General features: G+C 45.6%; 4 protein-coding genes and 1 long non-coding RNA gene across 57 annotated transcripts; 1 reads left to right on the top strand and 4 right to left on the bottom strand.

Annotated features, from left to right (window-relative positions):
* Nucleotides 1-31,997: 31,997 nt before the first annotated feature.
* LOC109749282 (aspartic proteinase oryzasin-1-like) lies at nt 31,998-56,403 on the top strand. 4 transcript variants are annotated; one of them, XR_012205005.1, is made up of 14 exons: nt 31,998-32,420; nt 32,521-32,581; nt 38,826-38,920; nt 39,018-39,130; nt 39,334-39,502; nt 39,591-39,630; nt 39,728-39,792; nt 40,299-40,412; nt 40,498-40,562; nt 48,512-48,656; nt 48,736-48,855; nt 49,480-49,568; nt 55,133-55,192; nt 56,185-56,403. XR_012205005.1 is itself a non-coding variant. In XM_020308251.3 (13 exons), the coding sequence occupies exons 1-13, from the start codon at nt 32,109-32,111 to the stop codon at nt 49,843-49,845; spliced, it is 1,440 nt and encodes a 479-aa protein (XP_020163840.1). In that variant the 5' UTR covers nt 31,998-32,108; the 3' UTR covers nt 49,846-50,035. The 4 variants fall into 4 exon arrangements, 3 of the variants coding, with proteins under 3 accessions (XP_020163840.1, XP_040259948.1, XP_040259947.1); XM_020308251.3 differs by lacking the exons at nt 55,133-55,192; nt 56,185-56,403 and adding an exon at nt 49,794-50,035; XM_040404014.3 differs by lacking the exons at nt 55,133-55,192; nt 56,185-56,403 and adding an exon at nt 49,759-50,035.
* LOC141042404 (uncharacterized) lies at nt 33,498-38,805 on the bottom strand. Its single transcript, XR_012205017.1, has 2 exons — nt 34,676-38,805; nt 33,498-34,318 (listed from the first exon to the last, which is right to left on the bottom strand). It is a non-coding gene; the product is annotated as an uncharacterized lncRNA (long non-coding RNA).
* LOC109749283 (shaggy-related protein kinase epsilon-like) lies at nt 41,026-47,645 on the bottom strand. 50 transcript variants are annotated; one of them, XM_073510533.1, is made up of 11 exons: nt 45,982-47,605; nt 45,647-45,898; nt 45,490-45,555; nt 45,241-45,335; nt 44,279-44,463; nt 44,088-44,147; nt 43,460-43,716; nt 43,023-43,159; nt 42,757-42,825; nt 42,473-42,622; nt 41,026-41,432 (listed from the first exon to the last, which is right to left on the bottom strand). In XM_073510533.1, the coding sequence occupies exons 2-5, from the start codon at nt 45,743-45,745 to the stop codon at nt 44,388-44,390; spliced, it is 336 nt and encodes a 111-aa protein (XP_073366634.1). In that variant the 5' UTR covers nt 45,746-45,898; nt 45,982-47,605; the 3' UTR covers nt 41,026-41,432; nt 42,473-42,622; nt 42,757-42,825; nt 43,023-43,159; nt 43,460-43,716; nt 44,088-44,147; nt 44,279-44,387. The 50 variants fall into 50 exon arrangements, 39 of the variants coding, with proteins under 39 accessions (XP_073366634.1, XP_073366618.1, XP_073366640.1 ...); XM_073510517.1 differs by lacking the exon at nt 42,757-42,825 and having other exon boundaries at nt 42,473-42,756; nt 45,982-46,288; nt 46,514-47,605; XM_073510539.1 differs by lacking the exons at nt 42,757-42,825; nt 43,023-43,159 and adding an exon at nt 42,725-42,756 and having other exon boundaries at nt 45,982-46,288; nt 46,514-47,605.
* On the bottom strand, nt 50,143-52,594 carry LOC109749290 (mannan endo-1,4-beta-mannosidase 1). The gene is made up of 3 exons (XM_020308258.3): nt 52,184-52,594; nt 51,825-52,019; nt 50,143-51,191 (listed from the first exon to the last, which is right to left on the bottom strand). The coding sequence occupies exons 1-3, from the start codon at nt 52,514-52,516 to the stop codon at nt 50,442-50,444; spliced, it is 1,278 nt and encodes a 425-aa protein (XP_020163847.1). The 5' UTR covers nt 52,517-52,594; the 3' UTR covers nt 50,143-50,441.
* A 2,183-nt stretch (nt 56,404-58,586) lies between the features above and the next one.
* LOC109749285 (ethylene-responsive transcription factor 3-like) lies at nt 58,587-58,916 on the bottom strand. Its single transcript, XM_020308252.1, has one exon. The coding sequence runs from the start codon at nt 58,914-58,916 to the stop codon at nt 58,587-58,589; it is 330 nt and encodes a 109-aa protein (XP_020163841.1).
* Between the last annotated feature and the right edge of the window lie 11,632 nt (nt 58,917-70,548).

The raw sequence follows: 70,548 nt of genomic DNA, 5'->3' as shown, positions 1-70,548 counted from the left end.
AGGCTGTCAACTACAAGTTGTCAGTACATGGTCAAGTCATAAACCGGAGACTATCAGCCCGGTCTGGTTTTGACTCATAGTCACCAGTATGGAATAAACCAGTGTTTATCACAACCCGGAACGGTTTTATTGTAAACCGGCATCATATAACAGGAGTTACTTTTACTCCGGATTAGGGTTATTACCCTCATTACAAGGTTGGTCAGCCAACACTATGCCTAAAGGTCACAGGTATCATATATTTCCATATTTGGTTATCTTTTACAACCTTGGTCATATATATATTTGGGTATCATGACCCGCCTGGTGGTAAACCGCCAGGGCGCTTTAAGCTTCTTATCTGCAGGAACAACTTGGATAAATAGCTATGGATGATGAACATCATATCTTAAGCATGGCGGATTAACACGCATCAGTTGCAGATAAATATGCACGAAGGCATAACAGACCAAGTGTTTTAACTAGCCTATTACAAGGCGTTTCAGTGCCAAAGGGATAATTGTTTCTCAATAAGCATTGCAGCGTGGAAGGTTAAACCGGCCCCCGGATTATGATCGCTGAACAGCTTGACCTGACGGCTGCGGATCATCTTGCACCGGTTCATCTTCTTCATCTCTACCCAGCGGCTAGAAGTCAACAGTTGTCCAGTCGATCCCAGTTAAAGCTTGGAACACAGCTTCGTCGCTTATAAGGGTGGACGGTTCAATGTCAGGGGCATAAGTGTGCTTACGGATTGGAGGGATCAGGTTTTGAGCCTCAGGAGTTGGTGCAGCAACCCGCTTGTTATTGGTATCATAGCTCGCCTGGTAAAATGAAAGATTAGCCTCTTCAGCAAGTTGACAAGCCAGTGGACGTACTTCCCGGTTTATGGCGCAGAGATCTTCAGTGCCAAACTCTGATCCGTCTTCTTTTAAGCTTGGGTAGCCTTTAGCCATGTCCGTCGGATCAAGATCAGGCACCCATGCTTTTGCCCGGGTTAGTGCGGTCAGAGCGCCAGCCCTTGCAGCAGACCTCTTCAGCTCTTCTATCCGGGCAGGCAACATAGATAGCCTGGCTAAGGTATCCTTGATCAACGTCGAGGGCGGCTTATTGTGAGAAGCGGTGCAGATAATTCGTTGAGCGTCGGTATACAGTTGTTCTATCAGCGTGTAGGCAGCCTTCAGCTTCTTCTGAACATCAGAGCCCAGATGACTAATGCGAGTTCCCGCATCATTGCAAACATCAGTAAACCGGCAACGCATGGGAAGATATGTTGAAAGTATTAAGGAAAGATGCTTACCAAACACAGCAGCGGTCATCGGATTTACTTGCCGCTTTACACCAGTCAGCTCGTCTACCACCGATTTGAGAGCTGCTTCTGCGTCTTCAGCTCTTTGCCGCAAAGCGGATTTCTCTGTGTTCCAATCCGCCCGCTCCTTGGCAAAGCTCTCCTTTAGCTTTTTCATAGCGGCTAAGGCGCTCGTTAGCTCATCTTTTGCTTTGGAAGTTTCGGCCTGTTGGGACTTGATGTTCTCTTGCAGATCAGTGGTTTGGCTTTCCTTCTTGCTCAGTTCAGCCTATAAAGAGACAGATACATAATGAGTTGACAGTACATATTTGAAGTACCAAGCACATAACAAGTTATCTCCTTGATACTTCGGGGCTAATGCATATTTGCTCCTTATCAGAAATTTCTACAAGTCCCAAGCACAATACAAGTATTAACCTTGGCACTTGGGGGCTAATGTGTGTTTGCTCAAAAAATGTTGGTATGGGAATTCTTCTACAGTCCCGGTTCATCTTTATAAAGTTAAACCGGCCCTTGGGGGTTATACCGGTGAAAGAGCAGTATGGCAAAATTTTAAGGAACCGGTTCCCCTTAAAAAGGTAATCCGGTCCCTGGAGGCTAAATATGCAAAGTTAAGTTATGACAGAAGTCCCGGTTTATAAACTGCAATTGGACAAAAGAGAAAAATAGTAGTTACCTCATATCGCTCCTTCATCAAGTTTACCAAACTAGCTTCATAGTCATGGCTGGTATACAGACGGTTCAAGAAGTGAGAGTGAATATCTTGAGCATTGAGATGGGCGTAGCTTGATAAATCGGCATTCCATTTGCCTTTGCCGATAGCAGAGAGATCATCCTTGGCAGTATGCTTTGACAAAGCTACAGGATTACCAGGAGTTGTGTGGCCAGTACCAGTAATCATAACGTCATCATCTTGTTCATCAGCAGCCTTCACCGGAGTTGGCGGTTTATCAGTGTCCTTAACTGGACTAACCGGTTTGTCATCAGTTCGGACAGGGCTGGTTGGCCGGTCTGCATGGCTTGTAGTATCAATTCACTTGTTCAGCAAGGAAGTCATGGTCTTGAAGCGGCGGATCGTGAAGCATGGCGTCAGCATCGGTTTCTTCCAGATCTGGAGTTGTCTCCGGTTCAGCAGCTACATTATCATCAGCCGGTTTGCTTAACCGAGCTTTCTTGCTGGGCGTTGGCTTGGCGCTGAGAAAGGATAAACATAAGGATTAGTACAGTATGTAAAGATAACACATCAAGAATAAAGACATGTGCATAGCTCACCCAGGAACTGTTTTGAGGGGTGGAAGCTGTGTGGCCGATGACTCGCCAGAGGATGAGTGAGAAGTACCCTGATAATTTGAATCAGACGGGTTAAGAGGCTGGCGAAAACAACCTGCTTTTGGGCATGAAGTATCAATGGGATAAGAGACCTCTGATCGGCGTTTCCGAACCGGACTGTTCGATAAACCGGCGGAGGTAACTACCTGGCCGCTGTGCCGGGTTGTACGGCGAGCTTCGTGCTGCTGCGTCTTCAAAAGAAAGTTTGGGTCCAAGTAAGCAAGAGGGTGAGAAAATTTTACTTTCCGGTTTGCTTGACGGATTTTTGATGTTGGTAGAGGATCTGAATCGGAGGAAAGAATGGTTACCTCTACGTCCTCAGCGTGACTGCCTTCAGCGTCGTCCTGGTAATAATCATTGTCAATGAGATGTATGAAAAATGAACCAAGAGAGTCAAGTTCTACCTCTGGTTCCAGATTACACACATCGTCATCAGCTGGTAGATCGGAGGATGCAGTGGTCCTTCTCTTGGCAGGTTTTTTAATAACCTTGGTCTTTGGACGAACTGGCTTGACCGGTTTATCTTGCGGCTTCGCCGGTTTGTCTTGGGATGGTTTCTTGTTCCAGAACGGATCGTCACCCTGTCAGAAAATAATCACACTTTCAGAGAATATTTGGACAGAAGCAACTTCAGATAAAAAGATTATGTGATTCTTATAGCTGGCGGTTTCTTGAAGGTGCAGAAAGGGAGTAGTCCGGTTTGGGCACAGACAGCCTCCGGTTCGTTCAGTATCTTCTTTACAGCTTCAGTGACTTCTGCCTATGTAAGCTGAATGTCAATGTGCCGCTGAGCATCCTTCAAACTCCCCGTGTACTCACACATCAAACCGGGGCGCCAGCTTAAGGGCAGAATGCTCCAGCTTATCCAGCAATGAGCAAGATCAACTCCTGTCAAACCGTTTGCCATGAAGGCTCTAAGCTTTGATAATTGGGGAGCATAGTTGGCCCGTTCTCTTGCTGTCAACCTCTAAGGAAAAGGATGTGTGTTGCTAAGGCGTTCAGGGTGGTAACCCGGCAAGGGATTTTCATCAAATGGAGATGTATCCATACAGTAAAACCAAGTCTGGTTCCACTCTTTGGGGTGATTGTGGAGTTTGGGATGAGGGAAGGTGACTTCCTTCCTTTTCTGAACCGCCATTCCGCCCAGTTCCGTATTGGGTCCATCTGAGAACTCTGTGCGACGGTTTAAGTGAAAGAAATCCCTAAACAGTTCGACTAAAGGTTCCTCTTGCAGATAAACCTCACAAAAGACTTGGAAGTGGCAGATGTTGGTCACAGAATTGGGACCGATGTCTTGAGGGCGCAGCTGAAAATTGGCCAGTACATCCCGGAAACATTTTTAACCGGGAGGGCTAAAACCTCGTCCGAGATGATCAGCAAACACGACTACCTCTCCGTCCGTGGGTGTAGGACGACTTTCCGGGCCAGGGACCCTCCAGTGGGTGACATCTTTCTTGGCTAAAGCACCCGTTTTAACAAGGTTGTTTAACTGCTCCTCGGTTACTCGAGAGGGAGCCCAATTGCACTCATAGACTTGCTTAGCCATGACAAGGAAAATCTGAAACATGATTATTACCGGTTTAAGATTTACAGTGGACAACTATATAGCGGTATGAGGATACAAGCATATTGGTAAACTGGATTTGGTTATTCGTAAACCGGAGTCTGACAATGGAACGGTGTAATGCATTGACGATTCAACAGGGGACTAATGGTATCTACCGGGTCATCATTTTTTCTGTGAAGTTAAACCGCCCAATCTGGTATTCAAAGTGTGTAAGTGAAGGAAGAAACAAGTTTCACATCTTGCTATGGTAATTTCAGATCTACCGCGCGTTGGAAAAACAAAATATATTCTGACCTAAATTCCAGCGTACTAAAAGTTCACCAAGTTGAGATGAGTTGGATATCAAACAGGTGCTAAAACTACTACCGCGCGAGATCTATGTGGTTTTTGGGATCTAATCCATGGATATAAAGAAGGATAAAGAAGGGCGGCTACGAACACTGATGAACGACAGAAAACCTAAGTGCAGATCTATGGTAAGAGAAAGGGGAGACTTACGGAGGCTGTTGAGCAGCGGTGGCGCGCGGAGGAGCTCTGGTACGTTCAGGTCGATGCAGCGGCCAAGGTTGGTGCAGCAGTCGAAGGTTGACGGTGGTGGCCGAGGTCAAAGGTTCGGGCGTCGCGAGGATGACGATGAAGCAAAGAGGCACGAGGGGGTAAATGGAAAGACCCCCTGGCCCTATTTATAAGGGAGATAAACGACAGACGTGAAAATCGAGGAGCCGAATTTTTGGATATGAGGCGGCACTGTCGCCTCGATTGTTGGAGGCTCGTTAATGACAGGTGACGTCACGGCGGTTTACCATGATCCTAGAAGATGATGTCACGGCGGTTTACAAGATTGTGTGAAGATGTTGAAGAAGAAATTTTCTTAAGTATTGAGGATTGACATGAACCAGTTCAAATCAATCTGGGGCCTAATGTTGAGGATATTACCACTGGGCGTAAACTGGCCAGGAGAGGTTGGGTTAACCCCATAAGTAGTTCATCTGTATCTGAATCCCATGAAGACAGACGGTGACGCTTCATGAAGGCCCAGGGCCCAAAGCCGGTTTAAGGCCTGTAGACACAAACCGGCATTGATATGTAAGCTTGTGTTGCAAGATAGAAGTAGCAGAGACCGAGCCAGACACGATTATGAGCCGGCCTCGGAGTCTGTAAACCGACGGGCGTCAACCCATGTATATAAGGGGACGACCCGGCGGCGGTTCAAGGACAACAGACAACAACTCGAGACTCAGGCCAAGCGTATTCGCTTCCTGGTCATCGAAACCCCATCAATTCCATCACAACTAGACGTAGGCTTTTACCTTCATCGTAAGGGGCCGACTAGTATAAAAACTCTCTTGCGTCCCTTGTCCGCTTTAACCCCTTTAAGCTAACCAGTAGCGATGGCTCCACGACTAAGTCCTTTCTCTAGGACATCTGCCGTGACAAAACCACGACAGGTATCATTGTTTACTGACCTTCACAGATGATTTGAGTAGATATGTGTATATCTACTTGATGAAACACAAGTCTACAACACCTGAAAAGTTCAAAGATTTTCAGAGTGAAGTAGAGAATCATCGTAACAAGAAAATAATGTTTCTATGATCTGATCGCAGAGGCAAATATTTGAGTTACGAGTCTGGCCTTCAATTAAAATAATGTGGAATAGTTTCACAAACTCATGCCACCTGGAACACCATAGCATAATGGTGTGTCCAAACGTCATAACCGTACTTTATTGGATATAGTGCAATCTATGATGTCTCTTACCGATTTACCACTATCGTTTTGGGGTTATGCATTAGAGACAGCTACATTCACGTTAAATAGGGCACCGTCTAAATCCGTTGAGACGACACCGTATGAACTATGGTTTGGCAAGAAACCTAAGCTGTCGTTTCTTAAAAGTTTGAGGTTACAATGCTTATGTGAAAAAGTTTCAACCTGATAAGCTCAAACCCAAATCGGAGAAGTTCGTCTTCATAGGATACCCAAAATAAAATGTTGGGTACACCTTCTATCACAGATCCGAAGGCAAGATCTTTGTTGCTAAGAATGGATCCTTTCTAGGGAAGGAGTTTCTCTCGAAAGAAGTGAGTGGGAGGAAAGTAGAACTTGATGAGGTAATTGTACCTGCTCCCGAATTGGAAAGTAGTTCATCACAGAAATCAGTTCCAAGTGATTCCTGCACCAATTAGTGAGGAAGTTAATGATAGTGATCATGAAACTTCAGATCAAGTTACTACCGAACCTTGTAGGTCAACCAGAGTAAGATCCGCAACAGAGTGGTACGGTAATCCTGTTCTGGAGGTCATGTTAGTTGACCATGACGAACCTACAAACTATGAGGAAGCGATGATGAGCCCAGATTCTGCGAAATGGCTTGAGGCTATGAAATCTGAGATGGGATCCATGTATGAGAACAAAGTATGGACTTTGATTGACTTGCCCAATGATCGGCAAGCAATAGAGAATAAATGGATCTTCAAGAGGAAGACGGACGTTGATAGTAGTGTTACTATCTACAAAGCTCGAATTGTCGCAAAAATGTTTCTGACAAATTCAAGGTGTTGACTACGATGAGATTTTCTCACTTGTATCGATGCTTAAAGGTTTGTCTGAATCATGTTAGCAATTGCTGCATTTTATGAAATTTGGCAAATGGATGTCAAACCTGCATTCCTTAATGAATTTCTTAAAGAAGAGTTGTATGTGATGCAACCAGAAGGTTTTGTCGATCCTAAATATGCTAACAAAGTGTGCAAAGCTCCAGCGATCCATCTATGGACTGGTGCAAGCATCTCGGAGTTGGAATATACGCTCTGATGAGTTGATCAAAGCATATAGATTTATACAAACTTGCGGTGAAGCATGTATTTACAAGAAAGTGAGTGGGAGCACTACAGTTTTCTGATAAGTATATGTGAGAGACATATTGTTGATCGGAAATGATGTAGAATTTTCTGGAAAGCATAAAGCAGTGTTTGAAAGGAGTTTTTTCAAAGAAAGACCTCGGTAAAGCTGCTTACATATTGAGCATCAAGATCTATAGAGATAGATCAAAACGCTTGATAAGTTTTTCAATGAGTACATACCTTGACAAGATTTTGAAGTAGTTCAAAATGGAACAGTCAAAGAAAGAGTTCTTGCCTGTGTTGCAAGGTGTGAAATTGAGTAAGACTCAAAGCCCGACCACGGCAGAAGATAGAAAGAGAATGAAAGTCATTCCCTATGCCTCGTAGGTTCTATAAAGTATGCCATGCTGTGTACTAGATCTATTGTATACCCTACACTGAGTTTGGCAAGGGAGTACAATAGTGATCTACTGATCTAGAAGTAGATCACTGGACAGCGGTCAAAATTATCCTTAGTGGAATAAGGATATGTTTCTCGATTATGGAGGTGACAAAAGGTTCGTCGTAAAGGGTTACGTCGATGCAAGTTTTGACACTGATCTAGATGACTCTAAGTCTCAATCTGGATACATATTGAAAGTGGGAGCAATTAGCTAGAGTAGCTCCGTGCAGAGCATTGTTGACATAGAAATTTGCAAAATACATACGGATCTGAATATGGCAGACCCGTTGACTAAACTTCTCTCACAAGCAAAACATGATCACACCTTAGTACTCTTTGGGTGTTAATCACATGGCGATGTGAACTAAGATTACTGACTCTAGTAAACCCTTTGAGTGTTGGTCACATGGCGATGTGAACTATGGGTGTTAATCACATGGTGATGTGAAATATTGGTGTTAAATCACATGGCGATGTGAACTAGATTATTGACTCTAGTGCAAGTGGGAGACTGAAGGAAATATGCCCTAGAGGCAATAATAAAGTTATTATTTATTTCCATATTTCATGATAAATGTTTATTATTCATGCTAGAATTGTATTAACCGGAAACTTAGTACATGTGTGAATACATAGACAAAACAAAGTGTCCCTAGCATGCCTCTACTTGACTAGCTCGTTTATCAAAGATGGTTATGTTTCCTAACCATAGACATGTGTTGTCATTTGATGAACGGGATCACATCATTAGGAGAATGATGTGATGGACAAGACCCATTCGTTAGCTTAGCATTATGATCGTTACAGTTTCATTGCTACTGCTTTCTTCATGACTTATATATGTTCCTCAGACTATGAGATTATGCAACTCCCGAATACCGGAGGACAGCTTGTGTGCTATCAAACGTCATAACGTAACTAGGTGATTATAAAGATGATCTACAGGTGTCTCTGATGGTATTTGTTGAGTTGGCATAGATCAAGATTAGGATTTGTCACTCCGTGTATCGGAGAGGTATCTCTGGGTCCTCTCGGTAATGCACATCACTATAAGCCTTGCAAGCATTGTGACTAATGAGTTAGTTGCAGGATGATGCATTACGGAACGAGTAAAGAGACTTGCTGGTAACGAGATTGAACTAGGTATTGAGATACCGACGATCGAATCTCGGGCAAGTAACATACCGATGACAAAGGGAACAACGTATGTTGTTATGTGGTTTGACCGATAAAGATCTTCGTAGAATATGTGGGAGCCAATATGAACATCCAGGTTTCGCTATTGGTTATTGATCGGAGACGTGTCTCGGTCATGTCTACATAGTTCTCGAACCCATAGGGTCTGCACGCTTAACGTTCGGTGACGATCGGTATTATGAGTTTATGTGTTTTGATGTACCGAAGATAGTTCGGAGTCCCGGATGTGCTCACGGACATGACGATGAGTCTCAAAATGGTCGAGACATAAACATTGATATATTGGACGACTATATTCGGACACCGGAAGTGTTCCGGGGGTCACCGGATAATTATCGGAGTGCTGGGGGGTTATCGGAACCCCCGGGGGAACTAATGGGCCAACATGGGCCTTGTGATAGAGAGAGAGGAGGGAGCCATGGGCTGGCCGCCCCCCCCCCCCTTGGGAGTCTGAATTGGAGAAGGAGGGGGGCGGCGCCCCCTCTTTCCTCCCCCTCTCCCTCTCCTTCCTTCCCCCTTCCCCCTTCCTAGTTGGACTAGGAAAAGGGGAGTCCTACTCCTACTAGGAGGAGGACTCCCCCCTCTCCTTGGCGCGCCCCAAGGGCCGGCCGACCTCCCCCTTGCTCCTTTATATACGGGGGCAGGGGCACCCTAGAACAGACAACAGACATTGTTCTTAGCCGTGTGTGGTGCCCCCCTCCACCATAATCCACCTCGGTCATATTGTTGCAGTGCTTAGGCGAAGCCCTGCGCCGGTAGCTTCATCATCACGCCATCGTGCTGACAAAGCTCTCCCTCGACACTCTGCTAGATCATGAGTTCGTGGGACGTCACCGAGCCTAACGTGTGCAGATCGCGGAGGTGCCGTACTTTCGGTGCTAGGATCGGTCGATCGTGAAGATGTACGACTACATCAACCGTGTTGTCATAATGCTTCAGCTTTCGGTCTACGAGGGTACATGGACAACACTCTCCCCTCTCGTTGCTATGCATCACCATGATCTTGCGTGTGCGTAGGAAAATTTTGAAACTACGTAGGTACCTGTGCATGCAGGTGAGGCGTCGGTCGGTCCTAGAAACGGCGGCAGCTAGCGAGGTCGTTCCCCAACAGAAGGGATGATGCAGCACAACAACGGTAGGTATTTCCCTTAGTGATGAGACCAAGGTTATCGAACCATTAGAAGAACCACGCAACATTACGTGAACAGCACCTGCACACAAATGACAAATACTCGCAACCCGATGTATTAAAGGGGTTGTCAATCCCTTTCGGGCAATGGCGCCAGAAATTGGCAAAAAGACGGGATAAAAATATGATAGATTGGATAAATGCAAATAAAGCAAATAAAATTCAGCGAGGTATTTTTGTATATTTTGGTTTAATAGATCTGAAAGTAAAAGCAAATAAAAATAGACCACGAAGGCAAATATAATAAAGAAGAGACCCGGGGGCCGTAGGTTTCACTAGTGGCTTCTCTCGAGGAAAATAGCAAACGGTGGGTAAAAAAATTACTGTTGGGCAATTGATATAGCTTCAAATAATCATGACGATATCCAGGCAATGATCATTATATAGGCATCACGTCAAAGATTAGTAGACCGACTCCTGCCTGCATCTACTACTATTACTCCACACATCAACCGCTATCCAGCATGCATCTAGTGTATTAAGTTCATGGAGAAACGGAGTAATGCAATAAGAACGATGACATGATGTAGACAAGATATATTTATGTAGAAATATACCCCATCTTGTTATCCTTAATGGCAACGGTACATACATGTCGGTTCCCCTTTGTCACTGGGATCAAGCACCGTAAGATCGAACCCATCACAAAGCACCTCTTCCCATTGCAAGATAAACAGATCAACTTGGCCAAACAAAACCCAAATATCGGAGAAGAAATATGAGGCTATAAGCAATCATGCATATAGGAGATCAAAGAAGACTCAAATAAATTTCATGGATAAAAAGATAGATCTGATCATAAACTCAAAGTTCATCTGATCCCAACAAACACACCACAAAAAGAGTTACATCATATGGATCTCCAAGAGACCATTGTTTTGAGAATCAAAAGAGAGAGAGGAAGCCCTCTAGCTACTAACGACGGACCTGTAGGTCTACAAAGAACTACTCACGCATCATCGCAGAGGCACCAATGGACATGATGTACCCTTCCGAGATGGTGTCTAGATTGGATCTGGTAGTTCTGGAACTTGCGGCGGCTAGAATTGATTTTCATCGACTACCCTAGGGTTTCTGGAATATTGGGGTATTTATAGAGCAAAGAGGCGGTTCGGGAGGCCACCGAGGTGGGCACAACCCACCAGGGCGTGCCTGGGCCTCCAGGCGCGCCTGGTGTCTTGTGCTCACCTCGGGCTCCCTCTTCGGTACTTCTTTGGCCCACTGGATGTCTTCTGGTCCCAAAAAAATCCGCAAATAGTGTCGCTGCATTTGGACTTCGTTTGGTATTGATTTCATGCGATGTAAAAAACATGCAGAAAACAACAACTGCCACTGGGCACTATGTCAATAGGTTAGTACCAAAAAAATGATATAAAATGACTATGAAATTATTGTAAAACATCCAAGAATGATAATATAACAGCATGGAACAATCAAAAATTATAGATACGTTGGAGATGTATCAGCATCCCCAAGCTTAATTCATGCTCGTCCTCGAGTAGGTAAATGATAAAAACAGATTTTTTGATGCGGAATGCTGCCTAACATGCTCATCACATATTCTTTTCTTTGTAGCATGGACAATTGGACTTTTATATGGTTCAAAGCAATAGTCTAGTTTTGACATGAGGACTTAAATACTCAGGCATATCAACAAGCAACCATGTCTTTCAAAATATCAACGCTAAAATAAGTTAGCCCTAGCCCATTATGCTCAATTATTGATCAATTCATGAAACACAGTCGCATATTAGCTACACCCAATGCTCAAGTACGATCATAGTGCCCCTTAGTTGGTGCTTTATAAGAGAAGATGGAGACTTGGATAAAAAATACAAATTGCATAAAGTAAAAGAAAGGCCCTTCGCGGAGGGAAGTAGGGATTTGTAGAAGTGCCAGAGCTCAAAGCAAAAAAGATAGAGATAAAAACATTTTGGGAGGCATGCTTTTCCTGTCAACGAGAACGATTGAGTAGTTCCCAATATAACAGCATGGAATAATAAAAAATTATAGATACTTTGGAGACGTATCACATCGCGGCGAGCCAATGAGGGTCGCGGAGAGCAGCGTGAGCTAAAGAGGGAATCGACGAAGCTGACAAGGTCGATGTGGTGCATTGATACGTCTCCAACGTATCTATAATTTATGAAGTATTCATGTCATGTTTACAATAATTTTATATGGTTTTGGTATGATTTGATTAGAACTTACCCGGACTGACGCCGTTTTCAGCAGAACTACCGTGGTGTCGTTTTTTATGCAGAAATAGAAGTTCTCGGAATGGGCTGAAAGTTTATGGTGATTTTTTGTGACCAAAAGAGAACCCCAAAGCACCGTAGCTGGGCCAGGAAGTGGACGAGGAGGCCACAAGATTTCTAGGCGCGCCCTACCCCCTAGGGCGCTGGCTGTTAGCTTGTGGGCCCCTCGGGCACCCCCTTGACGTGAGACCGACGCCAAAAATTCCTATAAATACCCAAACCCCCGAAAAGAACCCTAAATGAGAAGTTTCGCCGCCGCAAGCCTCTGTAGCCACGAAAAACCAATCGGGACCCCGTTCCGGCACCCTGTCGGAGGGGGAAATCATCACCGGAGGCCATCTTCATCATCCCAGCGGCCACCATGATGAGGAGGGAATAGTTCACCCTCGGGACTGACGGTATGTACTAGTAGCTATGTGTTTGATCTCTCTCTCTCTCTCTCTATCTGTCTCTCTCTCTCGTGTTCTTGACTTGGCATGATCTTGATGTATCGCGAGCTTGTTAATATATTTGGATCTTATGGTGTTCTTCCCTCTCTACCTTCTTGTGATGAATTGAGTCTTTCTCTTTGAGGTTTCGTTATGTTGGATTGAATATTGGAGTTGAGAACACTTGATGTATGTCTTGCATATGGATACCCGTGGTGACAATGGGTACTATATTGATTCACTTGATGTATATTTTGGCACTCAGCTCGCGGATTCCCGCGGTGACATTGGGGTAATCTATGCATAGGGGTTGGTGCATGTTTTCGTCCTATGTTCTCTGATAGAAACTTTGGAGTGATTCTTTGTTGCACGTTGAGGGATTGTTATATGATCCAATTATTTTATAATTGTTGAGAGATTTTGCACTAGTGAAAGTATGAACCCTAGGCCTTGTTTTCAAGCATTACAATACCGTTTTTGCTCACTTTTATCACTTGCTACCTTGTTGTTTTTATATTTTCAGATTACAAAAACCTACATCTACTATCCATACTACACTTTTATCACCATCTCTTCGCCGAACTAGTGCACCTATACAATTTGCCATTGCATTGGGTGTGTTGGAGACATAAGAGATTTCTTGTATTTGGTTGCAGGGTTGTTTGAGAGAGACCATCTTCATGCTATCCCTCCCACGGATTGATAAACCTTAGGCATCCACTTGAGGAAAATTTGTTACTGTCCTACAAAACTCTGCGCTTGGAGGCCCAACACGAGTGTACAAGAAGAAACGTTGTGTAGTAGACATCATGCATGCATACTCGTCGAACGCATAGCGCGTGCTGGGACAGAGTACACCGGCGCGAGCATGGGTCATCATGTGGTGGAGCACCACCAAAGGAGCGACGGGCGAAGGTGGTGGCGAGCCCGGCGTGGATCAAGAACCCATGGGCGACGACACGGCCACACCCGAGGAGGCCGACGAGGCCCACGAGAGGGCCGACAAGGTGGTCACGCCCGAGGGGGGCGGTGAGGCGGTCGCGCCCAAGGGAGCCATGGCCTGTGCCCGGCTAGGACGCCATGACTAGGGCACGTCGAGGTAAGTTGGCGAAGATGCCGCTGCTGGTGGTACCTGGTGAAAGGGAAAAACTTTCTCGTCAAAGTAAACGTGTTGCGAGGTGAACACGAGGTGGGAGACGGGATCGTACTATCGATAACCTTTGGTGTTGGGAGGATAACCGAGGAAAATGCAAGCAAGGGAGCATGGCGCAAGCTTGTGAGGGGTGGTGGAGGCGATGCTCGGGTAAGAAAGGCACCCAAAAACACGAAGCTCGTCATACAAGGGTGAAGTCCCAAAAAGAAGCTGGTGGGGTGCGTAGTTCTAGCGAACATGACATGGACATACGTTAAATAGAAGTGATGCGGTGGCGAGCGCGTCGGGCCAAAACCGAGGAGGCACGTTGGCATGGAAGATAAGGGTAAGGATGCAATCATTGAGAGTGCGTAGCACGCGTTCATCGCGGCTGTTCTACTGAGAGGTATAAGGACATGTGAGGCGAAAGATGGTGCCATGTGATGCGAGAAGTGTGCGAACGGCAAGGTTGTCAAATTCTTTCCTGTTATCGGTTTGGATTGCATGTATGGGACGACCAAACTGTGTGGAGGCGTAAGCATAGAAAGCCATAAGAGTCGCGAGTGCATCAGACTTGCGGCGTAAGGGAAATGTCCACACATAGTGTGAAAAAGCGTCTAAAATCATGAGGTAGTAAAGATAGCCAGTGTTGCTAACTACCGGAGATGTCCATATATCACTATGAAGTAATTGAAACAGAAAGAAGAGATGGTGGTGGATGCACTAAACGGAAGACGAACATGCTTCCTGACATGGCAAGCATGACAAGTATGATCGTCGATCTTATTACATGTGAATGAGAAACTTTGAAGAATATGAGGAAGTGCGGCCGAATTGGGATGACCTAAACGAGCATGCCAGAGGTCGACACGGCGGAGAGGGCAACAGGGGAGGTGGGAGATGAATGCACCGGGTAGAGCTCGTCTGGACTGTCACACCGGTGGAGAACCATCCTGGTACGGGTGTCCTTAACAGAAAAACTAATTTCGTCAAATTCAAAAGTAGCAGGATTTTCAGGAGTAAAAGAAAGAACAAAAACAAGATTCTTGATTAGTGCAGGTCAGACAAGAATGTTAGACATAGATAATGCCATGGATGTGGAAGGAAAATAACTATGACCAATATCAGTGATAGGTAAAGAAGACCCGTCGCCAATGGTGATGCGAGTGGATGTGCTAACCGGATAGGAAGAGATGAGGTTACCGAGATGTGATGACATGTGGGCGGTAGCGCCCGTGTCCATGTACCAATCACTACCGCCGCCAGAGTTACTCGGTGAAGGAGCCGAGTGTAGCGCCGCAAGAGGAGCGGGATCCCAGGGCGTGGGGGCCGGCGGCATGGGTGGGGGCGGTAGTGGGTAGCCACCCGTCATGGGCTGCGCGGGCAGCGGTGGGTAGTTGCCGCCGGGCGACTGTTGCGCCGCCGCCAGGGGCGCCTGATGGCCGGTCGGGCGCAGACCGAGGAGGCTCGGTGCGGGGCCGCAAGGAACCGGTGTGTGTTGGGCATGAACCACGCTGGTCCATGGGTTGGGGCCGGCGAAAGGAGTGGAGGCACCCGAGAGGGAGGAGTCCATGGCAGCAGCAGCAGATGGAGATGGGGAAAAAATGTGGCGGCTAAGATGGATGAGGGTTAGGTTTTTTTAGGGAGATGAGAAGGGAGGGAGAGAGGCAGTGGCGGTGGCGGCGGTGGGGAGAGAAAAGGGCTGCGGCGGCGGCGTGGGGAGGGAGAGAGGCGATAAGAGGGCATCGGCTGCGGTTGGAAGAAGAGGGGCCGGCGGCGGCGGCAGTTGAGGGAGTCCTGGACTAGGGGGTCCTCGGGCGTCTGGGCTATATGACATAGGCCGGACTCATGGGCCGTGAAGATACAAGATGGAAGGATTTCCCCCATATCCGGATGGGACTCTCCTTGGCGTGGAAGGAAAGCTTGGCGTGCGGATATGTAGATTCCTTTCTCTGTAAACCGAATCTGTACAAACCTAGCCCCCTCCGGTGTCTATATAAACCAGAGGGTTTAGTCTGTGGAGGCAATCATAATCATACAGGCTAGACATCTAGGGTTTAGCCATTATGACCTCGAGGTAGATCAACTCTTGTAACCCCTATACTCATCAAAGATCCTTAGACGCACAGTTCAGGACCCCCTACCCGAGATCTGCCGGTTTTGACACCGACATTGGTGCTTTCATTGAGAGTTCCATTGTGTCGTCGTCGAAAGGCTCGATGGCTCCATCGACCATCCGCAACAATGTTGCCGAGAAGGAGATTTTTCTCCTCGGCTAGATCTTCGTATTCGGCGGCTTCGCAGTACGCGCCAACTCGCTTGGCCACCTGGAGCAGATCGACAGCTACGCCCCTGGTCACCAGATCAGTTTTGGAAATCTGAACTATGTCGCTGATATCCGAGGAGACTTGATCTTCCAAGGGTTCGCGGCTCCAACCACCGCTCGGGCCTTAGATCCCGAGCGCGTCCCCAGGTCCGAAGACGGGAGTCTAGAGCCCGCCGGACTCTCTGCGGCTACAGAGCTCGACACTGGAGAACCGGAGAAGATAGCACCACCGGCAGTCATCACAAAGTCGGGCTTTAATTCGAACACTAGCTCTGAACCCTCGCAGTCCGCGTCATGCGGGCTCGGCCAGGGAATTTTCATCCCCGTCCAAACCTCGCTCTTAAACGAGGCTCTGGATTTAATGCGATCCCTCGCAATCACACAGGAACCGCTTTCGAATTGTGCCGAGCTTGGACTAGGGGCTGAAAATAGGGAATTTTACTTCCCACCCACCACCCATTTTATAGCCACTGTCGAGGATCTAACCGACATGCTCGACTACGCCTCCGAAGACATCGACGGTATGGACGACGATGTCGGAGAGGAGCAGGCCCAAAACCCGCCGTTCATCGGACGCTGGACGGGCAAGCTGACCCTGACGAGCAAACAGGGAACAAAGACTCGGAGGATAGTAACTATCTACCACTCTCCGAGGACGACGTGAGCCTCGGCGACAAAGATTTTATCGTGCCAGAGGAACCCCTCGAACAAGAGCGCTTTAAACGCTGGCTAATAGCCACTGCAATAAGCCTAAAGAAGAAGAAGCAGCAGCTTCAAGCTAACCAAGATCTGCTCAACACAGATGGACTAACGTCCTGGCAGCCGAAGAATACGGCCTCGAACGCCCAACAAAGAGTTACTCAAAGCGTAAGCTGCTACCCCTATTCGACAAGGAGGCACCGGAGCCTATACCACCCGCCCGTAACGCGTCTGACGGACCCGACCGACCACCACGTGGCCGGGACAAAACGGTAACTCAAGCCGAACACCACCTCGCACCACCTCGCTGTAAAAGCAGAGAAACAACAACTTGGGGATACACATATGACCTGCGGCAGGACCTGGAAAATAGAGTAGGTCAGACCAGGATCAATCTATGGATCGCGGGGGCATGCAACGGTGCGAGAAGACGGCTACCAAGCCTGGCGCGACAAGCATGACCACGCCTGGGCCGAAAACCGCATACGGCCTTCATCCGAACTGCGTCGTGACATGGCCCGATATAGAGGCGCCGCACACCCCCTATGCTTCACCTATGAGGTAATGGAGCACCAGTTCCCAGAAGGGTTTGAACCCATGAACATTGAATCATATGACGGCACAACAGATCCCGCGGTATGGATTGAAGATTTTCTTCTCCACATTCACATGGCTCGCGGTGACGATCTACACGCCATCAAGTACCTTCCCCTAAAACTTAAGGGGCCAGCTCGGCACTGGTTAAACAGCCTCCCAGAAAACTCTATTGGAAGTTGGGAAGACTTGGAAGATGCCTTTAGAGACAACTTCCAAGGCACTTATATCCGGCCTCCAGATGCCGATGACCTCAGTCACATAGTCCAACAGCCCGGAGAGTCGGCCAGAAAATTCTGGACCAGGTTCCTAATTAAAAAGAACCAAATTGTCGACTGTCTGGATGCCGAAGCCTTAGCGCCCTTTAAACACAGCATCCGCGACGAATGGCTCGCCCGACACCTTGGACAAGAGAAGCTGAAGTCCATGGCAGCCCTTACAGCACTCATGAACTGCTTTTGCGCGGGCGAAGATAGCTGGCTAGCCCATAGCAGCAACAGTACCAGCGACCCTGGAACTTCTGAAGCTAGAAACGGCAACGGCAAGCCCCGATGCAACAAAAATAAGCGTCAAAACAACAATGACAATACCGAAGACACGGCGGTCAACGCCGGATTCAGTGGCTCCAAATCCGGTCAGCGGAAGAAGCCATTCAAGATAAACAAGGACGGTTCATCCAGCTTCGACCGAATACTTGATCGACCTTGCCAGATCCACGGCACTCCTGACAAGCCTGCCAACCACACCAACAGAAGTTGTTGGGTCTTCAAACATGCCGGCAAGTTAAATGCCGAACATAAGGAGAGAGGGTCGCCCAGCGAGGATGACGATGAGGAACCTCGCGCACCGAAAACAGGGGGACAGAAGAAATTTCCCCCCGAAGTCAAAACGGTGAATATGATATACGTCACTCATATCCCCAAGAGGGAGCGCAAGCGCGCGCTAAGGGACGTCTATGCTATAGAGCCAGTCGCCCCAAAATTCAACCCATGGTCGGCCTGTCCGATCACCTTTGGTCGTAGAGACCATCCGACCAGTATCCGTCATGGAGGTTCGGCTGCACTAGTCCTTGACCCAATCATCGATGGATTCCACCTTACCCGAGTCCTCATGGACGGTGGCAGCAGCCTTAACCTGCTCTATCAGGATACAGTACGAAAGATGGGCATTGATCCGTCAAGGATCAAGCCCACCAAAACTACCTTTAAAGGAGTAATACCCGGTGTAGAGGCCCACTGCACGGGCTTGATACGTCTCCAACGTATCTATAATTTATGAAGTATTCATGCTATTATATTATCCATCTTAGATGTTTCGTATGCATTTATATGCTATTTTATATGATTTTTGGGACTAACCTATTAACCTAGAGCCCAGTGCTAGTTTCTGTTTTTTCCTTGTTTTTGAGTTTTACAGAAACGGAATACCAAACGGAGTCCAATTGACGTGCCAATTTTTGCCGATTTCTTATGGACCAGAAGAAGCCCACGGAGCATTGGAGATGGACCAGAAGAGTCCCGAGCCATCCACGAGGGTGGAGGGCGCGCCCTACCCCCCTGGGTGCGCCCCCCTATCTCATGGACGACTCGGAGACCCCCCTGACGTGAAACCGACGCCAAAAATTCCTATAAATACAGAAACCCCCAGAAAATAACCTAGATCAGAAGTTCCGCCGCCGCAAGCCTCTGTAGCCACGAGAAATCAATCTAGGCCCTCTCTGGCACCCTGCCGGAGGGGGCCATCATCACCGGAGGCCATGGAGGAGGATCCCGGAGGGGCCATCATCGCCATGAAGGCCAAGGACCAGAGGGAGAACCTCTCCCCATCCAGAGGGAGGCCATGGAGGAGGAAGCACAAGGGGGAGAACCTCTCCTCCTCTCTCTCGGTGGTGCCGGAGTGCCATCGGGAGGGGAATCATCGCCGCGGTGATCGTCTTCATCAACATCACCATCATCATCACCATCCTCATCTCTTTTACGCGGTCCACTCTCCTGCTTATAGTGGGTTGCTTGAGTGACAGAAGCATAAACCCGAGTAAGGGGTTGTGGCGTATGGGATAAAGGGGACTTGATGCTTTAATGCTATGGTTGGGTTTTACCTTAATGATCTTTAGTAGTTGCGAATGCTTGCTAGAGTTCCAATCATAAGTGCATATGATCCAGGAAGAGAAAGTATGTTAGCTTATGCCTCTCCCTCATATGAAATTGCAATGACGACTACCGGTCTTGTTAACGATTGCCTAGGATAATTTCGCACACCGACCCATCATTATTCCACACTCACTATTTATAATATTTAGTAATATATTCTAACTTTATGATAACAACACCTACTTTTATGTTTTAGCTCTCCGATATCATGCAAAGTTATCCTCTTCATACCCACAACGTAGTTTTATTTCTCGTTTCTAGTTGGAAGCAAACGTTCGGTGTACGTAAAGTCGTATCAGTGGCAGATAGGACTTGAGAGAATATTGATCTTACCTTTAGCTCCTTGTGGGTTCAACACTCCATACTTATCACTTCCACCTTTGGTAATTGCTATGATGATTCCCTGCACTTGGGGATTATCAAGCTCTTTTCTGGCGCCGTTGCCGGGGAGCAATAGCGTGGGGTTGATATTCTCGTGTGTGCTTGTTTGCTTTCTTCACTAAGTAGATTTTGTTTTTCCTTTTTGTTTATATTTAGTTGTGGGTGAAACATACAAAAAAATTAAAAGAATGAAAATACAAAAAATTACTTTCCTTTCATGCCTAAAAAGTTTTTCAATAAGAGAAGTGATTGGAAGATTATGCATTGAAGAAGTGAGGGTCGACCTTGAGCACTTGTGTTCATGCTCATGGAAACAATGTAAAACTTTTCATGGAAGCTTATCTGAAAATAATTATCTCATTGTATATATCCATTGTATTATAAAAATAATTTGCCAAGCTTTGGTTTTAGGATGATTAGATTGCTTGTTTACTATGTACAGTACAAAAACAGAAACTTTCGCTGTAGTGCGAGAATTTACATTTTTTACTGGAAAGTCAAATGGGTCTGTAACTTTTTGCACCTTACTTCTGTACAAATTTTTTAAATTTTCATATTTTAAAAAAAAAATTGGAGTTACAGAAGTTTACTAAACTTCCAGATTACTACAGACTGTCCTGTTTTTGACAGATTCTGTTTTCTATGTGTTGATCACTTATTTTGATGAATCTATGGGTAGTATCGGGGGGGTATGAACCATGGTGAAGTTTTAATACAGTAGATAAAGTGCTAATATGAAATTGGAATGAGTTTGGAACAGTACCTAAAGGTAGTGATTTGCTTTAGTATACTAACGGATCTCACAAAGTTTTTCTTAAGTTTTTGTGGATGAAGTGTTCGAAGAACGAGGAGTTACCGATGTGAGAAGAATAAAGAGAGGCAGGAGTTCAAGCTTGGGGATTCCCAAGGCACCCCAATTAAATATTCCAAGGATACTCAAGCATCTAAGCTTGGGGATGCCCCGGTTGGCATCCCATCTCTCTTCTTCAACAATTATCGGTACACCTCGGTTTTTGTTTTGTTCACATGATTTGTGTCCTTTGTGTTTTTGTTTTTCCTTTAAGAACCATGCTAATATGAGATATCCCTTCATTTATTCATAGAATACTTCATGTGCTTCACTTATATCTTTTAAGTATGATCTTATAGAATTGCTCTTTGTGCTTCACTTAAATCTTTTTGAGTATGGTTTTATAGAATGCTTCGTGTGCTTCACTTATATATTTTGAGCTTGGATATTAGTTAGTCTATTTTAATTGTAGAATGCTCCATAAACTTCACTTATATCTTTTGGAGTATGAATAATACTATCATCTAAAGTGGATTTGGAAGAGTTTCGTCTTTAGTTAGTAATGATTCCACTATTTCGGAAGAGATTCCAATTGATTATGAAAACAAAGTTGCTATCCATGATGATTATTATGATAACATGTATGCTATAAAGAATAATGTTAACCATGAAACTTGTCATCATGATTTCAATTTTCAATTGGATTATGCCTCACATGACCGTTATTTTGTTGAGTTTGCTCCCACTATTTCGAATGAGAAGAATTTTGCTTATGTGGAGAATAGTACAATTTCTATGCTTATAGATCATGAAAATAATGCTTTATGTGATGGTTATATTGTTGAACTTATTCATGATGCTACTGAAAATTATTATGAGGGAGGAATACATGCTTGTAGGGATTGCAATAATATCAAGTTTCCTCCCTATGTGCTTAAAGTTTTGAAGTTATACTTGTTTTGCCTTCCTATGATAGTTGATTCTTGTTCCTATAAATTATGTGCTCACAAAATTCCTAGGCATAGGAAGTGGGTTAGATTTAAATGTGCTAGTCATATTCTTCATGATGCTCTCTTTATGTCTCAATTCTTATCTTTTATGTGAGCATCATTGAAATCATCATGCCTAGCTAAAAGACATTAAAGAAAAGCGCTTGTTGGGAGACAACCCAATATTTACCCTTACTGTTTTCGTGTGTTTACATGATTAATCTACTGTAGTAATCATGTTTTATATCTTTTGTTTCAATAAAGTGCCAAGTAAGACCTTTGGGAAGACTTGGGTGAAAGTTAATGTGATCTTGCTGTAAAAAACAGAAACTTTGCGCTCACGAGATTAGCTGTCATTTTTTCACAGAAGAGTGCTTTTGAGTTTATTATTTTTGCAGAGGATTAATAGACAAATTCCTCACGTCCACAAATTTATTTCATAATTTTTGGAGTAGCAGAAGTATGGTTGCCGTTCAGATTATTACAGACTGTTCTGTTTCCGACAGATTCTGTTTTCATTGCATAGTTTGCTTGTTTTCTAGTTTCTATGGCTTAGATTTCTCAATATATATTGTAGAAATGATATGGTAAAGTAGGCATTGTGTGATAACAATTATTAACCTTGTCTTTTAAAGTAACAAGGTGAATGGTTTACTCTTTATCATACTAACCTATCTCACGAAGTTCCGTTAAGTTTTGTGTGATTGAAGTTTTCAAGCTTTGGGTGAGATATCGATATGAGGAGAATAAGGAGTGGAAAGACCCTAAGCTTGGGGATGCCCAAGGCACCCCAAATTAATATTCAAGAAAGACTCAAGCGCCTAAGCTTGGGGGTGCCCCGGAAGGCATCCCCTCTTTCGTCTTCAAAACTAAAGGTATACCTTACTCGGAGCTATATTTTTATTTGTCACATGATATGTGTTTTTCTTGGAGCGTATTTTCAATTTTACTTGCTGTTTGAATAAAATCATTGGATCTGAAATCTTGAATGAAAAAGAATCCTCCCATGGCTAGTCAATTATTTGACTACTCAGTGTTCTTCACTTATATCTTTTTGGAGTAGTTTGTCATTTACTCACGTGCTTCATATATATCCTATGAGTAAATGGTTGAATGAATTGAATATCATAAATCTGAATTTATATACGTTTCATATGCTTATAACATGGGGAGTAATGACTTCACACATAATGAGTATAGGTAGTAAACTTATTGAAAGTTAGCAAACGCAGAATTGGTCACTTGAACAATTCATGAAATAATATTGAACAAAGTGAGAATTCACATATAAGTATACTATATTGGACATCTTTTGTAATTGTGGCCACTCATTAAAATATGACATGCTAAAAAAGTTGATGTTGGAGAAGGAAGACAACTTAATGCGTTATGTTTTCCTATATCCGAAACGTTATATTGTTTTGGATCATCCAACATGTTGAGCTTGCCTTTCCTCTCATGCTAGCCAAATTCTTTGCACCAAGTAGAAATACTACTTGTGCTTCCAAACATCCCTTAAACCAGTTTTGCCATGAGAGTCCACCATACCTACCTATGGATTGAGTAAGATCCTTCAAGTAAGTTCTCATCGGTGCATGCAATAAAAATTGCTCTCTAAATATGTATGATCTATTAGTGCAAAGAAAAGAAGCTTTATACGGACTTGTGATAGGGAAGAAATAAAAGCGACGGACTGCATAATAAAGGTCTTTATCACAAGCGGCAATATAAAGTGACGTTCTTTTGCATTAAGATTTTGTGCATCCAACCATAAAAGCGCATGACAACCTCTGCTTCCCTCTGCGAAGGGCCTATCTTTTACTTTTATCTTCTACCCTTATACAAGAGTCATGGTGATCATCACCTTTCCTTTTACACTTTTTCCTTTGGCAAGCACTTTGTGTTGGAGCGATCCGGATATATATATATATATATATATATATATATATATATATATATATATATATATATATATATATATATATATATATATATATATATATATATATATATATATCCACTTGGATGTAGGTTTTCATAAATTACTATTGTTGACATTACCCTTGAGGTAAAAGGTTGGGAGGAGAAACTATAAGCCCCTATCTTTCTTTGTGTCCGATTAAAACTTTGAACCCATAAATATCACATGAGTGTTGGCAATTGTGAAAGATTAAATGATAGTTGAGTATGTGGAGTTTGCTGAATCAAAGCTCTTACATAGACCCTTCCCGAAAATAAGATGAATTATAATTGTTTGATGACTAAGAGCACTGTTTGTTAGTTTTCAAGAAAGTTTATGATCTATACTTTAACATGTGAATAGCTTGTTACTTGATCATGAAAATTTTTATGAGATGAGCTACTACTATGACATATAATGATGCTAGAAAAGGTGATTGAAATTATCATTGATCAAACTTGTGCACCTGCTGGCATTCACACTTCATAAATTATTTCTTTTATCATTTACCTACTCGAGGACGAGCAGGAATTAAGCTTGGGGATGCTGATACGTCTCCAACGTATCTATAATTTATGAAGTATTCATGCTATTATATTATCCATCTTAGATGTTTCATATGAATTTATATGCTATTTTATATAATTTTTGGGACTAACCTATTAACCTAGAGCCCAGTGCTAGTTTCTGTTTTTTCCTTGTTTTTGAGTTTTACAGAAAAGGAATACCAAACGGAGTCCAATTGACGTGCCAATTTTTGACAATTTTTTATGGACCAGAAGAAGCCCACGGAGCATCGGAGATGGACCAGAAGAGTCCCGACCCGTCCACGAGGGTGGAGGGCGCGCCCTACCCCCTGGGCGCGCCCCCTATCTCGTGGACGACTCAGAGACCCCCCCTGACGTGAAACCGACGCCAAAAATTCCTATAAATACAGAAACCCCCAGAAAATACCCTAGATCAGAAGTTCCGCCGCCGCAAGCCTTTGTAGCCACGAGAAATCAATCTAGGCCCTCTCTGGCACCGTGCCGGAGGGGGCCTTCATCACCGGAGGCCATGGAGGAGGATCCCGGAGAGGCCATCATCGCTATGAAGGCCAAGGACCAGAGGGAGAACCTCTCCCCATCCAGGGGGAGGCCATGGAGGAGGAAGCACAAGGGGGAGAACCTCTCCTCCTCTCTCTCGGTGGCGCCGGAGTGCCATCGGGAGGGGAATCATCGCCGCGGTGATCATCTTCATCAACATCACCATCATCATCTCTTTTACGCGGTCCACTCTCCCGCACCCCGCTGTAATTCCTACTTGAACATGGTGCTTTATGCCACATATTATGATCCAATGATGTGTTGCCATCCTATGATTTTTTGAGTAGATATCCTTTGTCTTTGGGTTGATTGATGATCTAGATTGGTACGAGTTGTATGTTTTATTTTGGTGCTGTCCTATTGTGCCCTCTGTGTCGCGCAAGCGTGAGGGATTCCCGTTGTAGGGTGTTGCAATATGTTCATGATTCACTTATAGTGGGTTGCTTGAGTGACAGAAGCATAAACCCGAGTAAGGGGGTTGTGGCGTATGGGATAAAGGGGACTTGATGCTTTAATGCTATGGTTGGGTTTTACCTTAATGATCTTTAGTAGTTGCGGATGCTTGCTAGAGTTCCAATCCAAGTGCATATGATCCAAGAAGAGAAAGTATGTTAGCTTATGCCTCTCCCTCATATGAAATTGCAATGACGACTACCAGTCTTGTTAACGATTGCCTAGGATAATTCCGCACACCGACCCATCATTATTCCACACTCACTATTTATAATATTTAGTAATATATTCTAACTTTATGATAACAACACCTACTTTTATGTTTTAGCTCTCCGATATCTTGCAAAGTTATCCTCTTCATACCCACAACATAGTTTTATTTCTCGTTTCTAGTTGGAAGCAAACGTTCGATGTACGTAAAGTCGTATCAGTGGCAGATTGGACTTGAGAGAGTACTGATCTTACCTTTAGCTCCTTGTGGGTTCAACACTCCATACTTATCACTTCCACCTTTGGGAATTGCTACGATGATTCCCTGCACTTGGGGATTATCAGGGCTCAATCACATTGGAGGTCGTCTTCGGTTCGTCGGACAACTTCCGCAGCGAAGACTTGATCTTCGACATCGTCCCCTTCCGAAGTGGCTACCATGCACTGCTTGGACGAACTGCGTTCGCTCGCTTCAATGCGGTCCCGCACTATGCCTATCTCAAACTCAAGATGCCCGGACCACGCGACGTTATAATAGTCAATGGAAACATGGAACGCTCCCTCCGTATGAGGAGCACACCACGGCCCTGGCAGCGGAAATACAAGGTGGCCTTATCAAGCCAACTATTACATCGGCGGCCAAGTCCCTGGACACCGTCAAACGAGTCCGGACTACCCCACAGTACGACAGTCCAGCTCGTTAGGGGCTCGATTAGCAATTCGGCCTCCATCTCAGCCCCTACCAAATTGTGGCATATGTACCACGCGTACATAATTACGCACTAAAGATACCATGGGAAAGGATGGAGGCATAATAAAGATAAGGTCCACAATACGGCTAGACCCTATCAGGACACTCATATTTCTTTTTTCTCTTCTTTTTATTTTTCCAGGTTCTTTACAACCCACATCACCCTTTCGACGGTACCAAGGCCTCTTTTCGAGGCCTATTATAAAAACCTGATCGAGGATCCTCTCGAAGGACAACACACCACGGAGGAAAGCAGCATAGATGCGTGGCAGAGTATCTAAAGGGTCTTTAAAGATCACCTCATCCGTTTTCAGGACACATACACAGCTTTCCCTTGTGCCCGGCATGTAAAATAGCCTTGTTGCTTACTGCACTATTTGTACCAATACGTTTTGACGTATCAATCAGACTATAATGGAAATGGTTTCTAACCCAACCTATGCGGTACTGGCCTACCTTTTCATCTGTATTCTCCTGTTTTTGTCCAATTGTCATGTACACCTTGGTACGACTCAAATCGCGAGGGGCTCTATTGAGCCACGTACATTTCCTAAATACTAAATAAAGTCCGAACACTTTTATAGTACAATTCGGCGTCCCGAATATAGCATTATATGCATCGGCTCCGAATCATGTCTTTGGTCAATAGTTGGGTTGCCCGGCTCCTGTGGTTACTACCTTACGTTCCGCTTGTTCGGCTAAGGTAGTAAAGGGAGAACTACTGCGATTGTGTTTCCGGTTCATCCGGACAAACACCTCAGTAGAGAAAGCCAAAAACTGACTGTCATGATGTGGCGAGCGCTAGTCAGCTATTCGGTGACTAAGTATAAATATCTTGCGATTTTTTCTCCACATTATGCGATAGGCCAGCCTCAACCCGGCCGGGCATTCACAACACCCAAGTTTGGATAATCGAACAATACTAGGGGCTGCGCCCACACTCACATTGTAAAACTCCTATGGCTAAGTGAGAGCGATAAAGCCACATAGTCCGATTGCCTGGTTCGCCGCACTAACACCCCCTTCACGGACCAAGACGTTGGGTCAAGTGTGTTTAAGTGCTATCTCGAACACCCCCGTACTACCTACATGGGGGCTGAAGCCGACGACTGGCCAACCCTCAGATGTCATAAACAGCCGCACATGAGGAGATATTTTAAAGTAAAACAAGCAACATATCATACATAAGCCTTGTTTCATAATATAGGATTGGACAACATAGATACATTCATTCAAAAATAATGTCTTTCGAACACTGGCCCTCTACAATACGGGATCCTTCTAGGACATCATCGAAATACCGCTCCGGTGTGCGGTGCTCTCTGCCTGCGGGCGGTCCCACGGTTGCGAGCTTGACGGCGTTCATCTTCGCCCACTGCACCTTGACACGGGCGAAGGTCATCCGCGCACCTTCGATGCAGACCGGCCGCTTTACAGCATCAAGTCGGGGGCAGGCATTGACCGGCCGCTTCACGAGCCCGAAGTAACTGTTGGGTATGGGTTCGGCAGGCCACAAACGGATTATAAAATCCTTCATGGCCAATTCGGCCATCCTATGCAGTTCGGTCAGCTGTTTCAGCTGATCATTGAAGGACACTGGATGCTCTGGCGCAAGGTATTGCGAACAGAACAGCTTCTCCGTTGTGCTCCCTTCTTCGGCTCGGAAGAACTCCGCAGCATCACAACACTCCGAGGCAGATCTGCAAACGCTCCTGGAGAACTCCAAACCCGGGTCAGTAAGATGTATTTCTTCCTCACAAATTTGCTCTGCATATTAAAGGCCTTACCAGCCGCAATTTGCATCGCCTCTTGGATCTCCCGGCAGGCGTTTTGGGCTTCAGTCCGGGCCTCCTGAGCACTTTGGAGGGCCTTAGCAAGTTCAGATTTTTTTTATCCAAAATCTTGCACTCTAAGGACTCACATTTTCTTATAGCATCCTTGAGCTCTTGCTGGACTTCCTCCACCCTTGAATCATGCTTTAGGCGGGTGTCTTGTTCCTCCTCCGCCTCTTTCTTAGCCTCGGCCAGTGCGCTCTTGAGGGTCTCGACCTCAGACAAGTCAGCTGTGAGCAAAGCTATAACACTCATTCAGATGACAAATTATTGCTGATATTATTTCATTCGCATTTTTGGTATTACATACCTTGCTTTTCCGCTAACTTTCGCCTCAGCTCAAACGTTTCGGCGGCATGGGAAGGTGACGCCTGCATCGCAGCCTGTTTGATTGTTAATCTCCTGTACGAGTAATTAGATTTTTTGTTCGGCCTTTCTTTATGAACACCGAACAGAGTCTCAGGGGCTACTATCTATACACAGATATTTTTCTCATATAGTTAAAAGGCATTATACTACATACCTCAAAGCCTCTCAGAAGGCTAGTATAGGCCTCGTTCAATCCACTTTTAGCGGACCAAACCCTTTCAACCACCGTACCCATAAGGGTACGATGTTCTTCCACAATGGTGGCACCCTGAAGCGCTTCCACTAGAGTACCCGGCGCCTCCGGATTGACAGAGGTCGTCAGTGGATTTGGCACACCCCCTTCTTTCGAAGAAGGCTGCTCACCTGATTCCGGAGCCGTATGGGTCTCCGGAATAATGTCCGGCTGTGGGCCGAATTGGGCATGGCCCCCGTCGCTAGTCTCCATGGGGGTCGGTGCCCCATGTTTCTGGCAGCAGAGGTATCGCCCTCTGGCACCACCTCGACGGCTTCCCGCACCTCTCCCTGACCCGGAAGGGTCCTTCGGGACAGCACTTCATCATTGTCCGTAGCTTGGGGGGAAGAGGCCGGCGGAGGTGACCCGCTATCCATCACGTTCAGATCCAGCGAATTCCCCGAAGATGAGGATTGCTGGGGGTGGACGCGAGCCGGACTGCAGCACATAATTCAGTATATTACAATCACAAGGCGGAAAGGTATGTAAGTACAAGTGCCTTCGGGGTACTTACGATCCGGCCAGGGGCTTCGGCCTGGGGCGCCACTCATCGGCGTCCGATTCGGAGTCATCCATGAGGGAGATTCTTCCTTTCTTGGACGCCTCCGCCTCTAGATCTGCGGAAGCCCCCCTTTTCTTCTTTCCCCCCTTAAGGGGAGAATTACTCTCTTCCTCCTCCCCTTCGTCTTCGTCAGGGGAGGAGTGAGTCTTGGTGTCTTCGGACACTACGTCCGAAGCGCCTTTACGACGGAGGCCACTTTTGGCCTCCTTGCCCTTCTTCTTGGCCTTCTTTTCCGGCGCCTGATAGGGCGCCGGAACCAGCATCCTCGTCAGCAGAGGGATGGTTGGGACTTCGGGTAGCGGAGCCAGACAGTGAATCCGCTCCGCCTTCTTCGTCCAGCCCTGTGGGAGGAATGGAAAGCTTAGCATGCCCCTTGGATTTACAAGTAGTAAGGTTATCATAAAAACTTACGGGAGACACTGCGTGAGTACAGTCGAGGCCGAGGTCATCGGTCGTTTTTGGCCACGTCTTTTGGGTCTTGAACAACAGCTTGCACATGTCTTCGTGCTTCATGCCGAAGAACCACTGCAGGGTCCGGGGACCGGTCGGGTCGAACTCCCACATGTGCTGAGTCCGGCTTTGGCAGGGGAGAATCCAGCGAAAGAGCATTACCTGGATCACGCTGGCAAGACTTGTATTCTTGTCCACCATACTCTTGATGCACTTCTGCAGCATCGTCACCTCGTCGGACGACGCCCAGTCCAGGCCCTTATTGAGCCAGGATGTAAGCCGCATTGGAGGCCCGGACTTGAACTCGGGGGAAGCGGCCCATGTGGAGTCGCGGGGTTCCGTGACATAGAACCACTCTTGCTGCCACCCCTTCACGGTCTCCACAAAGGTACCTTTGGGCCAAGTGACGTTGGGGAGCTTGCTCACCATGGCGCCGCCGCACTCCGCGTGTTGACCATCCACCACTTTTGGCTTCACATTAAAGACCTTGAGCCATAGGCCGAAGTGGGGAAGGATGCGAAGGAATGCCTCACACACGACGACGAACGCCGAAATATTGAGGAAGGAATTCGGGGCTAGATTATGGAAATCTAGCCCGTAGTAAAACATAAGGCCGTGGACGAAAGGATGGAGGGGAAACCCTAATCCGCGAAGGAAATGAGGAATAAAAACCACCCTCTCGTGGGGCTCCGGAGTAGGGACGATCTGCTTCTTGGCCGGAAGCCGGTGGGCGATTTCCTTGGCTAAATACCCCGCTTCCCGAAGCTCCTTGATGTTCCCCTCCGTGACGGAGGAGGCCATCCACCTACCCTGCACTCCAGATCCGGACATGGCTAGAGTGTTTTCTGGGGACGGAAGGGATCGAAGCTTGGGCGCTGCAGCTCGAGGGAGGATGGGCTGAGGAAGAAGAAGGCGTGGGGTGAAAAGGTGGATTCTTATCTCCTTATAAAGGCAGTGAATATAGAGCGTCTCCCCACGAGCATCAAAACTCGCCTATTCCCAAGGGGTCATGCGAACGGCACGGTTGGATTACCCAAACTTGTATTGATGGAAAACCCGTAATAAGGGGACACGATCTTTTGCTTTGACAAGACGTGTCATCGGGGATTGCATCTTGAAACGCGAAATGGGAGAAACGATTCAAAATAATGAGGAGGCTGGATGTAACATCTCGCCAGCGGAATTGTCCGTGTAGACATATCGTGTTTTGTGATTAAGTATTATGCCCTGTGGCAGTGATATTGTGACTGTTAAACAGAACCGGATATAGTTCTTGTTGATCAACTACTTTGGAGTATTCGGAGGAGGAACCCGTCTTGCAATGCCGAAGATAATCTGCGCGCCGGACACATCGCCATTGAAGCCTGGTTCAGGGGCTACTGAGGGAGTCTTGGACTAGGGGGTCCTCGGGCGTCCGGGCTATATGACATGGGCCGGACTCATGGGCCGTGAAGATACAAGATGGAAGGTTTTCCCCCGTATTCGGATGGGACTCTCCTTGGCTGGAAGGCAAGTTTGGCGTGCGGATATGTAGATTCCTTTCTCTGTAAACCGACTCTGTACAAACCTAGCCCCCTCCGGTGTCTATATAAACCGGAGGGTTTAGTCTGTGGAGGCAATCATAATCATATAGGCCAGACATCTAGGGTTTAGCCATTACGATCTCGAGGTAGATCAACTCCTGTAACCCCTATACTCATCAAAGTCAATCAAGCAGGAAGTAGGGTATTACCTCCATTAAGAGGGCTCGAACCTGGGTAAACATCGTGTCCCCTACCTCCTGTTACCCTCGATCCTTAGACGCACAGTTCGGGACCCCCTACCCGAGATCTGCCGGTTTTGACACCGATAGTGGCGGCGGCAATGTGCGGCGTCGGTGTGGGAGGGAGAGAGGCAGCGGCGGCAGGAGGGCAACGGCTGCGATGGGAAGAAGAGGGGCCGGCGGCGGATTACTCAAAATTGATGTTTTTTGCAAACTATTAGCAAAGCGGTAGTCTTAGTATGCATCCTCAAAATATGCATGCAGCAACACGAAATTGGTGAGCTCACACGGTTATGTCATCCCCAACTCAGATCGACGTGGAAAAGGGTGATCACAAACAGAAGGCATGATCAAGTGAAGTACACACTTGTCTGATCTCCAAAAAAACAATTAAATCATTTCTCCGATGTCCATCTGGACGTGGTGTGGCGCGGGAGTCCGCAAGAATCCGATGAATGTCATCAAGAGGGAGATTTTTGTTGTTGGAACTTTCCCCTTTTGCAACCATGACATGATAGTTTCTGCTCGTGCTTTGTGAGAGTCATGAACCGTGCGGCGGACACTAGTACCACTGCACGCACAAGCAAACTTTTGTTTTCTTGTGGGAATGGTACAAACTGCAAAACCTTTTTGTTGAGTGAACACAACTGTGGTCCAGTATCTTCCTGGATCAACTTTTTCAATCGATCACGCAGAATTTGCGACATATTGGGTGATCATGTAGCCACACCGATCAAGTTCATAAATTGACACCCCCCGCCCCAGAGTGGTCTGCTCCTTTCCCGGTCTCACTTCATCGGTATTCTTTCTCTGTAATTTGCAGCTCGCGGCGCAACCATGGGAACCCCCCGCCTCGCGCTCCACCTCCTGCTCCTCTCCAGCGTGCTCCTCTTCGATGCCCTCCTCGCCACGCCTGCGGAGGGCCTTGTCCGCGTCGCGCTGAAGAAGCGTCCGGTTGACGACGCCCAGCTACTCGTCGCTCTCGGCGGCAACGCCGAGGCAAAGGGCCACGTCGTGGCACTGAAGAACTACCACAACGCTCAGTACCACGGCGAGATCGGCATCGGAACGCCGCCGCAGAACTTCACCGTCATCTTCGACACAGGCAGCTCCAACCTCTGGGTGCCCTCCTCCAAGTGCTTCCTCTCGGTGCGCCCCGCCCGTGTTGGTCGCCGTGATGGTTTTACACAGTTTGGTTTATGATACGTACTACTAATCTGCAGTGCGCGTTTTATGATTTATGCTGCAGATTGCTTGCTACTTCCACGCGAGCTACAAGGCCAAGCGGTCGAGCACGTACAAGAAGAATGGTTTGTGCCTTGGCCCTTCCTATCGTAATCTCTTCTCAAGCTCCACAGTGTTTTGTTTTTGTTGATTTTTCGATAAAGAGCATTTTTGTTATCGCAAAATGTAGCCATGCGGATACAAAGCATAATGAGCAACACTTCGTCTCTGCATAAATAAAATGCACACAGCCAAACACTAACAAACTAACAGGAAGATAAAAAAGCAACATATTAATAGTACTAGTCGAATGCCCGTGCGTTACCACGGGAGATATCAAAAAATAATGATGTAACCAATCAAATCATTGCACTATTCAATGTTTGATGTGCTTACTTTGGAGTATAAGATAATCTGATCGGTTTGGGTATAGCAAATACATTATTTATTTAGGCGTATCATAGAAGTTCTATGATCGCTAAGTTTTATGAATAAGTTTTTTATGATGACTTTCAAAGACTAAAATTGAATCCGAAACTTAAGTGTCAACTCTATTACTTTTACAATTCGTTTCCTTGTCCGTGTCACACCATTTTAATTGCGTCGCAGACAAAAGCTTTATTGAAGCAATATGTCACCTGGTGTAATTGGCAGTGAAGATCATTAGGATTCCATGTACAGTCTAGGTACATCGGCCAAAACCATAAAGATTAGAGGCACGTGCATGCCACAGGAAAGAAAAATTAATGACTAAATGTGGCACTTTATTTGAAACAAAATATTTAGATATTAAATGACGCCAATAAATAGTACTCCCTCCTTTCTAATACTACTTATCTGATTTTCATCTCACAACTTAATAATTATTATCACTTATTGTATGTCTACAAAATTAGTATAAACATATATGAAATAAAATTGTTTTGCAAGAAAAATAAGACAATACAATTTATACATGTCCAATGCATGTACTTTTGTATATAGAAATGACCAAAGTCGCACAAGCAAAGTCAGGGGCATTATATTTCATGGAGGGAGTACCTAAAGCAAAAGTCTGCTTCATGTTTTGCTTAAAGGTATATGTCATCCCCTTGAAACATGAATAATGACTTTTGACCAACAGAACGATATACCAAATCTTTCATATGCTTGGTTACAATTTACACAATATAACAATAACACACCTTCCCTTAAAAAAACAATGACACACCAAGATAGATGGTTTCTCCTTTACAGTAGCAAATATAGGTAGAAGGTAAAGAAGCCTTATATTACAGCGTCATGAATACTTACGCCAGTGTGAAGCTGTCCATCTAATGGCTACACAACTCTTTGATCTGGTTCGCTAAATTGGGAAATCAAGAAGTTGAATTTTCTTTTCAGATGATCCCAAAATATTTGCACAAATCCATCAGTTAATTAGTGAAACCTGACCCTGATCATCATACCTTGAAGGCTAGGAGTAAAGGGAAGTACTTAAGGAATGTTAAAATCCTAATATGAAAGCTTAAGAGCGTAGCAACATATCTACAATAAGTAGCATTGACAGTCTAACATGAAAGCTCAGTAGCATATCATATCTGTTTTGTTGCACTTGTGAAAGATTAGAAAACCGTATTTAAATTATAATGATAAACTCATGTATAACTACATTATGAATGTTGGCACTTATGTAAGAGTACTAAGAGTCAAACTCATTCAATATGTTTGAAAAAAAATGGAATGAGAAATTTGACACGTGAGATCATAGATGATGAATCCGCAACAAGTCCCCTCTCCATTTTTACGAAGCTCAACAATATGGAATGGAGCAACCTCAAAATCTGCAAAAGATTACTAAACAAATATTAGAATCATTAGTCTAAACGAACATATAAAATGTGTGATAATGTAGCTAGCTGTTTTATCTCTAGGAAATAAAGACTTTTGATGGCATGAGCATATACATAGAGAATGTAATATACATATATCAAGCAAAGAGTGTACGTACTATGATCTTATATTAATATTCCATGATGATATTTTATCATTATCATTAATAAAATAACTTGTAGAAAAGTATTCTTTCTCTTGGTCAGACCATGCTATACCCATCAGTACTTCCATTGTTAGTGAATAAGCACTAATCATAACATCAAAGTGTAGGAACAAACTTGTTGTGCTGACCAGAAATAAATTACCTTGTTCTTCTTCCTCACCAAAATCTTCCCCTAGATTTTTCATCTTTATCTGCACAAGTCATTCTTAGAGCTACAGGATGCAAGAGGAAACCATAGTCAGAGCTAGAGGATACAAAGAGGAAAACTACATGAACACAACGTGTCCTGGGTCCTCTCCTGCCACCCTGGCTACTGCTGCCCTGCACTCGTGCCCACGCCGCTCCGCAGATGTCCCAAGCATCGACCACGTGCCCCAGCCGTGCCCTCCGCTAGCTCCACGAGCAGCTAGCGGCCGTCACCGTCGCCCTCGGCTGCGATTCTGCGAAGCCGAGACGAGCGGTCTTGCCCTGGCATCAGCTTTTGGGACTCTGAATTTTTTTACGCATAGGCACAGAGGATGTTCCAGATATATGGGTTGATACTTCTGTTGTGGTTTTGCCTATCATTATTACTCTTACACACACATAGCCACATGTGCTTTCAATCTTATGGACACCAACTTGTGTTCTAATTTGACCATGTAGGTGTCCAAACGTGAATAATAATGCAGAAGAAAAATAGGTTGAGGAACAGAGGATTGCGTGCCTGGAGCTTGAAGTGCGACTTGGGGGCGTCCTGGCAGTCGGGGCGAGTGGGGCTAGATCAATGAGTATATCTGCATCGTTGTAGCAGGATGCTAAGAACATCATCCCGCCTGTTCATCCCGAACCCTATCGGCCAAATCGAAGAAGATCGATCCAGACGACGATGATTGATTGCAGTTGGCCGGGACGTCAGACCAGATGAGGGTTGATCACCAGGCAGAGACGGATCATGATTGAGGTGCTCTGATTCATCTCCTCATTAATCTGTGTGATGTGTGTTCCAGAGAGAGAGAGAGAGAGAGAGAGATTACCACAACGCAACATGGATAGACATAGAGGAATTAGACTATCGTTGTGCTCTCTTTCTCAGGCCACCGCTACTCCGTCGTTCCCTGGCCACTCATGATCTCTCGAGACATGGGAAGCGGCTGGCGCTGTGCGAGGGCGACGGAGGGTGCCGGTGGACCGTGTATTGGCGGTTGACTCTGCCCTGCCGGGGCTCGCAATCTCCATTGGCCACATCGACCGATCCCGTTCGCGAGGCGGAGGAGCAAAGGTGACCGCCCGAAGGAAGGAGGAAACAGGGGTGTGGTGCGGGCGTGTGACTGCAGATGGAGAAGGGGAACCAGCGGCGGAGCAGAGGGAGGCCGTTCGTGAGAGGAAGTGAAAGAAGAGGGGTCGTGGGGGTGTTGAGCGGGCGCCTTAGGGATCGTGGGACCGTTTTGTTTTTCTTTTTCTTTTTATCTTACCTGAAAAGTGGGAATTGTAGGGGGTGGGAGGCTGGTTGGTTGTGAACGTGGATTCTTTCCTAGCGATTTTTTAGGTGCGGGATCTCTCGAGGGGAGGAGCGAAGGAGGGGGATGGAAGGAGGTCGAACCATTACGTCGATCCCCTTTAATAGTAGAGATAGTCATATAGAGCCGATATTATGCCTATGTTAAAGGAGGTAGTGGACCAATCCGGAGATTATGCTACCACCCATGTTAGGTAAAAACATCCTTAGCCACCTGCTCCAACCGCATACACCACTTTGAACAACGGCTGTTGCTCCGTTTAGTGTAGCGTAAACTACGTATGAAGCGAATATGTAGAGCGAAAAATAAGCCGCAAATGACATGTGTTTTGCCTACGAGAATCAAATAATTTCTACATAGCCAAAGTGCCCATAATAAGGCATATTTTCCCACCCTTACTACGGTTCTGAACCTATTTGAAACTCCGTCCAACGATGATCAAAATATTGGAACACTTGTGGACGGATACAAATTGGACGCTATTTCGATGACTGTCCACGTAGAACCCACAAACTTGTATTAAAAAAGTGATGTTTGATTGTCTCGTCATGAGTACAAAAGTTACATTTTTTGCTTCCTTGTCAGTTGCGTCAAGTGAGATTGTCTTTAGTTAGCACAACTTCACTCCAAAGAATACGACATTAAGATTTTCACTTTTAGTGAAATCTTCGACATCCAAATTTTCTTTTTATTATCCACTGGGACCTCTAAATGTGTGAGCACATGGTACATAGAGTTGACTATGAAGGATTCGCACGTAGTGAGGTTCCAGCGAAACACGTCCCAACCTTGTGTTAGGCTAATCAATTCCTAACATATTTCGCTATGACATAAGGCGGGGGGCTAATCAAATCCTGTCAGAAAGAAATATTTGGCGGGAATGAATTGAGCACATGCGCAAGAGTATCTTCTTATCACGAACAATGTGGTACAAAGCTGGATATTTTTCTTAGAGGCTGGCATTACCTAGCCAGTTGTCCTCACAGAAACGAATCTTTGGCTCGCCTTTTATCGCGAAGAATGTAAAGCAAAAAATATGTTTCTTCGTCGTCATTAAACCAATCCAAAAGTGCGAGTCACCAGGTTTTCAATAGGCCTGGGATACATCATTTTGCCATAGATACTTATTGCGTAGCAGGGTTTGCCATACGTCATCCTCAATAAGTAGTTTGAACAACCATTTACTTAGTAAGTCATTATTCTTAACATGCAGGGGATGAATGCCAAGTCCACCTTGGTCTTTTGGTCTACAAACCACGCTTCATTTGGCTTACCTTTTCTTTTCACTATCCCCTTGTCAAAAGAATCTGGATTTGAAATAATTAGCAAGATCATTTTGAGAGTTGAAAAAAGCATATAGAAAACCATATTTGTGAGGACAGAGTTGATCAAGACCAGTCGTCCTTCAACAGAGAGCAACTTGTCTTTCCAACTGCTAAACCGTTTCTCTAAGGGCTTCTCTACATGTTTTCGCTCCGCATTTGTGAGACATCCATAATGAATCAATATTCCCAAATATTTAATCAGAAATTAGCCTCGCGCACAACCAAACATGTCATCATACTCAGCCGCCACCTCACCGGCTTCTCCAAAGCAAAACAATTCATTTTTATGAAAGTCAATTTTAAGCCCTAACGTTTGCTCAAACGCTAAAAGCAATAGTTTCATATTTCGAGCCTTTTCCAGGTCATGTACTATAAAAGGAATTGTATTGTCGGCATATTGCAGAATAGAGAGGCCACCATCCACAAGGTGTGGTACTACTCCTGCAATTTGACCATCCCGCTTGATGCAATCAATTAGAATAGCCAACATATTAGCAACGATGTTAAATAACATTAGAGATATGGAATCGCCCTGTTGTAGTCTTTTCGTATGAAAGTAATGGCATATGTCATCACTGACTTTGACAGTCACACTGCCTCTAGTAACAAAATTTTGGATCCACGGACGCCAATTATCAAACAATACTTTCATTATTAGGGCATGTTGAAGGAATGACTATTCGACCTTGTTGTACGCCTTTCTAAAGTCAATTTTGAAAACTACTCCACTAATTTTTTTACGGTGCATCTCGTGAACGGTCTCATGTAGGATTACAACTCCGTCGAGTATATTTCTACCTTGCATGAAAGTCGTTTGAGATGGTCGGACGACATGGTCAACAACCGTATTGAGCAACATCAATAATATTAATAAAAAAATACTATGGTAGTTGCCCCCAACGGAGAAAGCAACAACAACCGTATTGGTCAACTACCATCGTAGCAGCAACAACAATAATATTAATAATAAAATAATAATAATACTCCCTCCATTTCTGTACAAGGCCACTTCGTTTTTTGTGTCAAACTTTGACTTGTAATTTTGATCACAAAATATGGGTTATATGTTATCAAAAATATATCATCGGAAAGTTCTTTCAAATGTGCATCCAATGACATAATTTTTGTGGCATATAACTCACTTTTTATTGGTAAAATTAATGGTCAAAGCTAGGCATATAGAATTAATGGTCAAAGTTAGGCATAAAACTTTTATTGGGGCTCTAAAAAAATACTCCACCTGGAAACCCTCCGAAAATTTACTGGGAGAGCCCCAATAACCATTTATTGGGACTCTTTTTTTTGCAATCTTTTTGGAGACGCTCGAACACACTATATGTGCATGTTTCTTATATTAGGATCTTTTTAGAACAGTTGGGCATTGGGCTTGTTTTTTTACATTAAGTTGTAGCAAGCAGGCAAATTATGTTTACTTCGTGAATATAATTTCTATTTCCCCTCTTGGCAGGAAAAATGGTTGCAATTCAATATGGAACTGGTGCAATTTCTAGATATGTTAGCCAGGACAATGTGCAAGTTGGTGGTGTAGTTGTGAAAAATCAGGTTTATGCCTGCATCCGAATTGCACACTTATTTTATGCTATCTGATCATGCGCATCCCATTTTAGAGTATACTAATTTCATTATGGCACCATGTTAGGATTTTATTGAAGCTACCAGGGAACCAAGTATTACTTTTATGGTTGCAAAATTTGATGGCATTCTTGGTCTTGGGTTTAAAGAAATCTCAAAAGGTGATGTTGTACCTGTCTGGTGAGCAAGTCTCTCTATCTAAATATCGTGTGCATATTTGGTGGTGATGTCAACACTAGATGTGAATATTTTACTTTATGCAAAATTTATGGTGTATTATTAAGATCCACACACAGCACTCAGGGTTATTCTGATTTATTGGCATATCTTACTTAAAATGTAGACCATATTCGTTATCCCTAACATCACAACAAAACCTGTAGGTATAACATGGTTAGCCAAGGTCTAGTTGGTAGCCCTATTTTCACATTCTGGTTGAACAGACATGCCGGTGAAGGGCAAGGGGGAGAAATTGTGTTTGGAGGAATTGATCCTAATCATCATAATGGAGATCATACATACGTCCCTGTTACTAGGAAGGGATACTGGCAGGTGTATCTCTTTCACTTAGTTGAGTAATTTTAAAATTCAAGAAGTGGTAAGTGATTTGTGCTGATAAATCTTGACTCGCTTTTTGCAGTTTGATATGGGTGATGTCTTGATTGGAGGAAATTCCACAGGTAGTAACCTCTGACCTATCAAAAAAGTAGCCATGCCCAATGTACCTGTATATAACAAAGTGTTTATAATCTTTTTCTTATACTCTCTATGTACTAGGATTATGTGCGTCTCGCTGTGCAGCTATAGCAGATTCGGGAACTTCATTGCTTTCTGGTCCCACAGTATGGTTGTGACCTCTGTTTATCTTAATCTCATAAACAAGGAAAATGGCTTTACAATATCAAGTCAGCACAATAAACATTTGAAGCAACCTAAAGGAGTCATTCCTTAACATAAGCTTTCGGTTCGAGTTTTACCTTTTAGCAGAGGAAATGTGCATTCTAACAAGGTGTATGCTTTGATAAATTATATTTATAGTCTTTATTTTGATTAAATTATGGTAATTACACCTGAAGGGCAAGCAGTACGACATGATTTTTTTTGCATGATGCTCTTGAACTATTACAAATAAATTTGGAAACTAAAAACTTCTAAGAGCATGTCTGGATCAATAGGTACATTACAGAATGTGAAGATCAGTGAAGTAGAACCTGGTAGACCATTTAAAGCATAATATGTGCAATGTCCTTATCTATGCTTTATAGTTCTACTCTGGTGGGTGCATATTCCATTGTTAGATTAATCATTGTGTGTCTTAGACCTAGTGGTTCAACATTGAAATATGCAGGCCATAATTACTCAAATAAATGAAAAGATCGGTGCACCTGGGGTAGTCAGCCAAGAGTGCAAGGCTGTTGTTTCTCAGTATGGGCAGCGGATCCTAGATCTGCTGTTAAAGGAGGTTTGAACATTTTCAAAGGCAACTTTTTGTTTGATTAGTTCTATGTTAGCATTATAAATATACTCTTTTTGTGTCTATGATGCAGATCGAGCCATCAAAAATATGCTCTTTAGTCGGTCTATGTACTCCCAATGGAACACAAGGTGTAAGGTAAGAGTTGGGAACTCTTGTACTTTTCACACTCATGCACATCATACACAATATATATGCAGCTAAATATACAGTGACATATGTAACTGAGAGGAGGTGATTAATAAAGTGGCTGCATGCATCACCGAGATGTAGAGGCCGGGGGTCTTCCTCCTTTAAAAAAACCTGAGAGGAGGTGTGCATATCACATGAATTATATATACTAGATGACCAGTTGCGCCAAATGGCGCAAAGACCCATTTAAAACCATGTTCGTGTTGAAAATATTTGCATTTTTTCAATAACCGTATATTTGAGTACATTTGGTAAGAACTTATACCCCTATACATAAATGAAATTAAATGCAAATATTTTCTGAAGGTAATAATGCCACAAATTAGATTATCGGTAGGTCAAGATAGTTGAGTCTGCAATTAGGAACTCCGAGTAGCTGTAAACTTGCATTAAAAAGAGTAAACACAAGTGACACAATAAAATGTACTTAATACATGAACTCGTGAACATTTGTACATGAGAAGTTAATAGAAATAGTGGTGAATTACATCATATAATTTGGTTCTATACTCTTGTGTATATATCCTAAGTGCTACCCCTTTGTGATCAACTCTTTGTCCTTCGAATCGAATGGCACGGCTACTGCCCCTTGTGGAAAAAGAAAGGACTCTATAATACCCATAAACGTAAACTTATAATTGCAAAAACAAAACGCCACAAGCACCATATATAAGGATATATTACAAAATACAATGCAGTTCATAGGCTCATTCTTCAATTGACATTCTGGACATCAAATCAAAATTATGAGGTATTGTTGTGAATTGCAAAACTTCTAAACCAGGTGCTAGCCTCAGAACATCCTTCAGTATGTACCTACCACAAATTATAGTCAGATTAATAAAATACATATCCCTTTTTAGAAGAGAAAATACACAACCATCTAAAATAGAAAATTGGCGGCATGCGGCATAAAGAAGATATTGCTCATGCTCGCTTGAGACAAGGAATATAGCTAAAGAATTTTCCAAACCTTGAGAACGAACTACAATAAACAGCCAAAAAAATCTAATATTCTACATATGCTGGACACATGGATGTTACTACAAAAAGGGAATGCATCAACAAGCATAAGTATCTCATTTTTAGCTACCAATATTAGCAAATATTCTGTTATGGGAAACTATTTAATGGTAGAAACTCTGAAAGACGCAAAGTCATTCGTTTCACATCATCATCTTGCTGGTGACCAAATAAACACTATTGTTTCATGTGTAGTTCAAGGTTGTATTTCAGAAAGTCTAACTGTGTCGGAAAGAAAAACTTGAAACCAACACTGTAAAAAAAGCGTGCCTAAAACTTTCAAAAATTTGAACCTAGTCCAAGCACTTCCTAAAATACCTTGTTATGTTCTCTATGAGTGCACTCATTAATCTGTCAGCGGGTGTCATAAAGAGCATCGGCGAGACACCTTTTACCATGCGGCAGCTAGTGTCATGTAAAAAGGGGTGGAATCATCAGGTGAAGATTTTGCATCCCTGAGTATAACTAATAAGGATATTGCACTACCTCCTGGTTGTCCTACTAGTAAACAATCATGTCAACATATGAACCACATAGTTTTTGGGAAAACAATGGTTTCTAGGTTGGCTTTTAGCACCAACCCTTAGAATGTCGCAATGTTACTCATGCTAATACATCAACTCTATTCAACAGTGTACCAAAAATGTCTTGCTTCAGACAGAGATAATGAATTAACAATTCCATCCTGTGTTTTTCAAACCCAGCAATTCTTAATGTTGCATGACCTTCTGGAGTCAGGTAGATATCACAAAATTCTATGAAAGACTACCAGCCAAAATGGCAAAAGAAAAGAAAGTTCGGCAGAGCAGAGATAGTAGAAAATTCATTATTACTTGGAAGCGACACATGTTCATTAACTGGGGGAGGCATGGTGTCATCTGTTTTCAATGGCCTGAAATCAATCCAACAAGCTTCATCTACCAAGGAGATAACCCATTAGGCCTTTTAACACTCTGCATCATCATCCCATCTGATCTGTCAGGCTGACAGTCAGCGAACAATACTTCAGCTTTGCACATGATTTAAGGACAATCTAATGGGAGCAATCGTAGCAAAGTAAATCAACAGTGAATTGTTGTTTTTGCCTTTTTGGAGACATCTCTTACGATTAAAATACCTGTCCAGAGCAATCAATATAAGGCATTGTGAGCAGATAAACATTATTGTTTCATTATCTCCCAACAACCTAGATCAAAAGCATTAACCAACTTAGTGTGTGCCTAGCCTTACAGAATATCATAGCACAGACATTCATTGAAGAAGACAAATGATTATAAACTCTGAGCCAGTCACACTACCACAAAAACATGATAACCCTTGAAAAAAATACTAGCTCGAAGGTATGGAGGCAAAAGCATCAAAGGTATATGGGGAAGAACTCACCAGAGCAAAACCAATGGAACAATTAGTAATCCCGCTTACATGAAGCACCAGCGAAACCAATGATAAATTTAGACCGGTGCTTCAGCAAGAAATTACTTCAACACAATGGCAACCAACCACAACTCCTTTAAAGATGACTATAATAAATTTAACACAGTAGTAGTTTAGTTTCCACAAGTGAAACAATGAAGAAGCTTATTGTATAAGTTTACTTAATTTGGTCATAGTAAGCTAAGTATTTATGTGCACAAAATAGGGAGGCACACTTTCTTCAGGCTTGATTACTGAATGGCAGGTACTAACTGAAGTAAACCAAGCATGTATGTGCTCTGAATATTCACAATTGCCAGTAAACAAAGTAACTAACTATATTTACCAAAATGTACAATGCCCAAGCTCAGCGAGGGAAACAAACACAAGGAATAGAGGTCGCACACCTGAAACCTGCTGAAGTATGCGTCGGTCTCCCTCTCAAGGGCCAATCCAGAAACAAAATCAGCAAGCTATGTGCCTCCATGGCAAGTTTTCCATCTATAATTGAGAAGCACCTGCAAAGATGGAATAGTCATCAGCCATAAATCACAAGTTCTAGGCAAAGAAAGAGAATTCCTATAAAGAAAGTATCAAAACATTGCTCCCTTCAAGATGTTGTCCCCTCTGCATCATAACATTTTTTTCCCGACCTTTGAAGACACTGCACTGAACCCTCTTCAGCAAATAGAGCATAGATTCATGAAGAGCTCTAGAAGAGATTAAATGGGTACAAATGACCATTACACATGTCATGAGTTAAATAGGTTCGTTATGATGACAGGAGCAAAAGCAAGTATACTATAAGGAATTAATTACGATAGGGGATTACAACTTTGAGAAAACACTATAATAGGGAGAAATAATAAGGTACCCGAGCAAATCGGAAGAGCGGCGACAGAATAATAAGGTACATAGATATTAGAGGTAAATTGTTATCCGGAAATATATACATGGTTCAAACATGGTTCAATCTTATTTTAGAAATTAAAATTTTGATTTTTATGTGACCCACATTATAGAATAGATGCTAACCTTTTGACAAGTCCTATGCAATATCAGGAATCTAGATCCAACCAATGCACTCGACTTGCCCTGCAAATATATACATGGTTCAGAGTTATTTTCAGAAATTAGGATTTCATCCACAGTTGCAACTCCAACACCAAAAAGAACTGACCATTCATTTTTTAGAAGTTTGGACAGAAACAAAGAACAATGCTTACCTGATAGAAACCAACAGAGTTGAAACATAGACTCTGATTGAGAAGCCAAATTGAGATGCCATTGAGCACTCCAAATCCCATGAAGGTCCTTCCATAGAAAGATTTGTGCTCAAAGGGCTTCATACATAATGCCACATGAAGTCAATAGAATGGAACAAAGAGATGCCAGGCTGTCAACATGGTTGCTGCACAATAAAGAATAAGGGTGAGTAAACTTTTAGGGTAAACCAATCTACTTTTGTTTTTTCTAATATGTTTAGACTACTACTCTTTCCTTCTCAAAATATCATTTGATAACTGGTACAACACAATCTCACTCTAGCTCCTTCTGCTCGACATATTCATTTCAGTAAGTCACCCTAGCTGAGTGGTTGTATCATTCAAGTTAAGCTCACGGCTTGTTTATTTTGTTTTAACCATGGTGTGTTACAACCCACAATACCTATCCATACCGAAAAACAAAATTTGCAGCTCGCACTAACCAACATAGTTTTTTCCTGAATTTACACTTGCAATACCACATACCAAAATGGATGCGGTAGTTACATGGAGTAATTAGGCTATTGAAAATAATATGTAAATCTATCGATGCTCCAAGTATATATTAATTAAAAGCCAACCTAGTGTAATTTTCATTTAAGAATAATATAGCATTGACCCTGCGATATACTTGTATGCGGATTTTCTCAGAATCACACTTGCTTCGCTATTTTGTACACCGGCACGCTCTCTTCCATACTAAGCATATGTTGGCTACTTCAGTAGCACCTATCCATATCTTCGCTTTGCTAGGATATCCGCTGGAAGAGAAAAAGTGAAGACTCTATTCTTCAACTTTGTTGCCTATGCATACATACACATATTCAGTTGACGAAACATGGTTTACTTTATACTTACACACATGATCCTAAATATGAGAAACCAGAAATGGCCTAGTCAAGCTACAACCTTTGAACACATACCTTATTTTGCCAGATGGTGTGCAGTGTGATGGCCACGAACAACAAGACCTGGACCAAAATACCGAAGATGATTCCCATCCAAAGGCCCTGCCCACCTGTATAAGGAAGCAAGTGAAGGCAAGTTCAAAAGCAAGCATGAGAACACATGATAACCGAGCTAATATGTTCACTGTTTGTTGTTTTTTTAGAAGGGGGTGACCCTGGCCTCTGCATAAGTGATGCACACAGCAAGTGTTCACTGATGCATACCAAAAAAAATTGTGGCTTCACATCCCTGTGACAGATTCCGAATAGTAATGAATGTACACGAGCCCCCTAAATAGACACCACCAATGTAGAATTGACTTAGAATAGTTGCACAATGGAAGACACACATTTCACATTTATTCATTGACAATTCACAAACCTGATAGGTGTAAAGCTTGACGTAGATAAGTGACATCCCCTGTTTGGTATTACTGTAGTTCTTAAGCCCGCGGTAGAGCGTCTCCGGGACATACTCCATGACAAGGTTCAGAAACAGCTCACTCCACTTGTGGTTGAGAAGAAGCAGTGCTTGAGGAAGACAACATTGGAATGGTTAATCGAACGCATAAGCTGCAGCTCCCGACAGTACCTTCTTAATGGCTACCGTCTCCCCAGTTTCCAAGCATTTAGCCTACACATGCAACCATTTCGCTAAACATCAGGCTGGTAATCGACAACACAAACAGAGAAACAAACATTGGCTAGAGCAATCACCTGAAAGACGGCGCCAAATGAACCAGTGCCCAAAATGTGCTCTGCCATGTAGCTTTTGCGTTCCATCTGGTTTCATCCTTTCCAGGTCTGAATTTTGAGCAGGCAAATAAACTCGTCTCATGGAGCAGCAACTGCCAAATCCACCTTCTTTTGGCACTCTGGTTTTCCATCACATCGCTTCTTTGTCCAGTGATTTTCAGGAAGGTGGCAATCTCCCAACATACTTCTCATAACAACTAACAGGCAATGCCGTTCCTACCAGTGTGACCACCAGCAGAACCCATTCGGACTTCCATGGCCTTATCCTCTATTATATATTTATATGAAGACTGGTTAGTGAAATAGGCAAAGTAGTAAAGTAACTGATTTGTGTATCATAAGTACAAATTTCTAATTACTGCGAGTAATCAGTAGTAGTAGCATCTGGGACAAAATTTTAGTTTTTACTCAACAACACATCTCACTAAGGCAATACTGGCCGTAAAACTCAGGCCAAGAGACACAAGGGAAACATAAGAGACGGATAGCGCACATGTCGCCAGCCTGAGCTCGACCGCATGTTGTCCTCGTTTCCTCCAACTCGAGGGCGGCGTGCGGAGGCAGGGGAGGAGTCGCCGCTGGCGAGCAAGAGGGATAGGAAGAGGGCAAATCAGAGGGAGCAAAAGGGGCAGAAGGAAGACCAGCGAAGGCGACGACGGCATCCTTCCCTGCCTCGTACCCTCCCCAGATGGGCCCCGGAATAGCCGCCACCGTCTCTGTCGTCTCGTGCCCGAGCGGCACCTCATCGCAGCTCGACGCCGCCGCCACCGCTCCTCTCGTGCTGCCGCCGACGCATCCGCCGCTCCCCCGCCTTGAGCCGGCCCGCCGCCATGGAGCCTTAGCGGGAGGAGGAGAAACACGAAGGGGAGGAGGCGGAGGGGGGACACGGGGCTCGAGAGCGGAGGGATTGGTGGTTGGAAGACGCGAGGGGAGGCCCCAGATCGAGGGGAGCAGCGGCGATGGAGGGAGAGGAGGCCGCCGGAGTCGGGGTTGGGTGGTTGGGGCGTGTGCCCCCGCCCGCTACCACCCGTCGGCTCTGCAGGCCGCGCCCCGTGCCACCCGCGCGAGCCCGCTGCTGCTTCTGGGCGCCACCCGCGCGCGCTGCTGCTCGCCCCGCCTGACCGCCCCGTGCACACCTTGTTCGTGCACCGCACGCGCCGGCCGCGCCCTGTCCCACACCCTTTAGCGCTGCTCGCTTCCGCTGCGCCCTTCCGCAGCCGCCATGCCCGCCGCCGCCGTGGCCCGACCGCGTCCGCCTCCCTTCACCGCCCGCCTACGCCTGCCGCTGCCTCCCGCTCCGCCGCTGCGCGCCCACAGCCGCGGCGATGGCTGATGGAGGATGGGGAGGCGTCGTGGGAAGAAAGAGACGAGCAGCGACGGCGACCACGCGCTGGGGCGTCGAGAGGTGGATAGAAGTGGAGGGGAGGAGGAGGCGGCGCAGCGAGGAGGGGACGCGGAGGATTGGCCCGACAGCGCTAGGTTTCCGGGAGAGGATTGGCCTGGCTCTTGTCGAGGATCTCGTTTTCGGGAGTGGATTGGTCTGCCTCGTTCACGCAGGCTCCACGAAACCCTCCCTCTCCTCGATGGCCTCCATAGGCTCGCGACCCCACCTGTCATCCTCTTCCGAAGCAGTCACAAAGGTTAAAAAAATGGACGGCTGACCAAACGCCAGCAGCCAAAAAATACACTGTTGCGCTTCGAGCAACCCAATCCTGCGGCCGAACGCGTCGCGCGCGCGCAGTGCCCCCAAATGGGCGGGTACTCTAGCAAGGTTTATATGTTCAATTGTCATACATAGCTGAGAGAAGGGATCTAGAGACCACCGTGCACAATAACACAAGTTGTAAACTGAACCAGAAAAAGATGGGATTGAAACATTGAGTAGTGAAGGAAAATTATTTGATAAATTAAAAGAATACTTGTGCAAATAATAGAGTAATTAGTGTGTGAGTAATTACAAAGTACAAGGTTCCCACTTATTTTCTAATCCATTTGATCAATCTTCTAGATGGTTTGGACTGATTCAATAAAAAAATGTTGCACCTTTCATGTCGGTATATAGATTTAGTATTTACACTTGCAATTAGCTGCAAATTAGTGGTCACTTGATTATGGATGATGCCAATGCAAGTACCAGAGTATTAAATTTATTATTATTTTGGCCAAATTCAAAATCTGGCACTTCAAAAAAAGTCTCCATTGGGGATATGAAATTCGGCGTCAGGATTATAACCAACGATGCAGAGCGAGTTTATGCCTGCATGACACTTTTGTGTTAGAAAATTATTTTTACCGTGGGTTCTCAAATTGGACCCAGTTCTTTTGCTATAGTTGCCATTACCAAAATTTTACCAATTTTTCCCTAACCGGCACGGAAGAAACATAGCTTAAGTGCATGAAGTCGGTTACATATCCTCTTTACCTTTCACATTGTTTTACTTATGTACCTTTCACATGATAGTCATTGTCTCCGTATGTAATGTAATGGCAGGGCTGGTATTCGAAGTGTGCTAGATCATGAAGTTGGGAGATCAAATGATGTCATGTGCCATGCTTGTGAGATGGCTGTTGTATGGATGACGAACCAACTTGCAAAGAATCAAACTCAGGATCTTATATTCAAGTACATTAATCAGGCATGTTTCCTAGTATCTTGTAACACCAATGAGAGAATCACATCGTAGCACACTTTTACAAACTGGTTCAACATTGCAGCTATGTGACCGTATTCCCAGCCCTATGGGAGAATCATCTGTGGACTGCAGCAGACTTGCGTCCATGCCTGACGTCGCCTTCTCCATCGGGGGCAAACAGTTTGTGCTGACACCAGAACAAGTAATGCTTCTCCATGGTTATTTTCTCTGTAGACCTGCATCCACATTAGCTACTATCATGTTTAGAATTTTAGCAGGCACTATCATTTTCTTTAAACATTCCAGATGGAGATTATTCAGTCCTTTCATCCATGTTGTAGATTTGTCCCTATACTTTCCGAAGTTAGAAATCTCGGAGAGATCATAGTAGACACACAGGCTTGGAAGTCTCTTGCTGGGGGCTTTTTCCTCCTTTTCGAAAATGTAAATGTACATGAGTTCTCTTAAGTTGTTTCACATAGGCATACTAACACTGATGTATGAAGCTAAGCATGATTTTGATTTTTTTTTGCTTGTACATAAAAGTTTAAGAGACACACAAGGCTTATTACTTCACTCATAGAGTCATAGTTAAGACTGTGGTCATTCAGTTTTATGTTTGGTAACTGAAACAACAACCTGTGGAGACCATAGTGCACAAACCGGTGGCGAAGGTTACATATAGGGGACTACTACAGCTATTACGTACTTTTTTAGGCAAAATTCTGAGTGCTCTATGCAAGTGGTTGTCATACGTTCAGATTTGTATATTCTGTTTTTATTTGCAGTGAACTGAATTTGTTTCACTTTTGATTTCCGTTATTAGTATATCCTGAAGATCGGTGAGGGAGATGCTACCCAGTGCATCAGCGGATTCACGGCCATGGACATTCCTCGTCCCCGTGGCCCTCTCTGGTAAAATTATGCACCCCTTATATTGTCAGAGCTTTTTCCTTTTACCGACGCTGGCCCCTTTTTAGTGTAGTACTGAACTAATGATCATACGGGTTAGCAATTAAGGTTTCTTCATCTGTGAGGTTTATCTGCAGTCGTTGGGAGTGCTAAACACCTCCGAAATACTGAAAGCGAATGCTCCATGAAACAGCTGCGGACTCTGACAATGAGAACTTGGCGTTGTAGGATCCTATATTCATGGGAGCCTACCATACCGTCTTCGACTATGGCAACATGAAGATTGGGTTCGCGAAGGCGGCATAGGGTTCCCCCATGGTGGGCGGATGAGCCGCAGAGCTGTCTAATCTTCAGGTTGGTTTGGTCTTGGGCAAAGTATGTATGTGCGTATGTTACATGCTTAATAATGCTCGTGTGATCCGAGATACCAATAAACCTGTCCAATATAATGAGGCAGGCTTTCATACTCATTACTGTAGTTGCCATGGTGAGGTTGTGCCGGCTTCCAGTATTTCGCAAGTGATTTTCACTAAGAACAAGATGGACAAACGAAAAAATAATAATCAAGGCTAGTCAATTAAGCACCCCACCATAGATATAAAATCTAGAAGCCAGTATGATCAAGGTTCTAATCACCGGCTGCTTCTAAGCCATGATGATCAGTCCATCACATTTGGCTATCTCGTGATCCACAAGAGCACTGAAGAAAACATGTCCTCTTCCCAAGGAAGGTAGCAAGAAGGATGACAAATATTACTCCTCTCCCGGATGAATAATCGTGAATCATCTCGAGGAGAACTAGACTCACTCACACACGAAAAAAAGCACGCATTATATAAAGTAGAGATCCTCTTTTGTTGTCGTGGTCAGTGGTCCCTAATTGCCACCGGTGCCCTTCCCGCTCGCGTCCCGCTTGGCGCGCTCGGCCCGCGCGAACGCCTTGCCGAGCATCTTGAGCTTCCGGCTCTCGGACGTGATGACGCCGGTGGTGGACGCCGGCGCCTCCGCGAAGATGACCTGGTAGCCGTCGCCGTAGGAGTCCATGCCGTCGGCCATGAGCTGCCAGAAGAGCCCGCCCACCGTGGGGCCGCCCCTCCGCGCCGACTCGTAGATCTTGGCGTAGACCATGCCGAACTGCGCGTCCCGCTGGGCGCTGCTGAACCCGGGGTCCCTCTGCGACTTGCCGAACTCGGCGATCAGCAGCGGCTTGCGCAGCGTCCCCTGCGCGTCCGCGATGTGCGCGTCCAGCCACCTGCCCAGGAAGCTCCGCTGCGCCTGGTCGTCGGAGCTCGACAGCCACTGGTCCGGGTACGAGTGCACGGTGGCGAAGTCGATGCCGGGGACCTGGTTGTTGGCGATGAAATCGATGCCCACCTGGCGGCCGGCCGGGTTCACGGAGGCGGCCCGGGACGACGACGCGCCGTAGAAGCCCTCCAGGCCGGCCTCCAGCATGTGGTTGCCGTCGATGGACTTGACGTGCGCCGCCATCTCCGTGATCCACGACTGGATGGTCCGCCCGGAGAGGTCGGACTGGCACCGGGGCTCGTTCATCAGCTCCCACGCCAGGATCGTCGGGTCGTTCTTGTACGCCACCCCAGTCACAGTGTTCAGCCTCGTCAGCACGGTCTTCCATGATGCAAAGAGAGGCAAAGTAAAGTTGTCACGAGCGTGCCGGGAGTGCCAATAAAGAGATTCAAAGAGTTATCATCATGTCGCAGTGAGTGACAGTAGGAGCACGGCCCAGCCGAGTGGTGTTTGACCAGTCGTCTGGTGTCCAGAAGCATCCATTCAACAGTATTCCCACGAATAAAATTACAAAAAAGTGCTTCTTATGCACACTCCAATGTCACTACTGTGACTTGCAGCGGCGATTTATTTTGTCTGAACGCTAACTAAGACACTGTCGGGGCCTCGGTGTAGACATACGTACTGAGCAGAGCAAAACAGTTAGTAGTTACTCTACGTTATTTTGACCTTGGTACTTGTCAGTGGTGAATATTTATCCCCTGGAAGGGTTTCACGGTTATGTTTTCTAAAAAGTAATATACCACAAATCAAAAGCAAAAGCAAGAACAAGGATTGCCAACGATACTCCACAAAATCTTGTAGTTTCTCCCACGTAATAATAATGAGAAAGTAAGCATCTTTACCTCATGTAAAAAGGTAACAAAGATTACTGGCCAAATAAATGTCTATAAACAAAGATGGTAAAGCCTTGCAAGAAAACCTTGGAAGTTACTCAAGATTTGTTGTTCATACCTTGACATGGTTCTTGTAGAAGCCCTTGACGACGGAGTTGGTGAAGAAGTCATCTTCAGATCCGACGGCCTGCCCCCGCCCTCTTGCCCACTCTACATACTGCTTCTTCCCTCCAAAAGTGTCGTAGTTGTTCACAAGGCTCAGTATCACCTTAATCCCATTCTTCCTAGCCTCGGACAGCACAAAATCCAACCCCTGCACGCTCAAACAACAACAGCAAGAATCCTCTCAGGGAAACAGAATCATAGGCGAAATATATAGCAGCTGAAGGAAAAGAACCAAATGATCCAAGAAACTGAATGTTTCAAAAAGTAGTGCAAGTTACAAAGAGAAGAGTTGAGCAAAATGTTGGCAAGGACCTTGAAGGTGTTCTCGTTGTAGCTGCCGGGGGCGTACTGCAGCGCGTTGCTGCCGCCGTCGCTGAAGGCCCAGGTTCTAGCGACGGAGAGGCCGCGGGCGGCGGCCTGGCTGAGCGCGGAGGTGACCTTGCCCCTCTGCGCGGGGTCGGCGGCCATGGTCATGAGCCAGTAGGCGTTGAAGCCGTTGGCGTAGTAGGGGCTGCCGTTGATCACGAAGCGGGTGCCCTGCGCCCTCACGAACCCGCCGCCCGCGGCCTCTGCTTCTCGGCCTCCATGGACGCACAGCAGCACGAGCACGGACAGAGCAAGCGGTGCTCCATGATGAAGCCCCATTTCTTCTGGGGGGTTTCGTGCTGGTCTGCTAGGAGGTTGCGCTCTCTGAAACTGGATGGCAATGGCGGTGAGCTGAAGCTCAGTGGGTGCTTAAATAGACCAAAGCTTTCAAGGCTTCGTTTCACAGTCGCGCCATTGAGTAAACTCAGACTGTAGTAGACGGAGACCCACTTGTCAGCGGGTCTTTGGTGTTCCATTTTGTGCACAGAGCTGTTTTTTGAGCTACAGTTTGGGTTCGTTACGCGGGTGGGGACGGAGAGGGGGACATTAACTTCGTCGGTACCATGGAAGCAATTTATTGGCACCTCACATGGGTAGTGAAAAGGACACGATGGTAGAACAGTACGGTTTTGCGGTCCTCGGTAGGGTTTACCAAATCCATCTCGAGCCCCATAACATAATGAGAGGGTTTTGCGGTCCGGGTAAAAGCAATCGGTCAGGACATGCTCATTTCACATGTCTATAAATAAGTATATACTCCATTGAAATTACTTTCTCGAGAAACTCTTGCAGATAAAAGAAACTACGTTCTCGATCAGCATTATAACGGCAGCGGGTGGCGCGAGAGTCGGGCGTGTGTGCGCTCGGCCGCTGGGCGGTGCAGCGCGGTGGCGGCGACGAGGGGCGGCGTGGCACGGCGACCGCGACGAGGGCGACATGGTTTGAATGCGAGCGACAATGAGGTGGCGTGGCACGGAGGCGAGGGGCGCATTTCTCGCCTGGCGCCTGGAGGTGCATCGCGGGGGCACACGTTGGCGCAGGTGCGCACTGCGGTGCAACTGGGTTTGGCCAAGGGCGGCGTTTCTCTGTCCCCTATGTCAGCACGGTGCTGGCAGGGCGCGGTGGCTTCAGTCCGCGGCGGGAGGCCTTGGATCTGGCCAGCCGTGGTCAGATCTGGATTGGCGGCTGAATTTGATGGCGGGACGCTTGCCGCCTCTGCACGGTGCGGTTGACTGCGGCGGTTCCTTGCCGTTCTCCGTCAACAGGTGACGATGCATTGCTGGAGGTTCAGTTGGTTAGTTATGGGTGTGGTGCGACGACACCGAGTGAAGCTTGACTCCGGTTATGGCCGGAGCTGGCGACGGCGGCGTTTGTGGGCATTGCAATCTTCTTGAAGGTGTTGCCGTGGTGAAGCATTCATCTCCGTATCGACCCTTTCTCCAAGGGAAACCTCAAATCTGTGCATTCATGGATCGGGCGATGGCGGCGTATTGCGTCGTGCCCCTCTTGTGGGCTTCGTCTTTAAGGGGGGGGGGTCAGTTGGTGTAACATCCCAAATTTTTAATTTGGAATGATATACATAGATCATCATTGCATATCATGTTTTGTTGCATTTTGACAAATCCTCGATAAATCCTAAGCAACTCAAGGACCCGGAGAGAGTTGGGGATTTTCCCGAATTTTTCAAATTTATTTTCCAACGAGGATTTTGGTTTTAATTATTTTTCTCTCCGGAAAAATATTTCATTTTAAATAAACGAGAGGAGAAAATATGACTTCTCCAAAACAATTGAAATACTGGAGGAAAAATGTTAAAAACATTATTTGGATTTTATTTGCAATTTTTATTGCATTAAAAATATTGCATGTTTTCAAAATATTTATTTTTGATTTTAAAAATGTTCACCCTATTCTAGATTTTCTAACTAGACGGGGAAAATTTATTTCATATTTTTCTGATTTTTATTTATTTTTCTACGCAATATTTTCCGCGAAACTTTTTTTTTTTAAATGCCCGCGCGCCGACTGGGCCAAAGGCCCAGCCGACGGCCCGCCCGCGCCCTCTCCTCCTCCCGCTCGGGAGCTCGCCGCCGGAGTCCGTCCCGGGCACGGTAGCCGCCGCCGCCTCGGGTGCCCCCTTCCCCACGCCGACGCACCCCCCTCTCTCTCTCCTCACCTCGAGCCGCCGCCGCCGACATCGCCGCCGCCGCCCGCCCGCACGCGCCGCTCGTCGCCGCCGCCGCCGCCCCTCGCCGCCCCCTCGCGCCCTCCCCGAGCCCCGCACCCCGCCGCCAAGCCCCGCCCCCGCCGGAGCCCCTCGCCGGAGCCCGCCGTCGAGGTACTGCCGCCGGCCGTTTTCCGTCGTTGACCGGTTTTCTGTTAAAAAAAACCCTTTTGTTTTTTTTTAAAACCCTAGATTGGTTTTTTTTCGGTTTTCTTATTTTGCGAGCGTTCACCGAACCGTTCGTTTTAACGAACGCGTTCGTCGGTTTTTCTCTGTTAACGAACGTCCGTTATTTAACCGTTCGTCCGTTTTTCTTTTTCGTCGGATTTTCTCGTTATTTTCTCAGATTCGATTTCTGATCGAATCTTCGATTCTGTTTAACTTCTCGCTCGTTTATCGGAATTAGGCGATTCAAGTGCCTAGAGTTTCGTCTCGAAATTCTCTTTCCGTTTAACCTACTCAAACAAGTTTTTGCTACAGTAAAATTTGACCTAGATCCAGATTAGCAAACGAAGTTTCTTTCTTTCGCCGTTTGACTTTCGTTGCTTCTTTCGAGTTGATTCTTTTTGCAAACCGGAGTTCTTAAGTTGAACTTTCTGGTTGGATCTTTCATTCAAGTTTTACCCGTGCATTAGATGAGTACTGATTGTATGCTTGTTTGTTTGCGATAGAGTACCCGGAGTGTGCCGCTTGTTACTTCGACTCGTTAGGTTTTGCGGATCATCAGCAAGGCAAGTAACACTTTGATCATACCCCGTTCATACCCAGTTTTATTGCATTAGATCTATTTTCTCAAACATTGCATGATTAGGATCTAATTAAATTGTGGGTACTGGGAAGTAGTTGAGGTAGTACCTATTACCTGTTTTCTTATCAAACCCTTGGGAGTTACTTCTACGTTGCTTTTATTATTGCTATGCTATGCTCGTAGACGTGGATTGGGTTTGAGTGATATTCATGACAGATGTGAGTTGTTTATTAATGGTTCAACTTAAGGTGGCAACTAAAACTCACATCTGGGTGGATTGAGGCACCTGGAGAACCCAGTGTTGTCTGTATGTATAAGGTCCGCCACCCAGGCTCAAAGGGATCATAAGATTATTCATGCTAGAAACTTCCGTGTGCAGCCACAAGCTATTATGGGCTCTAGCATAGCTGAGTAGGTTACAGGATCTCTTGAAGAAGTGGACTAGCAGATGTAGGGGAAAGTAGGTGTACCGGTCCATCCAGAGTAAAGAGTGATTGTTTCTGAAAGACTGTGTCTCGGTCATCCGTTTCTCAAACATCATGCAGTGCGAGAATCAAGCGGAGGCGATCGAGTCTTGTGGGGAAAAGTGCACAAACCTCTGCAGAGTGTACAAACTAATCATGATTAGCCGTGTCCCCGGTTATGGACAATTTGAGTATCTAGTACCTGGATTATCATTTGAATCTCATCACCGTGATACTTATAATTAATTTTGTTGGGTTAATGATGATACTTAATTGGGATTGAGTTGGAGGTACCTTCTCAATGTTTCAACCACCATGATAGTTAAATAAAATTTATTCCTTTTGAAGTAGGATAAAATTGGCTTTTCGCAAAACTGTAACCATAGAGCTTTCCACCAGCCATAAATGCATATAGTATAGCATTATCATTGTTCATTGTTCTCTATGTGTTATTTTGCCAGCATATTCTATGTGCTGACCCGTTTTCGGGCTGCAACGTTTCATGTTGCAGACTTTTCAGACGACGAGTAAGGTGCCTTAGGTCGTGGTCTTATACTCAGTGATGCCGCTGGAGTTGATGGACTCACTTATCTTCCAAGTCTTCCGCCGTTATCGTTATTAGATGGCCTTAAGCCATGTTTTCATACTTAATCTCTTTGGAGATCTTTCGATGTAATAAGTGTGTGATTGCTACTCTGTTATAAATCCTCCATTTGTACTGTGCGTGTCAGCATTACTGATCCAGGGATGACACTGGTGCACAGCAGCACAGGCCATTTGAGGTCTGGTCGCTACAGTTGGAAGTACTGGTGGCAGGTGTGCCAGTAGGGTGAGTTGGCGAGAAGGCTTCTATGGCAACGATGGCGGTGGTGAGCGAGGTCGGAGACGCGGGAATGGTTGTGTTAGTTGGCTCTTCTTCGGTGTGTTCGTGGGATTACCTTGGTCTGTTTGTTGCTGTGAAATCGGAGCTGCGGCGGGCGGCAACGATGACGAACAGCATGTGGTCTATTCGGTGGTCTTTATGGCGCCAACCTTACATAGTTCTTCGTAGCTCTCCGTCAGAGTCGGTGTTGCGCCGTCCTGGGCGCGGGTGGCTGAGTAATGGTGCATATCTTCATTTGTCTTCACATTGGCCCCTATGGTATGGGTTGGGTTGATGCTCGTTTATGGTAAAGTTGGAGTCGCTTGCTCGGGATTAGGGATAGCGATGACGTCGCTTAAGGAGAAGTGATGACGACGACACATGTGTACTAGTTCGACGAGGCCTTCTTCAGAGGGGAGTGTGTGGGGTATGCTATGTGTGCCGCTCAGCGGATTGTGACGGTTTTTGCCCGGCTTTCCTTAATTACTGGGCAATTCTCTTCGGCTTAATTAATAGATGAGCCAAATTTTTTTGGCTTGGTTTCAAAAAAAAAGTACACCATTAAGCTAATCCCACGTGCTTCACTCTTGTCCTTGAGCTAGTAATGTACGGTTGGTCGCGATGAAGATGAATAATGTTGGAAGATGAATTGCCCCGCCACGCGCAAAACAAGAGGAATAGCTGCAATTGGTCTCTAGCGACTCGCCTGTGATCTCTTCTAGTAATAGGTGTGGCCCTGATCGACTCCTGGTACCCTGTCCTGTATGTGCATAACTGCATATTAGTTCATTTCAGTGTTTGAAGGTGCGATTCTGATAAAGACAGGCACCATATCCTGCAGCGCCATTTGAGAAGTAATCATTAGTACCTTCCTGAAACTTAGTTTGTTCCTCGGCGGCAAATTTGACAATTTTAACTTCTGAATGAAATCATTTCATAAAATGAACTGTCCTTAAAAGAATTTCACTCAGCTGACCTTAGAGTGGCGCCCGACATGAAGGCGCCACACTACACTGTGCAACGCCTGACTGACAATGTGCAACGCCTGACTGACAATGTGCAAGCTCTCAGGCGTTGCACACTGACTTAGTAATTTTTTGAATCACCCGGGTGCAACGCTGGCTAGGCGTGCAACACCTGTCAGTCAGGCGCCGCACAATGTAGTGTGGGACCTTCGTGTCGGGCGCCACTCAAAAAGTCAGCCGAGTGAAAAAAATTTAGGAGCAGTTCATTTTGTGAAATAATTTCATCCACAGCTCAAAATTATCAAATTTGCCTTCCTCGGCTCTCAAGAAAGGAAGGGGTGATGAAGCCTTTGGATGTTTTTGGCAAGATTTTCTTAGGCAAGCTAAAATGTGGCTAACAATTTGAGCAACTCAAGTTTGGCAAGTATGACAAGTGTGACAAAAAATAATGTGACAACATAAGGCAAACATAGTCACAATCCAAACAGCTCCTAAGAGCAACTCCAATGGGGCGACCCATTTCGTCCGCGGCCGTCCGTTTGGGTCGGCGCGGACAAAAAAGCCGGCCCAACGCGCCGACCCAAACGGACACGCGTCCGCTTTCGTCCGCCTGCCGACCCATTCCCGGCCCATTTTTTAGCCTGATTTGCGTCGGCGCGGACACAAAACGGACGGGCGCGCGCTCGCTCTCTTTCCTCACCGGGCCCGCTGGTCGGTGGCACATTGGATTCACACCCTCGCCCGCCTGCTACGTCGCCGACGCCGCCGGCCATTTTTTCAGATAAAATGGATACATAGATAGTTCTAGCGTACACAGATAAAAGAAAAAGACCACTACTCGTCGTTTTCTGACTCCGACTCGGTAATGTCCTCCTCCGACGTCTGAATGTAGGCGTCAGCAAGCTGCTCGTCTTCAAAGTCCCAACCCGACGTTTCTCGTAGCTTCAGTTTCAATTGAGCTGCCTGCTTCCGCGAACGCTTGTCCTCCCGATAGGCGGCTTGCTCCCTCCTCCTCGCGTCCCTCTCCAACCTCATTTGCTTGTAGAACTGGCGCACGTCGACGATGTCCTGCGGGAAGCCTCCGCACTACACCACCAAGGCTTCCACGTCCTTCTCCGCGATGGCGAGGCGACGCTGCCGCCTCCGGTGGACACGACGATCCTCGTCGGTGAAAAGCCGTGGGAGAGGCGCCAGATCCTGCGCCCGCTGGCTCGACACGTTGGGAAAATTCATATCCCGACGAGGCCTTAGGAGGCGCCACACCGCCGCGTCGTGCGCGCGGGCCGCCTCCTCTGCGGTGTCGAAGGTGCCAAGGATGAGACGTTTCTCGCGAAACCAGATCTTGGAGGAGAAGGCGCCGGAGCGGCGCTCGCGGACTCCGCGAAAATCCGGAGTGCCCAGGCGGCGGATCGACATGGTGGCGCAGAAGCGGCGAGAGTGGGCGGCGGACAGAGTGTGGAAGGAGCGCCTTCTTTATAACGAGCGCCGGCCGCGGCGCGCGCGAACCTTTCCCGCGCGCTGTAGCGCCAAAACCAGGGCGATGGCATGATCTAAAACGCGCGCGGTCATGAAATGGGTCGGCCCGTTGGGCGCACTGCCGACCCAAAACTAAAAGAGGGCGGACGACGGGCGGGCGGGCGGCCGAGCCAAACGGACAAAAACGCTGCGTTTGGGTCGGCCCGTTGGAGTTGCTCTAAGTGACGATGCTTAACTGCGGTGTGGCGTCGACTCGCTGATCTCGCTTCATTTGCCTCGTCTCTGTAAACGCTGAACCGACACTGTGGTACACTGGTACTAGAGCACAGACGTCCTGTTCTGAATTCCGTATACATACATTTCCGCGCATGTGGAGGCACGTGGGAATGGGACGGCGGAGGAAAGAGATGGGCAGTGGAACGACGTGCCGACCTCGCAGTGCACGCTAGTACTAGCTCGTGACGATCAATGCAACCGACATGCTGCTCTTGGTTGCGCACCCGGTGCCCTACTCCAAACTTCCAAAGTGATAAAACACAGGCACCCCACTCCGTACGTAGCCGCGAGCAAATCCATGGCCTTCGCTTCTGCTTCGGCGCGTAAAATAACTTGAACAGGACACGAGAGATTTTGGTACGTTGCGTTGCGTGGGTTGGAATCAAGAAGGTGGTGGTTACGCCGGACCGGAGGGGCCGCACGGCATCTGCCCGCACAGCACATCAATGGCCCCGCCCCTTCCTCTTCTAGACCTCTACTGTACGCCCCCCATGTGGAGAAGAAGAGTCCCGTGTCCTCCGTTCGCGGTGCCTCCTCCCTCCCATATCTTCTGCACTGCCCCGTCCGCCGCGCCGATGGGTGGGGGCCATGCCGCATTGCATGCCCCTCCACCGACGCCTTCTTTTCTCTTTCGCCCATTTCCTGCACTGCACACCTTGAGCTCTTTCAGTCCCATCTTGTCGCGTGTGGCAATGCCCTTTTGAACCCTTTTCATTCCAATCTTCCTGTGAGGCAGTAAGCGGCTGCTCGAACGTCGGCACCGGCAAATGGCGATGATCAGCAGATCAGACGAGCCGTGGGCTTCCGGGTCTAGTAGCACATTCTAAGTTGGTATGAACTTAACTATTATGGCCTATTGGCAGATCTGGATGCAAAGGAATGACAAATTTTTTTAGACAGATCAATCCAAGTCTCTCCTCCTGGAGAGTGCTACTTAAAAGAGACCTTGTCCTCCTACAGCACAAAGTACAGCTCAAGTATAAGCAAGTCTTTTATTGACTGGATAGAGTAGCACATTTAGAGCAACTCCAACAGGCCGACCCAAACGGACGGCGATTTTGTCCTTTTTTGTCCATTTAGGTCGGCCAGGCGGACACGAACGTCCGCTTCCGCGTTTCGGTCGGTGCACGCGCCCAACGTTGGCTCGATCCATTTTGACGGCGCGAGAAAAAAAAGAATACATGCATTTTTAAAATAAAAACAACATTAATTAAGCATTAAAGCCTGCCACGAAGGCCGGCGAGAGTTCACGCGTCCACATTTGCATTAATGAAAATTAAAAACAAACTAAACTATGAGGCGGCGCGCTGCCTAGGCGTCGTGGTTGTCGTCCTCGGGGTCCGTGAGGTCGATGAGCGTTGGCGCAGGGCCGGCTCAGGGGAACGCCGTGTTCCAGAGGGCGTTCATGTCGGGCGGGGGCTGTGCCGCCGCGGCCTGGCGCGCCACCTCCTCGGCTTCGCGCTGCTCGTCCTCGGCATCACGCTCGAGCATCTCGAGGTACTCGTCGTGGCGGCGCTCCTCGGCCAGCAGTCGCTGACGCCACTGCTCGAGGTACGCCGCCTCCTGCGGCGGCGTCGCCCCCATCCAGACCGGCGGCGCGTTGACCCACTCGCGCACTACTCCCGTCCAGGAGTAGCGCTCGATGGGGGCGGCTCCGGCTCCGGCTCCGGCTCGGCTTTGACAGGGGACGGCGGGGCCACCGGCGGCAGGACGCAGTTGCCCGCCGCGGAGAGGACCATGGCCGCCTCGTACGCCGCCTCCTCTTCCTTGACCGCCGCCACCCTGCGCCTCTCGTCCTCCTCGCTCTCCCGATAGACCGCCGCAACGGGGGAGTAGAGTGTGGCTAGATGGGGACGGGGGCTAGCTGGAAGCGGATGAGGACGACCCGCCGCACGGTCGGCTTAAAAAGGACGACCGCCGTTGCTGACGCGTGGGCCCGAGGTCATAAATTAAGCTGACCAAGAAGGCCGCGGGCAGTTGGACGACCGCCAGGTGAGGACGCGGCAGATACCGAGAAGGCGTGCGTGGCGTCCGTTTCGCGTCCGCGCCGACGCATTTGGGACGCAAATTTGGGCCGCAAATGCGTCGGCGCGAACGCGAAGCGGACTCGATTTGGGTTTGAGTCGGCGCGTTGAGTCTCCTCTTTTGTCCGCGCCGACCCAAACGGACGGCGGCGGACGAAATGGGTCGTCCCATTGGAGTTGCTCTTACAGACGTCTTAATTTCAAGAGGTTCACTAAGAGAGGAATTGGTTAGTGGTAGATTTTTTGGTTTTGGCTCACGCCCTGTATTTTCTTGTACATATGCTCTCTGATTAATGAAAACTATACCGTAGAACAATTGTTTCTACGGTTTTCGCCTAAAAAAACATTGTATGCCGGGGTGAACTCCATGAGAGACTACGCGCACTAATTGAATCAATCATGACGCAGGAAACATTTGCCTAGTACTACATTCGCCCCAAATTACTTTTATCTTAGAAGATTGCGAGGATAAAACGGTTATCTAGTTGGGTTGTTCTCAATCATTTCTGAGAAATGTCCAGTTTACCTCATTGATTTCTTTGGACGAATCTCTAGAGTCGGTGCATGTAAGGGCATCTCTAACACCGTTCATCAAAACGGATGAGGAAAGGGCGTGTTTGGTTGCCCGTATTAGGCCCAACCAAGCCCGTGCGGGAGGAAAATGGCATGTTTGGTTACCTGTGTTCACTGTTTGGCCTGCATCACACGACGTTCAAATCACCTCCCAGCCAGACCCGCAAGGAACCCCAGAGTCGGCAGTTTTTCCATAGCCAGGCTCGCGGGATGTACGTGGGCGGCGGCGGCTACACACGAGGAGCCACGCTTGAGAAGTCGTGTTGTTTCCCGAAGCGCCGAAAATAATTCTCACCTTCCCTCGCCGCTCTCTCCCCTCTCTCCATTCTCCCACTCTCACACCGGCGGCGGCGATCAGCGGATAATGTTGCCGAAGTGCTGCGGGTGATCTTGCTGATGTCGATGCTCGGAGAACAACACATTTCCATGGTGTTCTAGAATTTGGTGTGAGCACCCGAGGAAGAATGCCCTCCATCCTATGCCCCCGGGGAAGGGGTTGGGCTTGGAGTTCAGGGCAATGGAGAGGTAGAAGAGGAATGAGAGTCAGAGAGGGTTAATCGAGTGCGGTGTTGGGTAAGTCATGAGCGTTTGGGTGAGTAAATATAGGGTGTTGGACGATAGGATTTAATGCCGATCAACCTTTGAACTTTGTGCTCTTCATAATGCAGATCGAGACGGAGAACAAGGGCAAGGAGGTGGCGCCAGCAATGGAGAAGGGCAAGGAGGTGGTGCCGCCAACGGATGACGACGTGGTGTTGGAGGAGCCCCGCAGCGGCAAGCGCCGGAACTACGGGCACTACCATGAGGAGGGTGGGCCAACTCACTTCTGCAAGGTCATGCTTGCCCCCAAGTTGGAGTGTCTACCAATGCCCCTGGACTTCACAAAACATTTCCCGGTTGTGCCGATGGAGTTCAAGCTGAAGATCCACCGGCTACGCATGGAGGGTCACTATTCGGGTGATGAACGACAGGGTCACCCTCGATTAGGGTTGGGTACCCTTCGCCGCCATCCACTAGAGCAAGATGGGGTACATGATGACCTTCAAGTTGCTGACGCCCGACACACTCAAGGTGATCATCTTCAACGATGACGGGATTGAAGTGGTGACCAAGTGCGGGAGGCACGACGACGCCTTCAGCGTGAACGTCTAGGACAACTCTCTGTTGCGCCTGCTAGTTTGGTATCGACTATGTCGTACTGCTTTGCTTGGAAACTGCTTGGTTTAAGTGCGGTGCTATGTTTAAAACTATCTTTATATGCTATCTATTTGTGTGTCTTCGGTTTGTTCTACACGCTCTCTGTGTGTTGATAACCTCACCACTTCGACGAAGAGGTTACCAGACACATGCTTTGCATGTAACCAAACACCATGGCTTGTGTTTTCGCCTAAACAAGCGGGCAACCAAACAACCCACCTTTTGTTTCGCCCCATGCAGGCTATGTAGGCTACCGAACAACATGCATATGTTGGTTTTTTGCCTCTTTACCCTCAGCCAGTGTAACACCCAATACGCGAGTCGCGGCTACAGAACAGTGGTGGGCGTGCGGGAACTGGTGAGGGTTCTCGTGGCGAAGCGCGCGAACATGCGGGGTTCGAGGGTGTGCGCGGGGCAGGAGCTGATGGAGCCTTGCGGACATGGCAGTGGAGCATAGTGAGGCGGGCGGTTGGAGCTGGGCGAGGCCCTGTGCATGTGCACGAGTTGCGGGAGGTGCACTGCGTGCATGCGTTGTGATGTGAGCGAGTATAGGTGTGCAACGAGTGTAACAGTAACCGGGCAGTGAAGCAAGGCATGAGCTTCAGCTCGTGGCCTAATACGTCTCCGTCGTATCTATAATTTTTGATTGTTTCATGCCAATATTATACCACTTTCACATACTTTTGGCAACTTTTTATATGATTTATTGGACTAACCTATTGATCCAGTGCCTAGTGCCAGTTCCTGTTTTTTGCATGTTTTTTGTATCGCAGAGTATCCATATCAAACGAAGTCCAAATGCAATAAAATTTCACGAAGAATTATTTTGGTATATTTGTGATTTTTGGGAGTTGGAATCACCGCAAACGGAGGCCCACACAGCCCACAAGACACTAGGGCGCGCCAGAGGCCCCTAGCGCGGTGGTGGGTTGTGCCCTCCTCGAAAATTGGTTAGCGCTCTACTTCGGGCGCAAGGAAGCTTATATCCGGAAAAAAGTCGTGTTCAAATCTCAGCGCAATCGGAGTTACGGATCTCCCAGAATATAAGGAATGGTTTTCGACCAGATTAGGGGAACGCGAAACAGAAGAGAACAAAGAGGGAGATCCAATCTCAGAGGGGCACCCGCCCCTCCGGCGCCATGGAGACCAAGGACCAGAGGGGGAAACCTCCTCCCATCTAGGGGGGAGGCCAAGGAAGAAGAGTAAGGAGGGGGGCTCTCTCCCCCTCTCTCCCGGTGGCGCCGGAGTGCCGCCGGGGCTAGGATCGTGATGGCGATCTACATCAACAATCTTGCTACCGTCAACACCAACTCTATCCCCCTCTATGCAGCGGTGTAACACCTCTTCTCCCCGCTGTAATCTCTACTTAAACATGGTGCTCAACTCCATATATTATTTCCCAATGATCTATGGTTATCCTATGATGTTTGAGTTGATCCGTTTTGTCCTGTGGGTTAATCGTGATCTTGGTTGGTATGATTGTATATTTTATTTATGGTGCTGTCCTACGGTGCCCTCCTTCTCACGCAAACGTGAGGGGCCCCTGCTATAGGGTGTCGCAATATGTTCATGGTTCGCTTATGGTGGGTTGCGAGAGTGACAGAAACTTAAACCCGAGTAACTGGGGTATGACATATGGGAGTAAAGAGGACTTGATACTTAATGCTATGGATGGGTTTCACGACCTTACTGATCTTTAGTAGTTGTGTATGCTTGCTAGGGGTCCAATCATAAGTGCATATGATCCAAGTAGATAAAGTATGTTAGCTGATGCCTCTCCCTGATATAAAATTACAAGAATGATTACCGGTACTTGTTATCGATTGCCTAGGGACAAATAACTTTCTTGTTGACAAAAGCTCTCTACTAAAACTAACTTAGTTGTGTCTTTATCTAAACAGCCCCTAGATTTTATTTACGTGCTCTTTATTATCTTGCAAACCTATCCTATCACACCTACAGAGTACTTCTAGTTTCATACTTGTTCTAGGTAAAGCGAACGTCAAGCGTGCGTAGAGTTGTATCGGTGGTCGATAGAACTTGAGGGAATATTTGTTCTACCTTTAGCTCCTCGTTGGGTTCGACACTCTTAGTTATCGAAAGAGGCTACAATTGATCCCCTATACTTGTGGGTTATCAAGACCTTTTTCTGGCGCCATTGCCGGGGAGCAATAGCGTGGGGTGAATATTCTCGTGTGTGCTTGTTTGCTTTATCACTAAGTAGTTTTTATTTTCTGTTCTAAGTTGTTCTCTATCTTTAGTTATGGATATGGAACACGAAACACCAAAAACATTAGTGGTACTTGCTACTCATGGAGATGGGGAACCTCCTAAAACCCTCGATGCTCGTTATGTGAAAAATATTATGCACTACTTTGATAATCTTGAGAAAACCCCATTCAACTTGATAATGGGAGTAACGTTGGATCAACACGAATACTTTAGGGATTATCGCTTGACACAAAAAGGAAAACTTTTATGGGATCAAATTGAAATGTTGCAATGGTATGCTTGGAATCTATGCTTGAGATATGATTATACTTGTTGCTCTAAGATTGAGGTTCCACACCTTCCCTATTCTTGTGAATTTAATGATAATGAAACCTTGGCTTCTTATGCTAGAGGTATATATGATTACTATGATGTGGAACGAATAGAAGAATTTGTTGCTTTTAAGGGTGCTTATGAAATTGAATCTTTGTTTGAAAAATATGAAGCTCTTGATGATGATGTTTATAGACCTGAAAATTTTGCCATCCTTAAATATTGCTATGATAATTATAAATACAATTCCGATATTGATGAATTTATTGAGAAAGTCTCCGCTGTCCAAGAAGAGACTAATATTTTGCAGGAGTATATGGAAGAAGAAATTGATGAAACTGTGAGCTCATTGGATGAAAAAGATGATGAGGAGAGCGAAGAAAAAGGAGGAAGATCGGGTTAGGTAGCCGTACCCACCTTCTAATGGGAGTAACTCTTCAACTCATACATTATTTAATTTCCCTTTGTGCTTACCGAAGGATGAATGCTATGTTAATTGCTATGATCCCGTTGATTCATTTGAAATATCCCTTTTTGATGAACTTGATGCTTGTTATGCTTGTGGCCAAGATGCCAATATGAATTATGCTTATAGAGATGAACTTGCTATTGTTCCTTATGTTAAGAATGAAATTATTGCTATTGCACCCACACATGATAGTCCTATTACATTTTTGAATTCTCCCAACTACACTATATTGGAGAAGTTTTCTCTTGTTAAGGATTATGTTGATGGGTTGCCTTTTACCGTTACACATGATAATTTTGATGATTGTAATATGCATGTGCTTGCTGCTCCTACTTGCAATTATTATGAGAGAGGAACTATATCTCCACCTCTTTATGTTTCCAACACGATAAAATTGCAAGAAACTGCTTATGCTATGTATTGGCCTTTACTTGATGTGCATGATTTTTTCTTGTATCACATGCCGATGCATAGGAAGAGAGTTAGACTTCATCATTGCTTGATATATGTTGCTTTGTGCTCACTACTAAATGCCAAATCATTGTTAATTCAAATTGGCTTTGATATACCTTGGGATCCGGGTGGATCCATTACTTGAGCACTTTATGCCTAGCTTAATGGCTTTAAAGAAAGTGCAGCCAGGGAGACAACCCGGAGGTTTTAGAGAGTCATTTATTTCTGTTGATTGCCTTTATAAAGTTAAAAAAATAGAGGGGAACTTAAAGCTTCACAAAAAGAAAAGTGAAAGTGAGATAGACGAGCACCGTGGAAGCGGGAGCTAGCCTTGAACTTTGTTCATGCCCATGGAAACTTTGTGAATCTTAATTACAGAAACTTTTCAACAAAAATAATTATCCCCTTGTACAATTCCATTGTATTATAAAAATAATGTGCCAAGATTTGCCTTTAGGATGTTTAATTACATTGCTTGTTGGTTTGTGCGGTGCAAAACAGAAACTTTGGCTGTAGTGCGTGATTTTACATTTTTTACTGGAACGTCAAACGGTTCTGAAACTTTTTGCACTGTCTTTCTATACAAATTGTTTATTTTTTCTAATTTTTTCAGAAATTTTTGAAGTACCAGAGGTATGGTGAATGTTCAGATTACTACAGACTGTCCTGTTTAAGACAGATTCTGTTTTTTATGCATTGTTTTGCTCGTTTTTATGAAACTATCGATTTCTATCAGTGGATTAAGCCATGAAAAAGTTATATTACAGTAGCTACAATTCCAAAACAAAATTTGAATTGGTTTTCAACAGTACTTAGAGTAGTGATTTTCTTTATTATACTAACGGATCTTACCGAACTTTCTGTTGAGTTTTGTGTGGATGAAGTGATCAAAGATCGAGGAGGTCTCGATATGAGGAGAAGGAGGAGAGGCAAGAGCTCAAGCTTGGGGATGCCCAAGGCACCCCAAGTAAATATTCAAGGAGACTCAAGCGTCTGAGCTTGGGGATGCCCCAGAAGGCATCCCATCTTTCTTCAACAAGTATCGGTATGTTTTCGTCTTCGTTTCATTCATGTGATATGTGCAAACCTTGGAGCGTCTTTTGCTTTTAGTTTTCATTTTTATTTCATGCACCATGCTGGTATGAGATAGTCCATGGTTGATTTATAGAATGCTCATTGCACTTCACTTATATCTTTTGAGTGTGGCTTTATAGAATGCTTCATGTGCTTCACTTATATCATTTGAAGTTTGGATTGCCTGTTTCTCTTCACATATAAAACTGTTGTTTGTAGAATGCTCTCTTGCTTCACTTATATTTATTAGACCATGATCTTTTGTAGAAAGAATTGAACTCTCATGCTTCACTTATATATATTTAGAGAGCCAAAAGGAATTGGTCAATTGCATTGTTAGTAATAAAATCCTACATATAACTTATGGATCACTGAATATGATATGTTTGATTCCTTGCAATAGTTTTGCGATATAGAGATGGAATATGTTGGAGGTACTAGTAAATGTTTGTGTTTAGTAAGAATATTGGTGTTAAGGTTTGTGATTCTCTAAGCATGCACGTATAGTCTCTCGTTATGCTATGAAGTTGGAGCATGATTTATTATTGATTGTCCTCCTTATGAGTGGCGGTCGGGGACGAGCGATGGTCTTTTCCTACCAATCTATCCCCCTAGGGGCATGCGTAGTAGTACTTTTCTTCGAGGGCTAATAAACTTTTGCAATAAGTATATGACTTCTTTATGACTAATGTGAGTCCATGGATTATACGCACTCTTATCTTTCAGCAATTTGCTAGCCTCTACGGTACCGTGCATTGCCCTTTCTCACATCGAGACGTGGTGCAAACTTCGCCGGTGCATCCAAACCCCGTGATATGATACGCTCTATCACACATAAGCATTATTATATCTTCCTTAAAACAGCCACCATACCTACCTATTATGGCTTTTTCATGGCCATTTCGAGATATATTGCCATGCAACTTCCACCACTTCCGTTTGATGACTTGAGCATTCATTGTCATATTGCTTTGTATGATCATATAGCTGACATAGTAGTTGTGGCTCAGCCACCGTTCATCATTTTTCATACATGTCACGTTAGATCATTGCACATCCTGGTACATTGCCAGAGGCATTCATATAGAGTCATACTTTGTCATAGGTATCGAGTTGTAATTTTTTATTTCTTTTGAGTTATAAGTAAATAGAAGTGTGATGATCATCATTATTCATTTTTAGAGCAGTGCCCCAGTGAGGAAAGGATGATGGAGACTATGATTCCCCCACAAGTCGGGATGAGACTCCGGACAATGAGAGAAAAAAATATAAAAAAAAAGAAAAAAAGAAAAAAAGGAAAGAAAAAAAAGGAAAAAAAGGAAAAAAAAACAAAGAGAGAAGGGGCATTGTTAGTATCCTTTACCACACTTGTGCTTCAAAGTAGCACCATGTTTTTCATATGGCGAGTCTCCTATGTTGTCACTTTCATATACTAGTGGGAATTTTTCATTATAGGATTAGATGCACACCCACTTAGTTTCATATTGAGATCTCATACACTTATAGCTCTTAGTGCATTCGTTGCATGGCAATCCCTACTCCTCACGTTGATATCAATCGATGGGCATCTTCATAGCCCGTTGGTTAGCCGCGTCGGTGTGAGACTTTCTTACTTTTTTGTCTTCTATATGTTTACCCCTATCATTATATTCTATTCCACCCGTAGTGCTATATCCATGGCTTGCGCTCATGTATTGCGTGAGGGTTGAAAAAGCTGAAGCGCGTTAAAAAGTATGAACCAATTGCTCGGCTTGTCATCGGGGTTGTGCGTGATAAATACTTTGTGTTAAGAAGACAGAGCATGACAAGACTATACGATTTTGTAGGGATAACTTTCTTTAGCATTGATATTTTGAAAGACATGATTGTTTGTCGGGATGCCCGAGTATTGATGTCTTTATGTCAAATTATAGACTATTGCTTTGAATCACTTATGTCTTAATGTTCATGCCATGACTAGACATATGATCAAGTTTATGTTAGGTAGCATTCCACATCAAAAATTATCTTTTTTATCATTTACCTACTCGAGGACGAGCAGGAATTAAGCTTGGGGATGCTGATACGTCTCCGCCGTATCTATAATTTTTGATTGTTTCATGCCAATATTATACCACTTTCACATACTTTTGGCAACTTTTTACATGATTTATTGGACTAACCTATTGATCCAGTGCCCAGTGCCAGTTCCTGTTTTCTGCATGTTTTTTGTATCGCAAAGTATCCATATCAAATGAAGTCCAAATGCAATAAAATTTCACGGAGAATTATTTTGGAATATTTGTGATTTTTGGGAGTTGGAATCACCGCAAACGGAGGCCCACACAACCCACAAGACACCAGGGCGTGCCAGAGGCCCCTGGCGCGTGGGGGTGGGTTGTGCCCTCCTCGAACGTCGGTTGGAGCTCTACTTTGGGCGCAAGGAATCTTATATCCGGAAAAAATCTTGTTCAAATCTCAGCGCAATCGGAGTTACGGATCTCCCGGAATATAAATCGTATCAGGGGAACGCGAAATAGAAGAGAACAGAGAGGGAGATCCAATCTCGGAGGGGCTCCCGCCCCTCCAGCGCCATGGAGACCAAGGACCAGAGGGGGAAACCTCCTCCCATCTAGGGGGAGGCCAAGGAAGAAGAAGAAGGAGGGGGCTCTCTCCCCCTCTCTCCCGATGGCGCCGGAGTGCCGCCGGGGCTAGGATCGTGACGCGATCTACAACAACAATCTTGCTACCGTCAACACCAACTCTCTCCCCCTCTATGCAGTGGTGTAACACCTCTTCTCCCCATTGTAATCTCTACTTAAACATGGTTCTCAACTCCATATATTATTTCCCAATGATCTATGGTTATCCTATGATGTTCGAGTAGATCCATTTTGTCTTGTGGGTTAATCGTGATCTTGGTTGGTATGATTGTATATTTTATTTATGGTGCTGTCCTACGGTGCCCTCCGTCTCGCGCAAA

Source organism: Aegilops tauschii, chromosome 3 (assembly GCF_002575655.3).
Source record: "Aegilops tauschii subsp. strangulata cultivar AL8/78 chromosome 3, Aet v6.0, whole genome shotgun sequence".
NCBI lineage: Eukaryota > Viridiplantae > Streptophyta > Magnoliopsida > Poales > Poaceae > Aegilops > Aegilops tauschii.
The sequence above is the reverse complement of the archived record's forward strand: the minus strand, read 5'-3'. Positions and strand labels throughout refer to the sequence as shown.

What these genes read in the sequence shown, in the direction of transcription:
- LOC109749282 (XM_020308251.3), top strand. Translation starts at nt 32,109, where the DNA reads ATGGGAACCCCCCGCCTCGCGCTCCACCTCCTGCTCCTCTCCAGCGTG. An exon ending in GGTGATGTTGTACCTGTCTG is followed by an intron (nt 39,131 to 39,333) that starts GTGAGCAAGTCT and finishes CAAAACCTGTAG; the next exon opens with GTATAACATGGTTAGCCAAG. An exon ending in CGTCCCCGTGGCCCTCTCTG is followed by an intron (nt 49,569 to 49,793) that starts GTAAAATTATGC and finishes TTGGCGTTGTAG; the next exon opens with GATCCTATATTCATGGGAGC.
- LOC109749283 (XM_073510533.1), bottom strand. Translation starts at nt 45,745, where the DNA reads ATGGAGTATGTCCCGGAGACGCTCTACCGCGGGCTTAAGAACTACAGT. An exon ending in TGAAGCCACAATTTTTTTTG is followed by an intron (nt 45,336 to 45,489) that starts GTATGCATCAGT and finishes TTCCTTATACAG; the next exon opens with GTGGGCAGGGCCTTTGGATG. An exon ending in ACACCATCTGGCAAAATAAG is followed by an intron (nt 44,464 to 45,240) that starts GTATGTGTTCAA and finishes TTTATTGTGCAG; the next exon opens with CAACCATGTTGACAGCCTGG.
- LOC109749290 (XM_020308258.3), bottom strand. Translation starts at nt 52,516, where the DNA reads ATGGGGCTTCATCATGGAGCACCGCTTGCTCTGTCCGTGCTCGTGCTG. An exon ending in ACAACGAGAACACCTTCAAG is followed by an intron (nt 52,020 to 52,183) that starts GTCCTTGCCAAC and finishes TTGAGCGTGCAG; the next exon opens with GGGTTGGATTTTGTGCTGTC. An exon ending in TCTACAAGAACCATGTCAAG is followed by an intron (nt 51,192 to 51,824) that starts GTATGAACAACA and finishes GCATCATGGAAG; the next exon opens with ACCGTGCTGACGAGGCTGAA.
- LOC109749285 (XM_020308252.1), bottom strand. Translation starts at nt 58,916, where the DNA reads ATGTCGATCCGCCGCCTGGGCACTCCGGATTTTCGCGGAGTCCGCGAG.